This window comes from Moschus berezovskii, chromosome 15 (genome assembly GCF_049115385.1).
Source record: "Moschus berezovskii isolate FMDL1 chromosome 15, NW_MosBer_1.0, whole genome shotgun sequence".
NCBI classification, from domain to species: Eukaryota; Metazoa; Chordata; class Mammalia; order Artiodactyla; family Moschidae; genus Moschus; species Moschus berezovskii.
In genome coordinates, this window is record NC_142474.1 from 49303092 (window position 1) to 49353965 (window position 50874).

General features: G+C 44.1%; 1 protein-coding gene and 1 pseudogene across 2 annotated transcripts; one reads left to right on the forward strand and one right to left on the reverse strand.

Moving 5' to 3' along the window:
• Positions 1-5605: 5605 nt before the first annotated feature.
• On the reverse strand, positions 5606-33763 carry MAP3K8 (mitogen-activated protein kinase kinase kinase 8). Of its 2 annotated transcripts, none has more exons than XM_055430043.2 (8): positions 33446-33763; positions 28743-29104; positions 20427-20594; positions 15729-15990; positions 13937-14043; positions 9179-9331; positions 8208-8454; positions 5606-6758 (listed from the first exon to the last, which is right to left on the reverse strand). In XM_055430043.2, the coding sequence occupies exons 2-8, from the start codon at positions 29079-29081 to the stop codon at positions 6628-6630; spliced, it is 1407 nt and encodes a 468-aa protein (XP_055286018.1). In that variant the 5' UTR covers positions 29082-29104; positions 33446-33763; the 3' UTR covers positions 5606-6627. The 2 variants fall into 2 exon arrangements, with proteins under 2 accessions (XP_055286018.1, XP_055286026.1); XM_055430051.2 differs by lacking the exon at positions 33446-33763 and adding an exon at positions 33049-33194.
• On the forward strand, positions 17218-17643 carry LOC148775440 (phorbol-12-myristate-13-acetate-induced protein 1 pseudogene; annotated as a pseudogene).
• Positions 33764-50874: the final 17111 nt, after the last annotated feature.

Below are 50874 nucleotides of genomic sequence, written 5' to 3' on the forward strand. Positions count from 1 at the left end.
TTTTTCCCGATGAGTCAGCTCTTTGCATCAGGTGGCCAAAATATTGAAGTTTCAGCAATAGTCCCTTCAGTGAATCTAAAAGATATCAAAAGCTGGGAGCAAATGGAGGGTACTCTGGCTCCACCCCTCCATTTCCAAATGAAAGAAAAGCAGCGGGAAGGATGGTGGGGGGTGATGGGGGGGCAGATTGAAGTCTCCCTCCACCGGGCAGAAACAGCTGGAAAAGTTTTGTCTAAGACAAATGCAAGACACTTGTTAAATATGATTGCTCTTATTTAAATGCTTCCTTCTGTCACTGCGGGGAAATAATTCTGTCAAAAACCAAGATGTAAAATTATATACGCATTATGTATTTTGTTGTTGTTGTTTTCCAAGGAAGGGTGCTAGCTAAGTGGCCATGTGTATGTATGCGCGCCCAGAATATCTCTAGGAGCAGCAGCTGCTTCTGGAGAGCTGGCTGGAGCCTGGGGAGGGCCACAGAGGAGAATGAGGAAGGTATTTGCCAAAATCTTTCTGTTCATTCTTGCCCGCTGGCCAGGGGACAGAAGGAACTTGGGGTTTCAGAGACGAAATCTGAATTAATTACCCGGTGTGCGCTCTCTCTTTCCGGTGTAGTTTAATTAAGATAGAAACAATCGGGGCTTTCTTGCTCATGGGCTCTGGAGAGGACTCACAGATAAGTACACACAGGGAAGTTGTGAGAGATCCAGGGCGTCGCCTGGGCCCCTGAGGCCCCACCCAGCCTTCTCATCTTTTGGAAGCAAAGCTTTGGCAAGACTTGAATTTCCAAGCAGAAGAAATACCCAGGCAGAGAGTGGGGAGGCTTTGCAGGGGCCCAAAGTTGACACCAGCCCTAGTCATTCTGTAACCTCTCCTTTATCCTTACTGCCTGTGTGTTCATGGTCCCGGAGTCCACCCACGTACTTTCATGAGAAGCCTGATTTCGTTGACCTAGAAATCAGCCCCACCCCTCGGGTGCACTGCTTTCTTGTTCCTGAGATTGTTCTTCTTCCTTTTCATCCCTTGGATGCCTTGCAAGAATGTCAGGCTCAGAAGAACCAAGTCAGTTGGAGCTTAGTTGGACCACTAAGGAGACATGTTCTGATGAAATGCAAAAGTATTTCTGCTCCTGGAGTTTTACATCCAGTAGGAAAGAGAGACCTGAAATACTCTAAGTTTCATAGAGAGGAAATTTAGCATGAGTTTATTAAAGGAAATAAAAATGATAGTCAACATTTGTAGAGCAATTGCCCAGCTCTTCTGATTTTCAGGGTCATTCCAAGGATAATACGATTACCAAGACAACTCAGGGCACCTCTGCGTGGACAGAGGGCTGTAATGAGGAGAGTATTCCGCCCTCCAGCTGATTCCTTGCTGTTTTTATTTCCAGTTCACTTCACTTGTACGGTCACCAGAATTAACAGAATCTCATGAGATCAGCTTTAGTGCTCTGGACACCCAGATAAGCTCGGCTTTATCACTTCTATCCCTGCAATTTCTGATGAAACAGATGTCTGAAGGTGAAGTGCTTAGAACTTACCCCAGCACTGATCATAAGTGAAGGACATGCTCTGTCCTCATGTGTGATCTCACTTTGTTTTGTCTTTAATTTTTATTTTTTATAGGAGTATAGCTGATTGACAGTGTTGTGGTAGTTTCAGGTGAACAGCAAAGGGACTCAGCCAAACATGTACATGTATCTATTCTCCCCCAAACTCCCCTCCCATCCAGGCTGCCATGTAACATGGAGCAGAGTTCCCTGTGCTATACAGTAGATCTTTGTTGGTTTCCCCTTTTATTTATTTGTTTTTGGCTGCTCTGGGTCTTCATTGCTGTGAGGGCTTTTCTCTAGTCACGGTGAGTGAAGGCTACTCTCCACTTGCAGTGTGTGGGCTTCTCTTTGCGGGGGTTTCTCTTGTTGTGGAGCACAGGCTCTAGGGCATGCGGGCTTCAGTAGCTGCAGCTTCCAGGCTCTAGAACACAAGCACAAGTTGTGGCACATGAACTTAGTTGCCCACAGCATGTGGTATCTTCCCAGATCAGGGATCAAACCCATGTCTCTTGCATAGACAGGTGGATTCTTTAGCACTGGACCTCCAGGGAAGCCCCAGTTATCCATTTAAAATGTAGCAGCGTGCACATGTCTGTCCCAAATTCCCTGACTATCCTTTCCCTGCATCGTCTCTCATTTTGACTTCGGAGTAAGACAAAGCAGATTTCCCATAGCTTCGTCACTGGGACCCATAATTGCGCGAGGTCCCCTCCTCCTGACACTGTCACCTGACTGCCCTCCTGAGGGGGAAGCCAAGCAAAAGTCACAGCAAGGGCATTCGAGATCTGGGACAAAAGCGCTCTGTGTGCAGCCACTTTGCATCCTCACCTCTGGCTCAGAGTGAAGTTTTGAGACCCTGTTACTGCAGTGATCACTTTCTTGTGCACTTGAGATTAAATCAACATTTAAAAATCTAGCTCCCAGGCAAAAGGTTCAATTCAGTTCAGTTCAGTCACTCAGTCGTGTCCGACTCTCCGCAACCCCATGAATCACAGCACACCAGGCCTCCCTGTCCATCACCAACTCCCGGAGTTCACTCAAACTCATGTCCACAGAGTTGGTGATGCCATCCAGCCATCTCATTCTCTGTCATCCCCTTCTCCTCCTGCCCCCAATTTTTCCCAGCGTCAGAGTCTTTTCCAGTGAGTCAACTCGTCACATGAGGTGGCCAAAGTATTGGAGTTTCAGCTTTAGCATCAGTCCTTCCAATGAACACCCAGGATTGATTTCCTTTAGAATGGACTGGTTGAAAATCACTGCAGATGCTGATTGCAGCCATGAAATTAAAAGATGCTTACTCCTTGGAAGGAAAGTTATGACCAACCTTGATAGTATATTAAAAAGCAGAGACATTACTTTGCCAACAAAGTTCTGTCTAGTCAAGGCTATGGTTTTTCCCGTGGTCATGTATGGATGTGAGAGTTGGACTGTGAAGAAAGCTGATCACCGAAGAATTGATGCTTTTGAACTGTGGTATTGGAGAAGACTCTTGAGAGTCCCTTGTACTGCAAGGCAAAAGGTTAGTCTTGGTCAAAAAAGTATTTGGGGAAACAGAAAGTCATACATTAAAACAAAGAAACTCCTAACAATTCCAAAATGGGATATACTTCCTTTCTGCAGGGACTGGATTGGTCCGTGGGGGCTGGAACCTTCTCCTACTTGTGTCCCCTACAGGGGTCAGCCCAGTTCTTTGCCCAGAGAAAGTCCCCATAAGGCTTTGACTCAACTGCCAGCCTGCTGGGCAGCACATTTCTTCCGGCTGCCCCTAGGGCTGGCCCTGGACGCTGGCACCAAACAATCTTTGTTTCCAATCACGCTGCAGATCTAAAAAAAAAAAAAATCCCCCAGGCCCTCTAGAAAACATTGCTTTCACATTGAATTACGCCACGGAAAAGTGCTATCAATGCAAGATCAATTGACTTTGGTATATCAGATAGTGGAGGAACCAGCCCACTGCTTTCAGGTCTTTCTGGTCATGACATGGCATACATCCGGTAGAACTAGCACCACGGGTGTAGATGTGTTGGTCGACCCCCTAGATGGGAGTCATCTTTCTGAGGCTCGGCAAGCCCCCATTAGGTCCAGCACATTCTGGGTGGGCAGTCTTCATGATCTGTTTCAAGTTATTTTCAGACGTCAAGGAAGACACCAGGGCACTGTGATCATCAGAGGACCAGGTTCCAGCATTGCCCATGTGACCTCCCCAAACAGGTCTATGTACCAGTCTAAGAGCAGCTTAGATAAGACCATCTCCAAGACCCAAATGGAAAAGTCCCATCCATTTTTCATAATGCATTCCAATTCCCCCACACAATCAGCCTTGCTGCCTGAAGCAGGAAGTACCCGGGTGGGCAGGTGTTGGTTTCAGGATATGATCATCCTGTCCTCACTACCCTAGGGTCTAATAGCCCCACTGCCCATCTTCCAGGAAGGAGGTGAGCAGTGGATTCCCTCAGAACCTTCTCAGGGCTGCCTGGCTTCTCTGAAGCTGATGTTCTGTCTGGTGGCCCATCCCAGCCACAACTCGTGGCTTTCTGGGTCTGCAGTTGTGCAAGTCCTCAGTGCTCACATCCCAGCCCTGAACTCCCCTGGGTGCTCTTCTGACCACCTTCTCAGCCCCACTACCCTTGACCACCTCTTGACAGACAAACAACCCCAGATTTTTCCATGAGAGCTCCAGTTTACTTAAAAGAAATGTTCTTCTCCAAGTGGAATTTAACTGGACCTCAATTCACATGGGCTGTTTAGGTTTTTCATGAAAATCATCAAAAGTTATGCACCTTTGGGACTTTCCTGGTGGTCCAGTGGCTAAGACTCAGGGCTCCCAATGAAGGGGGACCAGGTTCAATTCTTGGTCAGGGAACTAGATATCACACGTTGCAACTAAGATCCAGTGCAGCCAAATTAAAAAAGACGTTGTGCACCTTGACAGCTGTATGCAAGTCCAGGTGTGTTGGGCCCAGCCTGGGAGGGTACAGAAGTTGGCATAGGGCCATGGAGGGATCCCCACAAGCAAGGAGCCCTGAGGCCGAAGCTACATCAGCTTCGTGGTAAATCCACCTCTGCCCTTATTCGGAGACCAGAATCTTAGGGACACTGAGTATTCTGTCACTTCTGTTGGTCTATCATTATCACAAGAACAATCAGGAGGAGATTAAGCATGTGATCCAGAAAGGCCCACATGCAGATATCTCCCATCTCTTTCCTGGCAGGCTTTGAGATCTTCAGCATTAAGTTAGCTAACCTCACTCTGCTTCAGTTTCTTCTTCTGAAGAAACAAAAACAAAGCAGAGGTAACAGTGCCTCTTTCACAAGTGCAGTGTTGCAAACTACAGGGAGGACATGTTTCTATAACACTGGTACAAGTGTTTACCACCATTCACTCGGTGAGTGATGGATCAGACCCCCATTCAACAGTGTTCATCAGAGTTTGTAGACATGATTGAAATCTACCTTTTACAAAGGCAAGTTGGTTATGAACGTGACGATGACTGACATGGAGAATGCAAGCAGGTATTCAGAGGTGGTTCAGTTCAGTCGCTCAGTCGTGTCCGACTCTCCACGACCCCATGAATCACAGCACGCCAGGCCTCCCTGTCCATCACCAACACCCGGAGTTCACTCAAACTCATGCCCACAGAGTCAGTGATGCTATCCAGCCGTCTCATTCTCGGTCGTCCCCGTCTCCTCCCGCCCCCAACCTTTCCCAGCATCAGAGTCTTTTCCAGTGAGTCAACTCGTCGCATGAGGTGGTCAAAGTATTGCAGTTTCAGCTTTAGCATCAGTCCTTCATAATGTATAAAAATAAGATGCAAAGTCGAACCACACTTAGCCTAAACCAGCAGCTGAGAATTATTTCCCAACCACAATGTACTGAAAGTACACAATCCAGATGACAACAATGGCTTCTCACAGCAGCAAGAGCAGAGGTGCATACACACAGCATGCAAAGCTCACCAAGCTCTCGGGCACTTTAGGCCTCCTCATGGCACACATTCTCCTCCAAGTTCTATTCCAACCCCTAAAACCCATCCCTGGGCCAGTGGAGAATCACACTCTTTACAAGACTCCAGGCAAAATACTGAATTTATTCAGCTGATTTGACGGGTCATGTTGGATAAAAGTATCATTTTCATTTGCATGATGTAAAAACATACTTGAAGGAGGAATACTCACATACATTACAGTGTTAAAAATACATATGTATGAAAGATTCATGAAGGCATTTGATATAAAACATACACAGTATGCTATTTTAATACACAAATGCTTTCAAGAAAATAGAAAAGTAAGAATTATAAAAGTAGCATCATTAAGAATTCATAATTGTTCCATTTTTCTTAAAGGTCACATTCTCATCCTTTGGGATGTACAGACATTATGTGGTTTAACACAGTTTTATCCACATTCAAAACATCATGTTTCAAATGTCTGAAGCATAGCATGTACAGTACAAAATGTTTCCATAGGAACTGAACCAAACCTGTCACTAGTGGCAGCTGTCACATGGCTCCCAATTCATCGGTTAGCCATTTTTAAGACACTAGTTCAGCTTATCGCTATAATATTCAAGTTGTTCTATTTACCCCAAATATAAAGACTTTGATTTCTATCAGCATTTACAGACAAAGGCTTGAAGAGTTATCATACAATATATACCAATACACACCATATATACACTGAGTTAAAAGAAGTTCCCTTAGTTAAATTATTAATAGAACCAAGAACAGTCATTGTAGGCTAATATATTATTCTTGTGATTGGTATTCTTAAAATTTTGAGCAAAGTGCACAGTGAATGGAATCAGTCACTGAGAAATGATCCTTCCATGAACTTTCAGCTTCCTTAGAGTCAGGCATACCACCTGAGAAATGAGAACTTTCCAGCCTAGCAGGCCAAGGGTAGCTTCACACATCAACACACAGGAGCCACATGGAGTCACATTCATGAGTCGGAGGAGCCCAGACAATAAAAATACAATTCCCTCGACAGAGACCCTGTGCAGAGTCAGCAGAATCAGCTTCCCAGAGATCTACGAATGTTGAGTCCTAATTCAGGGCAAACGCCACCAGCCATCAGCCATACTCTAGGGTTGGCGGACCCCGGACAAGGTTGAAATAGCCAGCAAGGGCCCCAAGGTCTATGTAGAGAGAACGTTGCCTCTTCAGCATCTCTGATTCCTCAGTGCTCCCAGTGCATGAAGAGTCTAAAAAAGGAAATATTGAAAAAAAAAAAGTGATCAGAGGACAAGTTCAATAACAGATGCCTGTTCCCTCAACTTAACAAAAACAACAAACTCTGGGCCTAATGGAACAGCATTCAAACTCTGTTGAATTATTATTAAAAAGCCGTAGAATTGGGGGCTTCCCCAGTGGTCCAGTGGTTGAGACTGCCTGCCAGTTCAGGGGCTGTGGGTTCGATCCCTAGTTGGGGAACTAAGATCCCACATGCCTCAGGGTGCAGCCAAAATTTTTTTTAAAAGCCACAGAGTTGAACACAATGGGCTAGTTTATGGGATACAGCACAGACAAAAGAATTCAAAAAAGTCAACAACTGCAAGAAATTAGCTGGAAATCCTGGCCCATTTTCCAACATCCCAGATGATTCTTTTCAAATGCAGGAAAGTCAGACAAGAAGCCGAGAAATGCAAACAAGCATTCCAGGCTTGACATCTGGGTTTGGACCCAGATAGAGTTAGAACATCAAAGATTTCATAATAAAAATAGAAACCCTTCTCCATGCATATCCAGTGGTCCTGGAATGTGTATCGTTTTCCTAAATGGGAAGGTTTCACAGCTGGAAGAGAGATTTTTGAGCAGAGGAAGACAGAAATGCAGGTTGCCTTCAAATTCAATATTTTATCAGTGCTGTGATTTTTCTAACCAACAGCTGGCATAGTTTACCATAACTGCATTATACAGAGTTCCACTCTTTGCCAACAGCAAAACTGTCATGCTTGATCTATTTTTAAAAGCAAATACTCTTCTCTGTTGCAAAAGAAAGCAAGGCAGGGGTAATTCTCAAAGATAGCATTACTTCCATCTGCACTGGAAACCAGTTAGGCTTGCTGGTAAATTAGCCAAATTTTTTTTTAAATTGTGACTTTTTTTTTTGGCCACACCCCATGGCATGCAAGATCCTAGTTCCCCTATCAGGCATCAAATTCATGCCCCCTGCAGTGGAAGCATGGAATCTTGACCACTGGACTGCCAAGGAATTCCCAGCTAATTTTTTCTTTCTTTTTTTTTTGTATATGCTTTTGCTAACATTCTTGCTGAAATCTCTCCAACAACTTATAGCATACAGGAAGTCACTTCAGTTTTTTTTTAAATTTTACTTAAGTCAAGTTGATTGACAATGTTATATTAATTTCTGCTGTACAGAAAAGTAACTCAGTTATATATAAAAGAATATGAAAGATATTATATGTATATATACTTTTTCATATTCTTTTCCATTATGCTTTATCACAGGATATTGAGTATAGGTTCCTGTGCTATGTAGTAGGATCTTGTTGTTACCCATCCTACTTATACTAGCTTGCATCTGCTAATTCTATTTGTTTTTCCAGGCGTGCTCCTGAGTTCTATTAGAAGGTAGATGGAGAAAGAAAAGGAAAGGAAGCCAGGGCACTGCACACCACAGGTGTCCATACCAGCAATGTTCTCAGGAAGCTCCAACTCCTTCCGGCTCAGCAGCCGCTTCCGCTCAAAGAGGGCAGAGTCCAGACTCTGACAGCGGGGTTGATCCTCCCTGGGGGGGTTCAGCGCCTCGTGTTTCAGTAGGTCTGCTGCCCTAGGCCGGTGATTGGGGTTCCTCTCCAGGGCAGCCTCAATCAGCTCTCTCATACCAGGACTGCAGTCTTCAGCGATATCTTCCAAAGGAGGCGCCTGCTTGTGGATCTGTGAACAAATCAGCTCTCTTAGCATCAATGGCATGAAAATATACCCTCGACAGGACAGGTATTCTAGTTAAGACCGGAAAGTCTTGTGTTTTGAAGTGAATACAGCTCACACCCTTCAGTAACATTTCCTAAGGCCACTGAGTGAAACCCATCTTTTGGTTAAATGCAGTCAGAGATAAACTCTCAAGGTCTGAATACACAGCTTTCCATAGGAGCAATGCCCAAAGGTCCCTGTGCAGAAACAGGGAAGCTCCTGCCTCTCAATTTCTCAATAGTCAAAGGAGGAGGATGAGTTGGGGGTGTCGGGGGGCGGCGCTGTGTGTTTCACTATGTGCCAGGCTGCCCTGGGGATCTAGAATCTAATACTGTCTTTCTGGAAACTGTTCAAAGAACATATACAACTTCTTCAGTTCAATAATTTATGCTACTCTGATGCTTTTCAGTGACATCGTGTATAACAGCATAGCGTATAATTTCTGCCTGGGCACAGCTGGATGGGTTTCCATAGGGTGATCCCTCCGTGTGGGAGAGTTAGGGTTATACGAAGCCTAGTATATGGTCAGCATACCATGGTTAGTATACTGAGCACATACTGGTGTTACCATAGAGGATGGTCTACTTCACCATCATCCCATCAGATGTGTGTGCGATCAGAGAGAGAGCAGCTCTCCTGAGCAGGTGAGATGCTCCAACCCCACCCTCCCCCCACCGCCCCCACTTACTATGTACAGGTAGGAGGGGTAGGCGGAGCGCGGGTAACGCTTCACCCAGGGCGGGGTGCCTGTCTGCATGTGGATAAGAGTGGCCCCCAGGCTGTAGATGTCTGCTTTGGTCGAATGGCCCCTGCAGAGGATCACCTCCGGACTCATGTAAATCTGAAAGAGAAGCAGGAAGGTCAGTCTGACCCCCTCATGGGTCTAGGGACCATTTCCCTAACCCAGTTCTGGAAGCTGGCACATGCCCCTCGCTGTATCCACTGCACACTTCATCCCTTGAGAACAGCATGTCACTGTTGTGTTCCCTTCAGCAAAGGAGTGGCACTGACCCGTGGGGACTCAGGCAGCTTCACCCTGCAGCCTCACAGCACCTCTCCCCACAGACTGAACACAAGGCAGACCAGGCAGAAAACCATCCACAGCTGAGAACACATCTGGCACTCCCACTCAAAGTTCTGCAAAGCAAGGGTCGATGTTTCCTGTTCCTACTAAAACACCAATTCCTTTTGTGTTTCAGTGGACACTAAAATACACGTCTTCATTTCATGTTTGGCATTAAAACGCCAAACCGATAATTATCTTCAGTCATCAAAAGCAGCAGAGGTCCCAGAATATCAACACTGACTACACAGAAGAGAAGAATTTAAAGGGTAACACGGGAGGACTTCCCTGGTGGTACAATGGATAAGAATCTGCCAGCCAATGCAAGGGACACGGGTTTGATCCCCAGTCCCGGAAGATTCCACATGCTTCAGAGCAACTGGATCTGTGAGCTGTAACTACAGAGCCACATGCTGCAACTACTGAAAAGCCCATGCACCCTAGAGCCTGTGTCCCATAAGAGAGAAGCCACTGCAATGAGAAGCCCACACGCTGCAACCAGAGAAAGCCCCTGCGCAGCGACAAAGACCCAGAGCAGCCAACAATAAATAAATAAAGTGTGATATTGGAGAAGTGATCCTAATGGGTCATTCCTATGAACCACTTCTCATTTCTACCTACCAGGGAGCCCAGCAACTAAATATTAAAGGCAGGCCATGTTCACATTGTGTAAGTTTGTTTTATGAGCCAATGCTGGAAAAGGAGGGCTCATTGCAGAAATGGTTTCCCTAAGCAGTGTGTGTTTCTAAAGGAGAAAAAGAGCAAACACCAGTGACCTGCCTTTATGGCTGGTACAGGCACAGTGCAGGTCCTACCCTCACCGTCAATATTTAGCTTTAACAACTTTGGATGAACATGGAGAGGGGGGTGAGTATTCCCAGAATACATTTCAGAGTAAAGAAAGAAAGAACTGGCTTACAAAAACTGGGGAAATTGCCCAGTTTCCCCACCTCACTTGCCTCAAGTACTTCCTACAACACACTTCCGGGCTGCCTGGGCTTGGTGCCTTTACTAGTTTTGTTTTGTTTTTTTCTCTCTCTCCTTGGACTTTCTTACTAAATAAAATCGCAAAGTTGAGCAACACACTCAGTGGTCAGGAAAGCTGTTAACAGAGGTGCTTGCCTCCCCTCCCCCTGACCCCGGAGGACTCCCCTAAGCAAGGATTAGGCAAAGTGTTATTTCTGGTGTCACCAGCAGCAGCTGTGTGCTTGCTTGGGGCCCTGGAGGGGTTGTGGGGTGGCATGTGGTGGGGGCAGATCCCTTGCCCAGAGCCCCATGGCTCCCAGTTCCCGACTCCTTAAGCTCTAGGGAGCCACAGTAGCAGGGCATGGGGTCAAGGGCACTTCCTGAAACAGGCCTGGGAGGAACCCAAGCCAGGCTCTCTGGGGGTTGTGCACCCTTAGGCAGGGACCCAGGAGCATACAGCTCAGTGGGGTGGGGGTTGGGGGGGGGTGTCAAAGCCTTTACCTCCCAACACATTTATTACAAAGAGAAGGAGACTCTGTGTGTGTGTGTATGTGTTTGTATGTCCCCACGTACTTGATGACATGTGACCTTATAAAAGAACTTTACAAAAGGAACAGCTATCAAGGGAACTCTAATTACTTTTTCACATTCATTATTTCTTCTTTCTGTATACCAGAGAATTCCAAAACAATAGTTTAAAAATAGGCTGGATGAACCCTATATGTGCATTGCATGGCACAGTTACAAGATCATGCCCTGAATAGGAAGGCCGTGGGTGATCAGCATCTGTATTTGGAAGCGTGGCTGTGGGGTTCAGAATTCATCTCATCCAACCAAATGATCAAGTTCTAATGGAAGGTGAATCTGCACGGCTGACCCTGATTAATGATACCTTCTTATGCTTTAAGGATGAGGGGTCAAAACAAGCTTTCTGAGAAGTGACCTCTACCCCTCAACTCATCAGCACGTTTCCTACCACACTACAATCACAAGTGCCAGACACACAGTAAACAAACGCGGGTGGTGCAGAAGAGTCTTTACAGCTAGGAATGCCAAAGCCAGTTTAGCACTTCATAGAAAGCAATTAACATTTGGTGAAAATACTTCAATCCAAACTCCTATTCAGGAATAGACACTGTGTTGCTGTCTCATACTCAAACACACACTCTTCTGATAGAAAATCCCAGAAAGGAGATGTCTTTCTCCAGTTATTGCAAAATGTCCAATTTGATCATCCTGCCGGGAAGAGAAAGGTATTTTCCATCTTTAATACCATAGTTTGTTTCTCAAACTGGCTCCAGGAAAAAGGGTAGAGTGTCACATATCTGAACGTCTGACAACTGCCAAAACATGCTGAAGTATTTCCAAAGAAATCATGTCAGAAGTGTTAAGTCTTATTAGATTTTGTGCTTTGGGGAAGTATTCCCAAGATCTGGAGACTAAAACATGCTTAAAATAAAAGGTCTAGTTTCCTGAATATTATTTTGCTCGAAGACAACTCTCCAGGATCCTCTCCCAAATATTTTCCAGAATAAATTCACTAATAAAAGCAAAACCAAAGATCTCTTCTACTGCCCAAGAAAGTCTGCTTTAAGAGAGTTAAGAAAAGGCTTACACAACCTGGATGGGAGGAGGGTTTAGGGGAGAACGGATACACGTATATGTATGGCTGAGTCCCTTCACTATCTACCTGAAACTGCCACAGCATTATTAATTGGCTATGCCCCAATACAAATTAAAAAGGTTAAAGTTTGAGGGGGGAAAAAGGGATTATAAAAAAACAAAAAAAGGCTTACAGATTCCCAGCCTAAAATGCAGACAATTCTTTTTGCAACTGCGTGCATACATGTACTCTGTCACTTAGTCATGTCTGACTCTTTGCAACACTTTGGACTATAGCCCACCATGCTCCTGTCCATGGGATTTTTCAGGCAAGAATACTGGAATGGGTTGCCATTTCCTCCTCCAGGGGATCTTCCCAACCTGGGGGTCGAATCCACATCTCCTGCATCTCCTGCATTGCAGGCAGATTCTTTACCGCTGAGCCATTGGGGAAACCCCTGCACTGCAACTGAGTTCAATGCAACACATTTACCAGCTAAAATAAAGGTTATCTTTTGATTAATGCTGGGACTGACCTGGTAATCTTGAGGCAAAGATTCACCAGCTGCCCCCTCTTCACTTTCTGAGGGCACTTTCAACAGAGAAGGGCATGGGGCGAGGGGCTCTGATAGCTAAACCCCTCATCGTCATGGAGATGGGCCAGGAAGGCACATTCTACCCTCATGTGCCTTCCCAGATGCAACCAACCCCACACCCATCATAACTGACTGTGAACTAAACAGCTGGCCATTTATTAATAACCCAGGTAAATTTAAAATAGGTCCTAACTCCAGAATGGAGTCCTTGTTGCTTTGTCTTGGGTTCCAACCCTTGCATACACAGCAGCCTGAACACTCAGATGTCCAACAGACACTCATTACATGAATCAACTATGCAGCCTAATAATGTGAATGCTAAATATATTATTTGAGCTCATGAATGCATTTCTCTGAATCTCATTTAGATTCAGGAAAGTTTTGTTTTTGTTGTTTTTGTTTCACAAATGAGTTGAATATTACAGTAAGCTTATACCTTCAAATAAGATTAATTCATGCTCCAATAAATGAGATTTCTTTTAAGAGTCCAAAGATTAAACAGAGGCCTAAAATATCAGATCTCAATAAATGCTGTTTTTAATGATCATGATGATTATGGCTATAACTGAACCAAAGCAGTAATACCGTTATACTGAAAACGTACATATTAGTTACACAGCAGTTAAACCTTAGACTATAGACTCAGAAAAAAGTAGATTCGATTCCCTGATCTGTCAGTAGCTGAATAACTTTGGGCACTTTATCTTAACCTCTTCACGATTATTTTCTTATTTTAAAATGATAATAATAGTATTTCCCTATGATAATAGTATTGTGAGGATAAAATAATATAATCCAAATAAAGTGTTAAAATGAGCACACGACACAGAGTGAATGCTCACTAAAAACGTTCCCATGATAATAATGATTTACTGTAATGGATTTCTTCCCCTTCTTTGTCCTTTCTGCAGTAATGATAGAACACCTTATTTTTACTGTTGATAAGATATTGCCAGACTGCGCTAGTGGTCCAGTGGTTAATAATCAGCCGTGCAATGCAGGGGATGTGGGTTTGACCCCTGGCTGGGGAACTAAGCCATGTGCCACAACTACTGAGCCCACTGGCTCTGGAGTCCGAGCACCACAACTTGGGAGAAGCCCATGCATCACAACGAAAGACCCCGAATGCCATAATTAAGACCCAAGGACAGCCAAACAAAAATAAATATTAAAAAAAAAAAAAAAAAGCTATTGCCCATTTTCGGATGAACATAATTACCTCTGTTCCACGGAGGTCCTTAGGAAAATAGATCTCTTCTGTCATTTGGACACTTAGACCAAAATCCACCAAAACAGCTTTTGTGGACATGAAAACAATGTTGCTAGCTAGAGAGAGAGGAGAAATTTTAGTAAAAGATTGTGTATCTATCCATAAACAAAATGGAAACATTATTTAAATTGTGCTGCAAATAAAGATACCTTGAAATGCTTCCTTTGAAATCAGTGCATTATATACAAAAGGGAAAGGTGAATGTGGGTGTGAGTTTAGGTAAAAATCACTTCAGATTTGTCAATTCAGTCAAAGTGGATGTAAATGAAGGTAGTCATTAATAATCCTCAAATTACAATAGCCAAGACATGGAAACAAGCTAAGCATCTATCAATGGACCAATGGATAAAGAAGATCTATACATATGCAAATTTTGTGACATATCTATACACATATAAGTTGTCTGATATATATTAATATAATGGGATATTATACAGCCATAAAAAAAAGAATGAAATCCTGCTATTTTTGACAACATGGATGAACCCTGATGGCTAAATAAGTCAGACAGGGAAAGACAAATATCATACAGTCTGACTTCCCTGGTGGCTCAGATGGTAAAACATTTGCCTACAATGTGGGAGACCTGGGTTCAATCCCTGGGTCAGGAAGATCTTCTGGAGAAGGAAATGGCAACCCATTCCAGTATTCTTGCCTGGAAAATCCCATGGGTGGAGGAGCCTGGTAGGCTACAGCCCATGGGGTCTCAAAGAGTCAGAACTTTTATGAGGAGTCCAAAAAAGAAAAAAGCAAGCAAACAGAAACACAGAATAAAGTGGTTGCCAGGGCAGGCAGCAAAGAGAATTTGGGATGGTGGTAAAAAGGCACAAATTTCCAGTAACAAGATAAAAAACTTCCGGGACTATATGTCCAGAAGTAATGTATAGCATGGTGACTATAGTTAATAATTGTTGTTGTTCAGTTGCTAAGTGGTGTCTGACTCTTTGTGACCCCATGGACTGCAGCTCTCCAAGCTCCTCTGTCCTCCACTATCTCCTGGAAGTTGTTCAAATTCATGTCCACTGAGTCAGTGATGCTATCTAACCACTTCATTCTCTGCCACCCCCTTCCCCTTTTGCATTCAATCCTTCCCAGCATCAGGGTATTTTCCAATACTGTATGGTATTTTTGTAAGTTGCAGATTTTAAAAGTTCTCACCACACAAAAAAATTATAAATATATGAGATGGATGATGTGTTAACTAACCTTATCATGATAATCATTTTGCAATATATATATGTATCAAATTACTACATTGTACATCTTAAACATATGTTATATTGTCAATTATTTCTCAATAAAGGTGGAAAATATTTTTTATATTTTATATACTGTGTACTATTATCAAGCCACTTTCTGAAACTAGAAAGTAAAATACCCAACTTTTCTCAGTACAAGTTTTGCTAGCCCAATTTATGCTTAGATATTAAGGATTCATAGTGGATCTCTCTTATGTATTTCCCCACAATCTCTTACTCTTAGAAAGCAGTCGTGCTCATGCTTAGTTGCTCAGTTGTGTATGACTCTTTGCAACCCCATGGACTGCCAGGCTCCTCTGTCCATGGAATTTTCCAGGCAAGAATACTAGAGTGGGTTGCCATTTCCTTCTCCAGGGGATATTCCTGACCCACGGGCAGTCCTCATGCCATCAAGGACCTTCATATTGAACAGAAGAGCCCATCTGCCTAAAATCCAACTAATCTGTTTAAGCCAAAAAGGGACATATCCAAAGATAACTCACGTTTAATGTCATGGTGGATCACTTTCTTTGAGTGCAGAAAATCAAGTCCCTTGAGAACATGTTTTGTCACCCAAATAATCTCAAATTCTCTCATGGGCCCACAGCTCTCCAGTTTCTCCAGGACAGATCCTCCTTCGCCTGCTTCCATAAAGAGATGGACAGTTTCACCCCATAGAACGGCGCCATATAACTCGGCTATGTTCTCATGCCGGAAGCAAGCCTGGATTTCCACGTCAGATGGCTTAAATTGGTCTACTGGGATCTAGAACACAAAAGCACAAGAAATATCCTCAACAACCCCAGGATAATGAAAAATATACATAATATAGATCAACTTACAAACCAGAAGGCAAACAAATGTCCTCAAGGATACTCCGATGTATTATGAAATTGTACTCCTGAGTAAAGATAATGTTTACTTGGGATCTGCCTTTACATTAATGTCTACATAAGGTGAAAAAATTCAAAATAAGAAAATAAAGGACAAAATAATAAAATACTACTTTCATTTAGAGTAGAGGCACCCAATGAAAGAATTGTTCATGATTGACCCACAGAAGGTAATTTCCCATCTGTTATACATGGAATTTCTATGGTACCTAGATTTTGGGTCATTATTTTCAGTCTTCCTTGTCATAAAACAGTCTCTAGTCTCACAGTTCACATTCTAACAATGCATTTAAATAAGCACTAACCATCTATTCTACAAAAAATCAATAGTAATTAATAAAGAAAGAATTAACTCTTTCATGACAGGAATGCCTCCAAAATAAAATGTTAGATTGAAGTAGGCAAGATGCAGAAATGCATATATTATGTTCCCATTTGTAAAAAATATTCCACTATACAGACACATGTCCATAGAAATTCTCTGGAAGGACGTGTAAGAACCCATTAATGGTAACTGCCGCAAGGAAAGGGGTCTTATTCTTTAGCCTGCATCCTTATGAACTGTTTGGGGATGTTAATCATCTTACATGTTTCTCTTTTGAAGAAAACACACAGCTTAAAAATTAAATATAAGGACTGCAAGGAAAACAACCCACAAAGCTATTTGCCATGTCTTTGAGATAAAACTGAAAAACAGCACTTTCTGGCTCTAAGAGCTTTAAAAAATGTCTCCATATTTTTTTTTAACTTGGACACATCTCTTTCTAAATGCAACCTTCAACTAACTACTATATTACTTCCTTTTTATCCTTTAATAATAGATGCTCTGGGTCAGCCTTTATGGAGGCACAAACGAGGCCCTCATGACGAAAAGAGAGACTGAGATGATAGTGTCATTATTTTCTATTTTGTTTTTTGTTAAATCAAAAGTGAGTCTGAGAACGGCGAGGTCCCCGCAGGCGCGCGGTTCGCTTTCTCCGGCTCCGTGCGGACCGTCGGCTCCGGCCCGTTCGCCCCGCTCGCGGCCTGCGTCCTGCAGACCGGCGGTGCTCGAGTCGCATCCCTGAGTTGCCGGGTCTGCCGGCGGCCGTCTGCAGAGATGCCTGGAAGAAGGGCTCGTAGGAGCGCCCAGCCGAGCCCCACGCGGGTCCCGGCAGATCCTGAAGTTGAGTGCGCCATTCAGTGGAGGAGAATTGGAGACAAACTGAATTTCCGGCAGAAACTTGTGAATCTGATATCCAAACTCCTCCGCTCAGGCACTTGACTTAAGAAGCTTTCGAATGAGGAGACTCCTTTCAAAGGAAGGTTCCCCAGTAGGTGCAAATTTCATCAATTAGAGGAGAGACTGCCTTGTAATGGAGAAGAGCGTGAAGGAACTCTCAGTTGCTTTTGAATGCTCTTGGAAACGAAGATGGATACATCACACGTGAATTTCTGTCGGAGGTTTGCCAGAAGTTGTTGTTTGGGATTTGAGAACATTAAAAATCCACTTTGTTTATTTTAAAACAAGAATGGAGGAGCTTTGAACATAGGGAATCAATTCTTTATACATTTTGGTTTTGTTTAGAGACTTGTTCTAGCATTTCTGCTGAAGGTTGCTGCCCAGTGTAAGAGGAGCTGACAAATGATTATAGACTAAGGTCAGCGGCTGAGAAACAGAATATACTCTGTTTCTACTTCTGGGTGACAATGCCAGAACAGTGTGTAATCTTTGGTTTATATATATTATTTTGTTAAGAGTAAAATTTTTTTTTGAGAACACTGAATGTGATAGTGAATGTTAATTTCATAGGTCACTACAAAATATAAACTAATTTGAAAGTTTCCTTTGAGGTAAGATGCATTATTGTTGTTTCTGTTCATAAGGCCTTTCACTAAGTGTGTTCCCATGAGCCTTAACCTGGGAAGTGATATACTTTGAAAAAATTTGAAGTGTTACTTGGTGCCAGTGAAATTCTTGCAGAAAAGAAAAAGAAGCATGGGGATTTTGCATAACTCGGAATCATTTAAAAAGCGATAGATTTTTTTAACTGCTGTAATTAAAACTTGGTAAGACGAATATTCTAATATAACTGTTGATAAGAAAATGAATATTTTTAAAGAAGTTTCTAAAATCTGTAAAATGTCCTTTCTTATACTCAGTGTATATTGTATAAGAGTGATCTTTTAAGAGAGATTAAGCATGTTTTCATAATTGAGATACATACATGTATTTTTCAAAAGGAACAGATTGCTCATCCAGAATGAAAATCCCATTTACATACACAGGCATAACTTCATCTGTTATATATATATTATCTATCTATCTATAGTGTTAGAGTAATAGGTACATTCTGAGACAGGCTTCATGAATTCTGTTTTCAATTATTAAAAGGCCAGGCTATCAACAAAACTCCACAAATATATAAAAAAGAAATAATACTGTCATGATTGAATTTCAGCAGGAATGATCTTATTTATTTTACTTATTTATCATTAAACTATTTTTGTTTCGTTTGATTATAAAGTTGCATTTTGGAATTTTGAGGCAAGGGTTTCATAACTACTTGAACTCTTACGGGAAGAATGTTTTAATATAGGCTGTAGTCACTTTAGATGAAAAATTACCTCAGCATGTTTTTTTCTTCAGTATTACTTAAAGCTGTTAGTTTATTTAGTTGCAAAGACTTTTGCAGGAGAAGGGGGGCAGCATCTGCCTAGAGGAGAATGTTTTGACTTGTATATTTATGGTCTATAACTGTATTTATACATATATACAATTAAAATTTGATACTGCAGCTGTAACCTATTAAAAATTACCTATTAAAAATTTTAAAATTACCTATTAAATAACCTATTAAAAATTTTTAAAAAAGTGAGTCTGTTTCATTGCCCTTAAAAAAACTTTAAAGTGGAAGAGACATACACAAAAATGCAAAAAAGATTATCACACTCAATGAATTTTCAACTGAACATACGCATGTAACCACCATGTAGATCAGGAAACAGAACTTCACCAGCATCCCTGAAACCCCCAGCTGACCCCTACCTGTCACTGCTCCCCAGGGACACCCATGGACAGGATTTCCAACAGGTATGTTTAGCCTTTTGGGCCTTTATATAGGGTTGGCCAAAACATTCCTTCAGGTTTTTCCATACGAAGTAATGGGAAAGCCTGAACAAATGTTTTGGCCAACCCAGCATAAGTGGAATCTCACAGAACAGTTTTGTGTCCAGCTGTTCTAGCTTCACCTAATGTAGATTTATCTACATCATTGCAGTTTTAAGTCATTTCTTCTCTTTGCTGGACACCATTGCATTGTATAAATATACCACATTTCAACATCTGTAAACTTTCCAGTTTGGGGCTATTGCAAACAGTGCTGCTATGGACACTCCAGCGTATGGCTTCTGGGGACCGTGGATGCATGCCTACTGGGCAGGCACCTGCAGGAGCGGAATTGTTGGGTCACAGGGTGTGTGCCTGCTCACTTTGGTAAATCAGGCCAGTCTTCCAAAGTGAGGGCACCTCAGCAGGTGCTTAATGTTTAATAAGAAGAGATGCTGCTGCTAAGTCACTTCAGTCGTGTCCGACTCTGTGTGACCCCATGACGGAAGCCCACCAGGCTCCCCGTCCCTGGGATTCTCCAGGCAAGAACACTGGAGTGGGTTGCCATTGGGGTGTCTTCAATACTGGTCTACTTAAATTCAGCCTTTGGGGACTTCCCTGGTGGTTCAGTAGCTAAGACACCATGCTCCCAATGCAGGAGGCCCAGGTTTGATTCCTGGTTGGGGACTAGATCCAGGATGCTGCAACTAAGAGTCCGCATGCCAAAGCAAAATTCCCACATGCCACAACTAAGACCCAGTGCAGCCAAAATAAATAAATAAATATTTTAAAAATAAATACAGCCCTTTAATCTGTAGTCCTGAGAAGTCTTGTGGCTTTCTGAACAGCATCTGCTTCCCTGCCCAGTTCCCTCTCCTGTGGGTGAGATTAAAAACAGCAGCAAATAAATTTGCTCTTGCAGGAGAGCTTCCCTCCCCCATCCTACCACAAGAAGGATGCAGGCATCCAAGCTGGCACTAAGTAAGCTAGTACCTTATTTTTTATCAGCACAAACTGACCTAACTCAACTATTGTACTTAAGTAGACTTGGGGATTGAATGACCCGAGGTAGGAAGCCTATCTATAAAACACAGATGCTTTGTTGGACTGAGTACCCTCAAACAAGAGGCAGTCAAAGGGTAGCCAGCTTTGAGTAAAGAAACACACAAAAGACCCAACGCCAACACTCAGGGCACCGTGTCTGGTTATGAAGTACCTACCAATTTACATGCCATCCTTTTCTTAGTCTTTATATCTTGTGCTAAGTACACTTTCCCAAATGCCCCCCGAGGAATGAAATCAGAGCCAATGTTCCTGTAGGTCAACTTCCAAGGGATGAGCAGAACATCAGAGTCTATTTGGTAGCGTCCATTCTGAGGAGTGATTACCTACAACAAAGAAAACATGCAGGAGGGTGAGAATTTCAACAAGGTTCTCTTCCAAGACCCACCCTTCAGGAACTGGTTATGTTAGAACACATTCTTACACGCAGTGTTAAAAATGAATGTCACTGTATGTAATCCTAACAGTGTACAGAGGCTATATTTAGAGCTTCAGCAAGACAGAGAAAGCATGTAAGAGAAACACGTCACTGGCCAGACCTGAGCATATTTCTATCTGCATGTGAGTAATTCATTGCGAAAGAGAACTTTAAAAATGGTTTATCTAAGGCACCCTGATTGTTGTGACCAAAAGGCTGAAAAGAAAGATTGCAGAAATGTAAACTGTACACACAAGCTGACCAATTTCCAATCAAAATGTGATAACCTGTTAGGCTGCGTAACTATTACTCAGAGATGATGCAGAGAGAGTGTGGAAAAGAACTGATGATCACAGAGAATTCTGGAAAACGATGTGTTTTGCCAGAGCTGTAAGTTGACATAAATAAAGCAAGGGCAGAATTATCTCTCATCTACTCACTCATGTAATGTTTACTGAGGGCATGATACATGCCAGGCTCTATGTTTGGTGCTGAGGAGGCAAGAACAAGAGACAGACAGTCCCTGAGCTCTGAGGGTTTGGGACTTTGCAGATGTAGCCCCATAACTAAGCAGACACTTTGAACAAGAGGTCTGAAAGACAGCTGACTCAAAAACTGAGAGCAAAACCTAAGATGGATACAGAAGATGTGGCACATATATGCAGTGGAAGACTACTCAGCCAGGAAAAAGAATGAAGCAACGCCATTTGCAGCAACATGGATAGACCTAGAGATGATACAAAGTGAAGTCAAACAGAGAAAGACAAATACCACACGACATCATTTACATGTGGAAAACCTTAAAAAAAAGAGACACAAATGAACTTATATACAAAGCAAAAAACAAACTTATGGTTACCAAAGGGGAAATGGGACAGGATAAATGAGGAGTTTGGGATTAACATACACACACTACTATATATAAAACAGATAACCAACAAGGACCTGCTGTATCACAAAGGAAACTCCACTCAATATTTTGCAATAATCTGTAAGGGAAAAGAATGTAAAAAAGAATATACAGCATAACTGAAACACTTGGCTGCATACCTGAAATGAATGCAACATTGTAAATCAACTCAAATAAATAAATAAAAATAATAACTAAAAAATTAAGAGAGAGATATCTTGATAGCAGTATGGGTTATAAGGGTATGTACCCATGTCAAAACTCATCAAAATGGATATTAAAGATCTTTGTATTCTGTGTGTGTATGTTAGTCACTCAGTCATGTCTGACTCTTTGTGACCCCATGGACCATAGCCTGCCATGCTCCATTGTCCGTGAAATTCTCCGGACAAGAATACTGGAGTGGGTGGCCATTTCCTTCTCCAGAGGATCTTCCTGACCCAGGGATTAAACCTGTGTCTCCTGCATTGCAAGCAGATTCTTCACCGTCTGAGCCACCAGGGAAGCCCTCTGTGTATTCTACTGCATAGAAAGTCTATCTCAATTTTTAAAGAGTGAAAAATTAAAGGGAGAAATAATAATAAATAAAATGAAAACAAGTTAATAAGACAGTTCACAAGAGAGGTGACCTGGAGCACATTCCTTTAAAAAAATAAAATGGTGTACGGTATTTTTCAAGGGCTAGAATCTAAAAAATACAGGTTTTACCTACAAGTCATTAGTAATATTATGACTTCAGATTATGAATTCAGGAATTATGAGACTATCGAAGTGACACAAAGTTATTTCAAGAACGGAAGAGGTTGCAGGGGAATGCAGATCATGTGGGCAGAGAAGATAGCGATTCATCTCCAGACCCGCTGGGCTGCTTCCTCGACCCTGCTCTGGGAACAACCCTGGTGACCGCGTGCTATTAGTCAGGGGATGAAACAGAGAAAGATGCTAAACTCAGAAATGTGAAGTTACTGACACTCAAAACTTAAGCATTTACTGAGCATGGCCACCGTACAAGACCCAAGAGGGACCACAACTAAGCAGAGACCATGGTCTCGCCAAGTTTGAAATATGACCTCGTTTCAAGAAGGGTCACCTCAAGTTCCTGGAGGCCACTTCTACAGGAGGCTAGGGACATGGTGGGTTTAGTCCTCGCGACAGAACCGTGCTCTCAGCACTCAGCTGCACTGGCTTTCCTGCCTCTTTCTTGTTATTAAATATTTACAGATCCAATTGCTCTTGATTCTCCAGGGCTCACTTCAGGGTTTAAGCAGCCTTCAAAAAAAAAAATCTTACTTTTTTTTAGGTTTGGTTTTTTTTTAATCACTGAAGTATAGTTGATTTACAATGCTGTGTTAGTTTCAGGTGTTCAGGATAGCGATTCAGTTGCATAAATACATATATATTATTTTTGAGGTTCTTTTCCATTATAAGTTATTACAAGATACTGAGTAGAATTCCCTGTGCTATATGGCGGGCCTTTGTTGTTTACCTATTTTATATGTAGCAGTTTGTACATGCCAACCCCAAACTCCTAATTTCTCCCTTTCCCCTCACCTTTCTCCTTTGATAACCATATGTTTGTTTTCGACATCTGTGAGTCTGTTTCTATTTTGCAAATAAGTTCCTTTGTATCATGTTTTTACATTCCACATATATGTGACATCATGGGATATTTGTCTGACTTCACTTGAAAGTTTTACTTTTGTTCAACTCAAATCAGCTTTAATCCACTCTGGCCCAGGGTCCTCTTAGCTGAGAGGATGGGAGTAATAATACTAGCCATTTGCTGAGTGCCAGCTCTGGGCCAGGCACTGTGCTGAGTACTTCACACACTAACACATCAGTTTCGCCCAAGTCTGTGATGTAAGGACTCTCTTTATCTCACTTAGAGATGAAGAAACTGACCTGAAGAGGTTAAGGAACTCCGTAGGCAGTGACAGAGGTCTGTCTGACCTCAAGCCACAGCTCCTATTCTTTATATAAGAGCCTTCAGTTTTCCAGAAGTTGTAATTAAAGTTGAACCCAGTGACCAAATGGCTAATTTATACTCCACTGAGATGGCTTGCAGCAGCAGAGATGGCTTGGCCTTCTCCTCTTTAGATCAAATACTGCAGTTCTTCACCCCAGTTTACCATTCCCCACGTTCTCTGAATGCCCTGAGAGTTCTCCACGCCACCTCTGATGACAGACCCTGAACGTGCAGGGTGACACATAAGTTTTGGCCAGTATGTGGTTCTGCAAAGTCCTGGGATCTTCCTAAGCCCTAGACCTTCCCTATCTGGGTTTGAAATATTTTTCCCCTTCTTCTTCTTTCTAGCAACCCAAGTAAATAATCTTCTGGAAATCTCTGTTGTCCATTATCTCTGTCAGCTCTTCCATGTACTAAAGCCATATTCAAGTGCAGACATTGGAGGCCTGCTGTCCGTGTGTGTGTGTGTGTGTGTGTGTGTGCACGCGCACGCTCAGTTGCTCAGTCATGTTCAGCTTTTTGCAACCCCATGGACTGTCACCCACCAGACTCTTCTGTCCGTGAGATTCTCCAGGCAAGAATACTGGAGTGGTTTGCTATTTCCTTCACCAGGAGATCTTCCTGACCCAAGGATCGAACCCACATCTCCTGTGTCTCCTGCATTGACAGGCGAATTCTTTACCACTGCATCACCTGGGAAGCCCCTATGCTGTCCATTTTTTCATCCCAATCACTGCCATTGGCGTGACATGTCCCAGCCCAGAAACAGCATTTGAGTAGGTAAGTCAGTGAGAATGATTCCATAAGGGTGATGTGGTAGCTAGAAAATGGATGTGACCTTGGGCTACATGAAGAGAGATAAGGGATCTAGAACAAAGGCCAAGCTGGCTCGGTGCTCCCCTGCTGGTCCCACAGCAAAGGGACAGCCAGGTTCAAGTTCTGGGCTGTAAGATGGGCACTGGCTGGGGCCTGAGACCCAAGGAGGAGGAAAGGTAACAGCACAGTGCACAAGAAGGGGCAGGCACAGCCGGGGGTGAGGGGGAAAGGAGAGGGAAGAGGAGGGCAGACGTGCAGTTCTGTAAACACTGGGAGGACAGTCGTAAGGAAGGAGAGTGACAACCACAGTGGCCTGTGTCCTTTCAACACTCACAATGTACACACAGATCACTTGCAGCTCCTTGCCCCAAACAAACACATGGAGCGAATGTGGCCATTTACCCATTTTACAAATGAGTAAATGGAGGCACAGAGGTTGTAGTAGCTGGCTTGGTGTCACCTAGTCCATTTCAGAGCTGAGATACACGCCAGGCACTTTAACTCAAGGGCCTGCTCTCTTCACCACTACTCATCACATATGTATGAGATTCATCCCATTTTTATGGCCAAGAAGTGGGGCTAGGACTAAGGGGCTCAGAGATAAATGTTCGTGCCATCTAAAGAAGGACTTCTCTACAATCAGTTGGCCTGATATGATGATATACACCTCAGAATATGATGCATGCTTCGTCATAGGTTTCCAAGCAAAGGCAAAAATGCCCCAGCAATTATTGGAGATGATGAATGGGGTGAGTTAAGCCTCAGAGAGAGAGCTTGATTCAAGTATCTTTAAGGTTTTTTAAGACTGAGAAGCCAGGAATCCGTGACTAAGCCTTGAGGAGGAGCACTTGGCACCACACACCCACACCTCTGAGTGAGCTCCTTGGGAATCTTCAGCTTCCCAATAATCACCCAAGAGCTGCGTGATGAGAACCCGTTTTAGGCTATTCATCCCCAGATGTGGGTGAGAGTTGGTCTAGATTATAGGTAACTTGTAGCACCTCATACAAAGCAATCCCCGGCTTAGTCTCCTCAAGTTTCTTCCTCAGGTCCTGTGGATGTTGGAGGAATCTTTATAAATATTATTTTTAGGAAAACAGCAGCTACCTCCACACACATGCAGACCACCGTTTCACGTGCCTGTGCTTCCAGTTATTTTTGTAATTCCTGGGCCCTGCACCCTGTCTAATTCCATGGTGCTGTGATTGTTAGTTGCCAGCAACACATCATGTATCTATGCTTCCAATCTCACCATCTGGAACATTCTCGGCTCTCCATCCCCTTCATCTGGCTAATTCCAACTCAGTAATTAAAACATCATTTCCTCTTGGGGGGAATTCCCCTGGCAAGGCAGTGGTTAGGACTCAGCAGTTCCACTCTGCCAGGGCCTGGGGTTCAATCCCTGGTTGGGGAACTAAGATCCTGCAAGCTGCATGGTGTGGCCAAAATCAAGGGGAAAAAATTTTATTTTTTAATTCCTCTTGGAGGCCTCTCTGATATTCTCCCTTCCTCCTATCAACCCTCATGGTTATGTGCGGTATCTTGCCTGACTGTTCCCCTGATCAGGGCGTAGCTGTATTGAGAAATATTACACTGCATTATAATTACATGTTTACTTGCCTCCTTCAGCACGCAGAAAGCAACCAGGAAACACAGATTGTATTTCTAGCACCTGAAAAAGCACCTCATGCCCTGTAGATGTTTCAGCCCTGTCTAGCAAACGAATGGACAAATCCTGGAAGGAGAGCATGTGGTCCGTATGAAGGTACACTTGGAACCAACGTGTTTAGTAGATGATTAGCCGTCATCTTGTAAAGCAGAGAAACAAGAATTTCCCCAAATTCCCTTCCGCACATTCCCAATTCTGTGGCCCATCTCTCATCAGATTGGCCAGGGGAAAGAAGGGAAGTCTCTACATATTTACAAGCAAAAACAATGTGTTTATTCTGTATGGTTTCCTTTAAAATAGTCATTTTAACAAGTAAGTATGCAAAAAAGAAACACATAAACCATTATGTTTCTGATCATAGACACATATGTTATTTTGAACCAGAGTTCTCCAGCTATATTTTAGCTAAGACAAACAGATATGACCCCTAGTTCAAATTATGACTTCCCATGTATGAAAAGAAGTACTCTTCTCAAGACAAAGTATCAAATACAGTTTGGCATATCCAGACCAAAGCAAGTCATACAACAATGCAAAATGTAACCTTTACTTTTTTTTGTAAAACATGATTTTGCAATCTTGCTGGCAGTTGAGCTACAGGTGAACACAGCTGGCTTCTAACAAAACAATTCACTACATAGCTGACCTAAATCACCGTGTTGTTTTGAACTGAACAAATGTGGTACACAAAAAATAATAATAATAATTAAGGACTTGGTACAGACTCTACTTGTTCAGCACCACCCTCCATATATTAACCATCTCTATTTATATGCACCAAAGGAAACTGAGGTGCTTTCATCATCAGTAAGCATGCTTTGCAAGTTCCAACCCACTCCTTTGAGAATTGTTCTTTTTCAAAAATCAGATCACCTTTAGCCAGCACCTACATTCACCTTTGACACACTAAGAGACTAATCACACCCCAATACATCACCTGATCTTCTATTGTGGCAACTAAGTGTTGTCACAATATTTTGGATTATTTGCATACTTAGGATAACTAAACAAATATATCCCTTGTCATTCATACCTCACCAATAGAGAGCATCTCTGGATAACTATTTACTGCCCACAAACTACGTTTCTGCAAGAACTGAATTTAGCCAGTATTAATACTATGATGTTTCAAGATGTAACAAAAAGAGGAGCACAAAAATTCAGCCTTCAAAAATGTTAATTAAACAGAACATTCTTTGACATAAATTATAGCAATATTTTTTGGATGTGTCTCCTAAAGCAAAGGAAATAAAAGCAAGAATAAACAAATGGGGCCTAATTAAACCTAAAACTTTTGCACAGCAATGGAAACCAAGAACAAAACACAAAGACAACCTACTGAACAGGAGAAAATATTTGCAAATGATACCAATAAGGAAAGGGTGAACATTCAAAATATACACATAGTTCCTACAGTTCTTCAACGTCAAAAAATAATAACCTGATTAAAAAATGGACAGAAGACCTAAACTGACATTTCCCTCAAGAGGACATGCAAATGGCCAACAAGCACAGGAAAAGATGTTCAACATCTCTAATCATTGGGAAATGCAAATCAAGACTACAATGAGATATCACCTTACCCCTGTAAGAATGGTTATCATCGAAAAGACCACAAATAATGAATGCTGATGAGGATGTGAAGATAAGGGAATCCTCCTACACTGCTGGTGGGAATGCCAGTTGGTGCAGCCACTATGGAAAACAGGATGGAGGTTTCTCAAAAAACTTAAAAGAGAACCACCATATTCCCTAGCAATTCTACTCTTGGGTATGTATCTGAAAAAATGGAAACAATAATTCAATAAGACACATGCATCCCAGTGTTTTCAGCAACATTATTCACAATTGCCAAGAAATGGAAGCAATCTAACCATCTGTCAACACATGAATGGATAAAGAAGATGTGGAACACACACACACACACGATGGAATACTAGTCGGTCATTAAAAAGAATGAAATTTTGCCATTTGCGACAACATGGATGGACTTGGAGGGTATTATGCTAAGTGTAATTAAGGCAGACAAACACAAACACTGTATGATATCCTTATATGTGGAATCTAAAAAAACAAATTAATAAATATTAAAAACAGAAACAGATTCATAAAAAATAAACTAATGGTTAACAGTGGGTAGAGGGAAAGGAAGGGGATAGAGGATTCAGAGGTACAAACTATTATGTGTAAAGAAACCTATAAGGATATACTGTGTAACACAGGAAATACAGCCAATATTTTAAAATAATATACATGGAGTGTAACCTTCAAAAGTTGTGAATCATATTGTACACCTGTAACTTATACAAAATTATACATAAACTATACTATATATTATATACATATAAAGACAAAGTCTTTATTCCCCTCTCACATGAGTCTCAAAGCCTTTCTCTTTGACTTAATTGACAAGTGAGCTCTTTAGTGAATCATGAAATTAAAATTCATTCTTCTTAATTACCTATTTGTAGAACTACTTCTAAAATATGGGGAAGATTCTTTAAACAGAACTTTTAATGAAGGCTGTTTTTTTTTTTTTTCATCTTTCAGAGGGAGGTCATTTTTACAGATATTCCATTTTTAAAAACCGTACCTGGCAGCCAGTCTGAACAACGTTCAAATCCCACTCAGCATTAAATGTAGCAAGAGCAGGAAGCTGAACACACAGCACTCAACTGATCAGGAAAAAACATACCATATTTAACAAAATTCCAGATTCTTGCGGTCGGCGTCTGTATAAACGCTGCGCAGTGTTGGATATGTGGTTTGCAAAGGCAAGCAAGTCCTCCACGGTCCCGTATCTGACTGAGGACAGCCAGGGCCCCTCCTGCCCACTGAGCAGCAGAGACTCAGACCGCTCCTCCTCATTGTGGTTACCGTCCTGACACACGGTCAGCAGGCTGGGTTCATAAACCGCTGGCTCTTCACTTGCGTAAAGGTTTTCCATAATGTCCATCACATCAGACACATTCAAATGTTTCATCAATAAATCGAGTTCTTCTTTGTTGTCACTCCCGGTGCTCATGAACTCCATCACTGTTGGGCTCTCCAGAGAGTCTGCAGAAGGAAGCGCGACTACTTAGTTTACTGTGTTTGTATTTGCGATCAATAGGAAACTGATAAGATTGACTGGGTACAAGCTTCTGTGTGCTTTTGTTCATAAAATAGGGGCTCCAGCCACAGTGTGTGTGAGGTCAAGTGCACAGACAGTGAAGAAAGGGACCTGAGAGAACCTTTAATCTGGCGCTGACTTTACAGAGAGGAAACCTGAGATCCAGGGAACTCACTAGCTACCCACTTTCTCACTGAGTTGCTGGCATCAGCTGTAGCCTCTGAAAATAAACGTTCACTAAACCCAAGTGTGAATCTGAGGAGCAGGAGCTGAGGCGCCTGGCTCTTGACAGTTTCCAACCTGCTGCTCTCCCAAAAGGGGCAACCCTTTCTGCATGATCTCTGTGACTTTTAGGCCTTGGGTGAATTTAAAAAGAAAAGAAACTCTCTGGGAATTCCCTGACAGTCCAGTGGTTAGGACTCAGCCCTTTCACCACAGGATCCCGGGTTCAATCCCAGGTCGGGGAACGAAGATTCTTCAAGCCACATGGTGTAGTCAAAGATAAATAAATACATAAAATAAAAATAGAAATACACTTAAAAAAAAAAAAAGAAATTCCTTTACCAAAGTCAGGAGCTAGCTTTGCAAATAAAATTCGGGTCCTAAAACCAGAAGCATCTCAAATGGATTTTAATCTAAGCAAATTTGGTGATGGTAAGTCAAGTTTCAGGAATAATTCTGATGCAAATAAATTAAACAGCTCACTTAGAAGGAAGACAGCAAACCTCAAATCCTCCTTCTGCTGAGGATAGCTATGAGAAAGGAGAAGATTCTTTTAACCTGTAATCAGCTGTCCCCTCCTATGACCAGAACTCTTTAATGGGACAAAGCCTGCATCTCACAGACTCAAGAGGGTTCATTTAACATCTAGATCAATGACTCTCTAGAAATTATGGTAAGAGGCCAGGGCAGGCAAATCTACCATAAGCAAGACACAAACAAGGTCAACTAAGTCTGCTTAGCCAAAACTGTATTTCAGTTCTTATACACACATCAGGAGCCATACTTGGGGATGTGTAAATGAGAAAATGGAGAGAAATGAAGGGTAAACAGTGAGGCTGTAACCCAGGATTTAGGAACAATCCCATCCCAAAGGGTTAAAGATAAAAGGATTTAAGGGACCTAAGTAAACAGAAAGGTATGTATGTCTACTTAAACTACTGCACTCCTGAAAGCAGCCTCTCACTGAGAAATGTTTCAGGTTTTTAAAAGCATAAGCCTTCAATGCACACAGGGATAAATAAAAGCCACAGGCTCCCATCAACCTGGGGCACACACACCAAACCCAGGGAGACCACCTGCCCACAAGACCCAGACACAGACCTCTTGGTGAATTTCACTGGAGAAATGAACCATGCAATTTTGTGTCATTATTAAGTTACCAGGGGATCAATTTCTGTTCTACAAACAGTGTCCGGGGTAAGAAGGTAAGATCATGCAGTCTGACATCCCACCTAGATTCAGACTGCAGGGGATCCAATCTTTAGCCTCTCCTTTTCTGTCTGCTGATCTTGGGCAAGTACTTTACCCACGGAGCCACCTGCGAAGTCCTCTTTAACCCCACTGTACATCAATGTTCCCCATCTGTAAAATGCAAGTAATAAAAGCATGTCCTTCATAGGGGGTTGTGAGGATCAAAGGAGCTCAAGAGCACAAGGTGCTAGGTGCAGAGTCTGGTACACAGTGAATCAACTGTGTCTTTTGCAGCTGCTATGATGTGCATGAAAGCAAAGGACGGAGTCTGATTCCTGGCTTTGCAGATACCTCAACAGAGCAGCTTTCTTATCTGCAAATGGGATGTGGCTACCTATTCCCCCACTTCTTTGCAGCAAGGTTTTAAAGATCGTTTCTAAAATAAGAGACGAGGGAAAAAAAAAAGTCAGAAGCCTATGAAATGTTTTGATGGCTGTTATCACTATAGTTGCATCTAAAGAGCAAAGGAAGCCCCCCTCTCTGAGACCCAGTGGGTCTTTGAGGAAGACTGCTTTAGGCTCTTGGAGTCTGTTGAGTTCTGAAAGGAACTTCTTAGGTTAATGGAGGAACGTTCAACTTGGGTTTCATGGGGCCGTTTAGTTGCAGTTTCTACTTGCAAAATTTACAGGGAAAAAAAAAAACGGAATTAAAACAAAAACAGCCCAATTTAGGATCCCACAGGCTAAAAACTTCCAAAGCTGATGGGTTTACTTCTCAAAAGGCTGGCCAGAGAGAAGGTAAAATTCCCAGGGGTAACAGAGCTAAAGAAAGAGAGAAAAAGGTCTATACAGTTTACAAGTCAGCTGATCCAGAGAGTGGAAAGGCAGGCTTTGGTTCTTAAATTCTGCAGGAGGTTTGGAGCATTTATATGTAAAACCTAAGAGGCGGAGACACACACACCCGTAAACTGGAAGCTAGAGGAGGGAGGGAAGGCACAGAGGGAGGGCAGGGAGGTGGAAGAGTGTGTCTTCTGTGCCATTAATTCCTTAGCAACGCCACCCTCCTCTCACGCAAATCTGTGTGCTCCCGAGGCAACCCTGATGACCAGTCTGTCCACTAAAGATCTGGGCAAAAGCCTTAGCACTTTCAGGCCTTAACTAGGCAGACAAAATGCTAACAATTTCTTAGTTATTCACCATCAGTAGCCATCTAGAAAAAGTGTGAATGGTGAAGGTGTCTGTATTCCACGTTAGCCACAAGGACCCTTCTCTACACAGTTTACAGTTAAAAAAAAAAATCTGCATTAAATCACTGGTTGTTACTGCAGTTGGGGAGTATACCAATTTTAGACATGGACAAATGGGCAGATATAGTCAAAATTCTGCCCATTTGTCCATGTCTAAAATCCCATGGGCAGAGGAGCCTGCAGGGTATAGTCCATAGGGTCATGAGGATCAGACACGACTGGGTGACTAAACCACCACCACAGTCAAAATTATCTGCTCTGAATTGTTTCTGACACTGGCAATACAATCAAGAGGAAATACTTTTCCTAAACATAAATGGCATACTCCTGGCTTCTTTCATCTACACAAACAAAAGTTGAGGGTTTCCTGGCAAGTGTGAGTGAAAATGGCCAACATGACTGGCCTAAGTTCCTACTTAACAAAAGGATGATTATACCTCGTGGTACTTCCCATTTAAAACATTTTTCTGCCAAAATATTACATTGCCCCTCGGGGCACACATCCAGTAAGACTTTCTCTAATGATGTTTTTGTTCAAAAAAAGCCCCAGAATGAAGCCATTCTTACTGTATTAGAAGTTCAGCCACTTCAAAATCTCTCTGTGCCTCCACTCTCCAATTTTCCTTACAGGAGACCTCAGTCAGAAACACTGCACACAAACCTCCACCCATCAGATCTGGGGGCGTATGCCGATTCAGATTACCTTCTACTTGGCAAGTACCTACAACTCAGGCCACAGATACAGAAGCCAACTGAATTAGCGCTTCTTTTCCTGTTTTTATCAAGAGCAGTCCTTTATTCTGGGCCAAAATATGTCTTTCCCAAAGTGAAACAGACATTGCAGTGTTTCACGTAAAGACAGTTAACTTTTGGGAAAATCTGTATGCCGTTCTTCCTTTTAAACTTCGGAATCCTGAATACTGCATTTCCACGGGGAAACATCTGTGAAATAACATTTTTTCCCTGAACATTCTTTCTTAGGCCAAAAGCCCGGCATTCGTCTTCTGCTATAATCACCCTATTAGTCACAGAAGACGGTCCACGAAACAAGCATGAAACTTAAGTTTCAGCTCTTCCATGGCTCTCGGTCCCGCCAGCCCCCACTCTTGCTCCCTTCCTCCCGTCTCTTTCCTTAAAGCGAAGGGAGCCTTAAAGGGCTTGCAAGTTAGAAGAGCACCCCTCGTTAGGGCGAGGGGCAGCGGGGGGCCCTCGCCTCCGGGGTGCACTCACCGGGTCTAGGCAGGGAGAGAGCAGCCGTGCAGGTGGCGCACGCGGCGGGAGGCGCGGTGACAGCGGGTCCCAGCCTCCGGGGGCATCGCCCGGACCTGCTCTGCTCGCGCGCTCGGGATCCGGGAAGCAGGAGGAAGGGGGAGGAGTCGGGGGCGGCGCCCCGAGAGACCCTTGCGCAAGGTGCTTTCTAGCTGTGCGGGCTGCAGCGATTACTCGCGCGCAGCCCCGGCGCGCCGCAGCTGGAAGCGGGCAGCCCCTACCTCCTGGAGCCCCGGAATACACCCCGCACCCCCACGCCCTGATGCCGGGGCTCCCCGGATCTCAGGGTGGGAACCGCCGGGGCACCCAGCAGGGCTGCGATCTAACGATACCCCCGAGCCCCTAAAGTCTGCGTTACCTGCGGCCTCCGCGGGGTCCCGCGGGCGGAGCGCTCCCGCCGCGGTCCCCCGACGGCTCTCGTCGCAGCTGGTGGGCAGCCCCCGGGAGCTGGGCGCTCCGAGGTCCCCAGGCCCGGCGACAGTGGAAGAGGGAGCCAGGGCGACCGGCCCCGGAGCGTGGCGCGCAGTCCAGGTCCCAGCTACCAAATGAGCCCGGAGCAGCTCGCGCTCCCGGGCGGCCCTCGTCGGCCCCTGAGTCACGGCGTCTGAGCCGGCCGAGGGGCGGCGCAGCGGACTCCAGCCGCCGCCTCCCCGCCTTTTCCATTTCCCCTTTCTCTCCGTAAACAGAAAGAGCCCGCCGGCTTGCGGGGCAGCCCAAGCCCCCGCGCTGGGAAATTCCGTCCTCCCCCACCCCGCCACGACTTGCCCTCGGGGCCCCGGGCGGAGCTGGAGGCGGGACAGGGGCGGGGCGCGCCCTGAGCGGAATAGGCCTCGCCACGCCTCCCGGGGAGCCGGACTACCGCGCGGCACCGGCCCTAGGCCTGGGAAAACACCTTCGAGGTCCCTCTGAGCCGGGGTACCCGGCAGCCCGAGTGCTAGAGGGCACCCGGATGCGGAGTTGGCAAGGCGACCGCGACTCGGCACCCTGTCCCCGCAGGAAGATCGTAGTTCCTAACGTGCTGGCGCCCTCGGCAGTACTCCAGTGTCCCCGGCCCTTTGGGCTCAGATTTCGGTTCAGGTCACAGACACAGCGCGGTGGTCCACGGCCCCCTCCACCCCGCACCCACTCAGGTTCCAGGGCTTGCGAGAGGCGGCCGCAGTGTAAGCCCGAACCCGGGGAGTTTGGTATGGGGTAAGAGCCCCTGGACCCGGGCCGGGATGGCCGCCAGCAAAACCAGGTTTCGCTCTTTCCGGCCTTCATTGGAACTGGTTATTGGTGGTGCTGCCCGATCCCAACGGAGAAGGCAATGGCAAGCCACTCCAGTACTATTGCCTAGAAAATCCCATGGATGGAGGAGCCTGGTAGGCTGTAGTCCATGGGGTCGCTAAGGGTCGGACATGACTGAGCGACTTCACTTTCACTTTTTACTTTCACACATTGGAGAAGGAAATGGCAACCCACTCCAGTGTTCTTGCCTGGAGAATCCCAGGGATGGGGGAGCCTGGTGGGCTTCCGTCTATGGGGTCACACAGAGTCGGACACGACTGAAGTGACTTAGCAGCAGCAGCAGCAGCAGCAGCAGCCCGATCCCAAAGTATGTCTGCCCTGATTTCCTCCTAACCCCAGCGTCGAGTCTGGGAGTCTGTCCTGCTGGGGCAGAAGATCAAAGTTCATCTAGAGTGATCGTCCTTCCGAAGTGGAAGCTTTTACTCCCAGGGAAGCCGGAAGAAGATTCTAGGGAAATAGCGCCCCTCTGCGAAATCCACATTCCCAATACCTACTGAGTATCTGCTCTCACGCTCTCTCCAGGAGTGCCTGAGTCTTGCTGGGTACCTTTTGCAAGACAGGCCGAAGGAGAAGCTGTTAGGCAGGGGTCCCCAACCTCGAGGATGTAATCCCTGATGATCTGAGGTGGAGTTGATGTCATAATGATAGAAATAAAATGCACAAGAAATGTAATGCACTTGAATCACCCCAAACCATCCACCACCACCCGCTTCTCAGTTCAGTTCAGTTCAGTCGCTCAGTCCAGTCCGACTCTTCCCGACCCCATAGACTGCAGCATGCCAGGCTTCCCTGTCCATCACCATCTCCAGGAGCTTGCTCAAACTCATGTCCATTGAGTTGGTGATGCCATCCAACTATCTCATCCTCTGTTGTCCCCTTCTCCTGTCTTCAATCTTTCCCAGCATCAGGGTCTTAAAACTGTTTCCACAAAACTGGTCCCAGGTGCCAAAAAGGTTGCCGACTGCTGCTCTTAGGCACACACCCTCTCTCCCTGTTAGAGACCCAGACCTTGGATGTGCCTTGTGGAATCCAGATTCAAATGTCTTTCAAGACTGCATAGGACCCGCTCTAACACTCTCCATATTTCTCCTATGGAAAGTGAACTGTTGCTGCTGCTGCTGCTGCTAAGTCGCTTTGGTCGTGTCCGACTCTGTGCGACCCCATAGATGGCAGCCCACTAGGCTCCCCCGTCTCTGGGATTCTTCCGGCAAGAACACTGGAGTGGGTTGCCATTTCCTTCTCCAATGCATGAAAGTGAAAAGTGAAAGTGAAGTCGCTCAGTCGTGTCAGACCCTCAGCGACCTCATGGACTGCAGCCTTCCAGGCTCCTCCGTCCATGGGATTTTCCAGGCAAGAGTACTGGAGTGGGGTGCCATTGCCTTCTCTGAACTGTTATTCCCACCCGAAGAAGTCATCTGAGAATTGCCAGTGGAGGGAGGCTAGCTGAGATGAAGAGCAAGGCCCTCGCTGTAGGACCTTAACTCCCATCATTTTTCTGTGCTCCCGTTTCCCACGATGGTAACAAGGTGATTGATAGGGGCCCAAGACTTTAGTAAAATAGTGAGGACTGTTTGGGGACTAAGTCATCCCCCAGATTATTTTAAATACTAGGGTGCTGCGACATGAATGACATGGGCATGTGCCATTTCCAGGTGGTCCCAGTGCTGAACCACTCCCCACCCCCAACCTGGTCCAGGGGAGTAGGCTTTTTCTGCTCTTGGAGGAGGGCGTGCTACCTGGACCGACCCAATTGCTCTGACTCCGCAGAGACTGCCGGCGCCCAGGCTGGGAGAAGCCTGGCTGGCCTGGATGAGGACTCCGTGGAATTTGGCCGGAACTCAAGAGCAGATTATCCCAGTCTCGGCTGAAACTGAAGCATTTACTACTTGGTCTTTTCTCTGGGAACCAGACTGGCCAGGTTGTTGCCTCTAACTGTAACGTGAGAAACGTCTCTCCTCTTATCTGTTGGCTTTCACCAAGGAAGGATGAGTTTTATAAGCATTTTAAAAATAGAAACATGGAACCGCCCCCTCGATGAGCTCATGAAAACCACACCTAATCTTCTGGGAACTAAGTATTAGCCTTGTTTCCTACACAGAAATCTTCCAAATATAGCTGCATTTTAGGGAGCTGCTGAAATGGCTGCTCCAGGGGGGTTCTGTCTGGTTCTTCACTGCTTATGCAATAGCAGATTTCATCTGGTGGGGTGAATTAAGAGGCTTTACTCACTTTTTAATGTCTAGCAGAGATTGGCCCTGGTGACCCGGATTATTGGAGAGAGAGGACAATTGAAGGGAAAGAAAAAGTTTGCAGACTACTTGCGTTTTTCTCGGTCAAGACTTTGTTACACAGCCTTGCAAAAGCAATCCTGCTCCGTGTGCTGGAAAAGTGAGGCTTCAGCTTGCCGAGGAGAAGCCACCCAGTGGGGAGCATGAACAGCCAACGAGAGGTGATTAAAGCAGAACTGGCTGTTTGCAGCCAGCAAAATGCACTTGAAAACTGAGCTGCAACGTTGCAGTTTACTTGAAGAGGCTTCTCCACAGGTGCATTGGGACAGTAATTGGTTTGTTATCTGTAGTGTGGAAATCAGAGCTCATTTACACCCAGGACCAAGGTGATTAACGACAGTAGGTGCATCAGTCTATGTAACCCAAACCAGACCTATACTGATAAACAGAATACAGGACACTGCTTTCCAGTCTCTTTCATATTCATAAAAATTATAGTATTTTTCTAGAATACTGGGATAAGCTGGAATAAATTGGAGGATACCTATATGTGACTTGGGCTTCCCTGGTAGTTCAGTGGTAAAGAATCCGCCTGTCATGCAGGAGACACAGGTTTGATCCCTGGGTTGGAAAGATCCCCTGGAGAAGGAAATGACAACCCACTCCAGTATTCTTGCCCGGGTAATCCCATGGAAAGAGGAGCCTGGTGGGCTACAGTCTATGGAGTCACTGAGTCAGACACGATTGAGCGACTAAACAACAACAATATGTGACTTGAAGAAAAATGTATCAATATTTCATTTTCTTAAGTTATAATAACAATAAAATACAAGTGTTTGAGGAAGATCATTAAATCTTGAATTTTAGTAAAGTTTTAAATAAGATGTTTTTAAAGTTAAGTGGAACTTGAGCCTGATTTCATCAGCATAACTTTTTCCTATTTGGCTTTTGTTGCAGCTGTACATATTTACCCACTATCCTGGGTAGCTCAAATGGTAAAAAATCTGGCCACGATGTGGGAGACCTGGGTTACATCCCTGGGTTGAGAAGATTCCCTGGAGAAAGACATAGCAACCCACTCTAGTATTCCTGCCAGGAGAATTCCCTGGACAGAGGACCTAGTGGGCTATAGTCCACGGGATCATAAAGAGTCAGACACAACTAAGCGACTAACCCTTTCACATACATATTTACCTATTCAGTTCAGTTGCTCAGTTGTGTCCGACTCTTTGTGACCCATGGACTGCAGCATGCCAGGCTTCCCTATCCATCACCAACCCCCGGAACCTGCTCAAACTCATGTCCATCGAGTCAGTGATGCCATCCAACCATCTCATCCTCTGTTGTCCCCTTCTCCTCCCGCCTTCAGTCTTTCCCAGCAGCAGGGTCTTTTCCAAGGAGTCAGTTCTTTGAAGCATCAAATGGCAAAAGTATTGGAGCTTCAGCTTCAGCATCAGTCCTTCCAATGAATATTCAGGGCTGATTTCCTTTAGGATGGACTGGTTGGATCTCCTTGCAGTCCAAGGGACTCTCAAGAGTGTTCTCCAACACCACAGTTCAAAAACATCAATTCTTCGGAGCTCAGCTTTCTTTATGGTCCAGCTCTCACATCCATACATGACTACTGGAAAAACTTTGACTAGACAGATCTTCAGCAAAGTAATGTCTCTGCTTTTTAATGGGTTGGCCATAGCTTTTCTTCCAAGGAGCAAGCATCTTTTAATTTCATGGCTGCAGTCACCATCTGCAGTGATTTTGGAGCCCCCCAAAATAAAATCTATCACTGTTTCCATTGTTTCCCCATCTATTTGCCATGAAGTGATGGGACCAGATGCCATGATCTTAGTTTTTTGAATGTTGAGTTTTAAGCCAGCTTTTTCACACTCCTCTTTCACTTTCATCAAGAAGCTCCTCAGTTCCTCTTCACTTTCTGCCATAAGGGTGGTGTCATCTGCATATCCGAGGTTATTGATATTTCTCCCAGCAATTGTGATTCCAGCTTGTGCTTCATCGAGCCCAGCATTTCACATGATGTACTCTGCATATAAGTTAAATAAACAGGGTGACAGTATACAGCCTTGAGGTACCCCTTTCCCAATTTGGAACCAGTCTGTTGTTCCATGTCTGGTTCTAACTGTTGCTTTTTGACTTGCATACAGATTTCTCAAGAGGCAGGTCAGGTGGTCTGGTATTCCCATCTCTTGAAGAATTTTCCACAGTTTATTGTGATCCACACAGCCAAAGGCTTTGGTATAGTCAGTAAATCAGAAGTATTGGGTAAAGCCTCTTACCCATTAAGAGGTTTGAATAATGACCTCTTTAAACTTCTGCTAATAGCCTTCAGATGAGAAAGTGTGCAGGCACATAAGTATTAAATGTAAAACCATTATAATAATCTTTAAATTTTCTGAACAGTTGAAATTCCATTTTAAAAATCCAATAGGTCTTGATTTTTTCATTTCAACAGGTAAGTTTTTTATGGTAAGTGAATGTCAATGAAAATTGAATGTTCATATTAAGTCTTTCTAAGTAGCGAGGCTGTAATGTGAAAACTTGCCTGCACTGTCAGAGCATTTAGCTTGGATGCCGCTAAAAAGGCACAACAGATGGAAGGATGAAGCATGGTGGGGCGGGAGGGAAGATTCTGGACCGCCTGCCCCACTCCTTGCCCCATCTCCACTGCTGATGCTCCATGGGCTTTGGCCTTGCTCCTCTGGTACACAAAAGGCTTCCTCCAGCCCGGGCTGGGCCCCCTGCAGCTGTTGGCAGATGGACCTGTTGGCCTCATTCAGCATTTTGGAGTGGATTAGGGATTCCATCAGACCTGCAGGGACCATGTGAGCAACAGTGCCTTCCGCTCTGACCCCACAGTCACCCTATAGCATCCCAGAAAGGACCGCAGAGGCCCCCAAATGCCTTAAAGCTGCAGTCCCCAACATTTTTGGCACCAGGAGCTGGTTTTGTGGGAGGCAACTTTTCCATGGACTGGCTGGTGGGGGTGGTGGGCGGTGGAGGTGGAATGGCTTCAGGATAAGTCAAATCTATTCCATTTATTGTTCACTTTCTTTCTATTATTATGACCTCAGCTCCACCTCAGATCACCAGGCGTTAGATCCTGGAGGTTTGGGGACCCTTGCCTTAAGTAATATGCGCATGCCCAGTCTCTCAGTCACATTCAACACTTTGCAACCCCATGGACTGTAGCCCATCAAGCTCCTCTGCCCATGGAACTTTCCAAGCACGAATACTGGAGAGGGTCACCGTTTCCTACTCCAGAGGATCATCCTGTCTCAGGGATTGAACACACATCTCATGAGTCTCCGGCATGGGCAGGGGGATTCTTGACCATTGCCCCTTTAAAGAATACCAGGATATCTATGTTTCTCCACATCACTGTGCAGGGCTTTCCCCAACAGATCCCTCCTAGGACTCAGGGCAGAGGACAGACCAGGAAGAAGGGGACACTTTTCTCTGTCTACCTCTTTCCTTTGTCTTCTCCTCAACTTTGGGGACTAGAGAAGGAAATGGCAACCCACTCCAGTATTCTTGCCTGGGAAATCCCATGGACAGAGAAGCTTGGAGGGCTACAGTCCACGGGGTCACAAAAAGCTGGACACAGCTGAGTGCATACACACACACACGCACACACCCCTTTGAGAACCTCACTGTACTCACCAACTTTTGCTCTCATGGTGCAAAATGGGACCAACAATGATAGGAAGGCCACGGGCCTGGGACAGAGATGGAGTCCTCCGGTAGGGGTTGGGGTGAGAAACCCACTGCTTCCTGGTCTCTCTGAGCTGTGGTTGGTGTTTACCTCTGAATAAACTTGTGTATACCGGGCCTGGGTGTGAACCAGAGACCTTCTGCTCTTAATGTGCAGAAAGCTCAAACTCCAGACTCTCAAAGTCCCTAAATTGCACCCGTTTTATATGAAATGTATTCTTTTTTCGCTCATTGCTTTGGGCTGTGACTTCCTCAAATGTGCCACATTCTGAAAACAGAAACTTCTGCTCTGTGCCTGTCTCTTCCACCTCCTGAATGGAAACTCCCAGTGCAGCATTTCTTAATCTCCGGCTTCTGAGATTACCACACGGCTCAAAATGCGCCCCCCACCGAGGAACCATTTGGGGCTCTCTCCTCTGGCAGATGCAATTGCTTTCATTTTTCACATTTGTAGAGCGGGGAGGAGGACTCAGCAACGAGACTCCCCCTAACTGTGTGGGGCCACGCATTGGAGCAGTCCCTGGTGGGTTTGTGGACATTCTTTGCTAGGCACCTCCCATGACTCCTTGTTAACCAGAGTCTCCTTATCCCAGGACCAGGTGTCACCTGCAAACACAATATGAGTGACTATTGGCAACTTACTGCCCCAGCAAGGCAAGGAATTGTTTTAAAAAATTACATACAGCCTGATCTGCAAGTGTAAATGCAGAGGTAGAAAAAAAAGTCACTATAATAGCATCCACTCCAAAAACAATCATTGCTAACTTCCTTTGGAATGATATTCTTTGCACACTACACATTAGGAAATTGGATGGATTACTATTTCAACAGCCCTTTAAAAAGGGTGTTGGGTGCTTATTCTCATGTGATTGCTTTAAACCAAGTGAGTTAAATACTTTTAGGGTTCTCCTTTGCAGTTACAGCACTAAAAACAATTGCAAGGACTTCCCTGGTGGTCCAGGGGTCAAGAATCTGCCTGTTAATGCAGGAGACACAGGTTCTATCCTTGGTCCAGGAAGATTCCACTCGCCATGGAGCAACTAACCTCCATGCACCTCTTCCAGGTCTTTAGATTGATAATCTTTTGTCTCTAATCATGGGAAGAGAGGTTGTGAAGGCATTTCATCTGTGTCCTAGTGGGTAGAGATATGGAAGAAGGCTGAGCCTAGGAAACCTCAGAAATGGAACACTAGTTTTGCTTATGCTTAAAGGGAAACTGGGCTTCCCAGGTTGACACAGTAAAGACTCCACCTGCCAATGCAGGAGATGCAGGAGACTCGAGTTCAGTCCCTGGGTCAGGAAGATCCCTTGGAGCAGGGCATGCAACCCACTCCAGTATTCTCGCCTGGAAACTTTCATGATAGAGAAGCCTGGTGGGCTACAGTCCATGGGGTCACAAAAAAGTCAGACACGACTGAGCACAGCCTCAGAAGCACAAAGGAAAACCAGCTTTAATTCTTCTTGGGGTCTGTGGGAGCCCAGAGAGACTTCCTGCCCCTCTCACCCTGGTTCTGGGTGGGGTGATGGGTGCCTGGATGCATTGCTGAACTTAAGAGTATGCTGAGACCTTCTCCTGGTTGCTGAGGGCAGATGGATGGGCAGTGTCTCCCTCTTGCCCCTAGGCCAAGATTCTCCCCAAAGCAGGAGTCCTTGCCCAGATGCCTACAGACATGCTGGAATGGAGCCTATTTCTATCAGCTCACAGAGCTGGCGATTAACTCCTCATGATTCATGAGACCTGGTTGTTAAGTACAGTCAAGACTAAAGATAAAATTATAAGTAAACGAAATCTATATAAAAGACAAAGTGATAAATAATAAAAACTTACCACATCCTGATTATTCTATTGCACGGAATTGTTTCTCAGCTCTTGAGGTCATTCATGTCTACTACATGCCCATGGTGGAAATACGACACCGTGATGGGTGCCCATATGTCTTTTTCCAACTCTGCATTCAGTGGCCTCGAGTTAGCAGCTTAAAATAGGCCATTGTGGGAGTTTTTACACCACAGAAACCAGCAAACACTACAAACCAGGGCAGGGCTTTCACAAGGCTGGTTGTTAAATATTTATCAGCCCAGCAAAAGCTGTGTCCATGTACTTTTAACATCCTTTTTAGGTACTTTTGACACATTTTAGATTATTTGTTTTTGTGCTCTACCCACCTTTTCTAATATTAATAATCCATCAGAATATCTCTTATTTCTACCAAAGTAGATAATTTCTGACAGTGAAGGGTGTTCACGGGCCACCATCTCTCTGTCACCCCTGGAGCTTCATCCTTGTTCTAACAGCAAAGCCATGGGTAGTGGGGAAGGGCATCAGGGGTACGTCCTGAGAGCCAGGCTACAGCCCAGGGTGGCCCCTTGGGGGCACAGGCAGCAGACACTTTCCTTCATAATCTGACTCCCAAGCTGATGCTAGCTGGGTTTACAATCAGTATTGCCCACTGCCTCTTAGGAATCTCCTGAGGAATTCTCATTTAATATAAGGGGGCTTTGGCTTCCTAGGTGGCTCATTGCTAAATAATCCACTTGCCAATGCAGGAAATGCAGGAGACATGGGTTTGATCCCTGGGTCGGGAAGACCCCATGAAGTAGGAAATGGCAACCTGCTCTAGTTGTCTTGCCTGGAAAATTCCATGGACAGAGAAGCCTGGTGGGCTACAGACTATGGTGTCGCAAAGAGTCAGACACGATGGAGCACACACACACTTCAGGGGGCTTGGTCCTCTGAGACTTGAATTCAGAAAGCTCAGGAGAATGGAAATATGGGGCAAGTAAAAAGTTGTTTGCACTCAGACCTCGCTTTACTTTCTGTCCATGTGACCATAGGCAAATTAATACATTTGTGGAGCTTCAGTTTCTTTATTTATAGAAGAGGGGGAAAAACTACTTGATTTTCATTTTACTTTTTACACTTTCCTTTTTTTTTTTTTTTTAATAACATCAAGTGTTATCAACAACCCACAGCTTTGCCACTAGGAGAAAAGTGAAATCAATTATTACATGTCTTTACATTATACTAAAATACCTTTACAAAACACAATACTTTCATATATTTGTCCATTATTATCATTCATACAATAACCTTGAAAGTGACTGTCATTAGGCTTGTTCAACATTGGAGGAAATTTAGAGATAAGCAACTTATCTGAGATTTGTCAGATAATACCCAGAACCAAAATTCTAACTCACATTTGCTACATTCAAAGTTATGCATTATATGTACTCTGGTAAAAAAAAAAAAAAAATTAAAATAATCTAAAAATTAAATATCTAAACAAACTGGAAAAAAAAACCCATGCAGACATTAGATTTCTATATTCTTGGACTTAACTGGTGCTAAGTCACTCATTCAAGAGACTTATGGGGAACAGTAGACTCCATGGACAACCCGCATCGTCCTTCTGCTGCTGTTTATTGTCCAGGAAGACACTAGCCAGTCCTCCCTACTTCTGCCTACAGCCATACTCTCAGAGGCCACACCAGCTTGGGTCCCCCCACCCCTTACCTCCTTGGTTGCTTGAAACCTGCCACTATGGATGGTTCTGGCTAATTGAATCAAAATCAGGTCCTCTGGCTTCACCCACCAGATTAAAGATTCATGAGCATATTCTGGGCACAGACCTCAAGCAGGGCTGAAAGAGAAAGAGTAAGATACTTCTTATTACTATTCTATTTTTTCTAAATATTATTTACTTATGGCAGTGCTGGGTCTTCGTTGCTATGCGAAGGCTTTCTCCAGGTATGGAACACGGGCTTCTCAATGCCGTGGCTTCTCTGGTTGCAGGGCACAGACTAAATGGGCTTCAGTAACTGTGGCGCATGGGCTCAGTAGCACTGAGGCATGTGGGATCTTCCCAGATCAAGGATCAAACTGGTGTCCTTAACCACTGGACCACCGGGGAAGCCCCAAGATGCCTCTTCTTAGCTAATTAAAGATGGAGAAGTTCCAACACACCACGTGGATCCTGTAAGCACCCCTGTCCTGGTGCCCAGGTTGTAGCTTTAACTACTCCTAGAAAAACTCAAAATTAAAGATCGCACCAAGACTCTGCACTTTGTGAAAACTTAAATCTGATGGCAAAGCAAGTTATGTTCACTAAAGACATTCTGGAAAATAGAGATAATGAAATTTATCTCCAGTCCTAACACTCAGATCTCCAATAACTACTGTCAACATTGTAATCAACAGCATTCTGATTTTCTTTGTAATGCACAGCAATTAAGATTTCCTTGCCTTTTGCCCCTGGAGACTGCTTCTAAAGTCAGCTTTGCAAGTGAGAAGCAGAGAATAACCACCACAGGATTTAAAAGGCAGTTTGCTCACTCACTTGTTTATTCACCAAACACCTGAGTGGCTGTTCTATGGCAGGGACAGTTTGAGGTGCTAGGAAACAGCAATGGACAAACCCACTGGCCTTCTGGGAGCCTATCACCTGGGGACAATGAAACAATGGACAGATACACACATCCATATCATAGTTCAACTTCTGACAAGCGCTCTGACGGAAATGAACAAGGTGGAGGTAGTAAAGGGAAGTGAAAGATACTTATGAACTAGATCTTACAAAACTCAGAGAAGACCTTTCTGAGAATGTGCCCCTCACATAAAGATAGTGATGGAGATGATAGCAACATGATGTAGGTCAAATGTCCCTGTGTAGGTGTAGCTGTTTATCACTTAACTCCACCCTTCAATTTTGTTCTGAGTTGATGTGGGTCAATTCCAAAGTAAGCAACGGTCTTAGAGGTGGTTTAACTCAACACCTTCACTTTTTACATGAGGAGGATGATGTCAGGGGGTGGCTTATTCAGAACCATGTTACTAGCAAAGAGCAGAGCCTCGTCTACAGACTAACTTTCAGTTCAGTTCAGTTCAGTCACTCAGTCGTATCCGACTCTTCGCGACCCCATGAATCACAGCACGCCAGGCCTCCCTGTCCATCACCAACTCCCGGAGTTTTCTCAAACTCACGCCATTGAGTCGGTGATGCCATCCAACCATCTCACCCTCTGTTGCCCCCTTCTCCTCCTGCCTTCAATCTTTCCCAGCATCAGGATCTTCTCAATGAGTCAGTTCTTCACATCAGGTGGCCAAAGTATTGGCGTTTCAGCTTCAGCATCAGTCTTTCCAATGAACACCCAGGACTGATTTCCTTTAGGATGGACTGGTTGGATCTCCTTACAGTCCAAGGGACTCTCAAGAGTCTTCTCCAACACCACAGTTCAAAACCATCAGTTCTACAGCAGTCAGCTTTTTATTGTCCAACTCTCACATCCATACATGACTACTAGATAAACCATAGCCTTGACTAGATGGACCTTTGTTGGCAAAGTAAGGTCTCTGCTTTTTAATTACTTTTAGAGAAGCTTAATATAAAGAAATGTTGCTCGATATTGTTCTCACAAATACACAGTAATCAAATATAACCAATCATACAGTAACTCGTATCTTTTCTTTTTTTCCCTCTGATGCAAAGTTTGGGGCAAAAGAAAGAACACGGGCTTTGGTGTTAGTTACATTACATCCAGATTTTTTTTCTTTTTTCATTCGTTCATTTATCCTTTTTTTTGCCTTTCCCTAGCTGTGTGATTGGGAAAATGTACTTAATCTTCTGAACTTTAGTGTCCTTGTTTATGAAACCAGCATGCATCATAAGTGGTGGTTTTTATTCCCATGTTTAAATGGAGAAAACTGGGCAAGATTATAAGGGGAAAAATAGCATACATGGAGTGATACAAGTTAATGTCTTCAACACAGGGGAAACAGAGTCAAGCTTGCTGGTGGTTAGGTTTTTCTTGCAACTCACTAGGGCTCTGATTAGTAACAGAAACCCTGGGTCAGTGAGTGGAGAAACCTCGTAACCAATCCAGCAGGTTGAAGCTGTATCACTGTGGTTTTTCTCTTTAAGATACCAAACCTTCCGGTTTTCTTTGGTGTCTCTTTTTTAAACTTGCTTTATTGACTGCATCACCGGCTGTGTGGTAGTGGTTTCATTTTTACCAGTGAACTGGATTATCCCTCTGCAAATCTCCCTGGGGTTCTTGAAAAAATATTTGAAATTGATAAGAGCCAGGACATACCCAGGGTATTTGAAGGAAATACCCAGGTAAGAAATCACTGACTGCTCTACAGTTTGCAGAGGTGTTAGGGAGATCTTAGCTGTCTCCTTAGAAAGGTCCAGTTAAAGATGTATTTTTAGGTCTCAGAGATCTCCTTGGAATGCTCTTTTTCTGGGAGTTGGGGGAAACACCGAGATAGGAAGAAGCCTAATATTAATGTGTTTGAGTCTTTAGTTCTGAGGTTTCTCAAGCAGGCTGCTCTTTTCCCAACTCAGCTGGGTTCCCACAGCCCAAGCAGAAATGGTCTAACCCATCCAGCCCAAGGATGGGCTCTCACTGATCCCAGATACTGATCCCCTCCACCTCGGGGCTCCTTTCCTCTGCTTTGAAGTCCCTGGCAGACAGTTCTGCCCAGAAAAAGGCATCCTCATAGTGGCTTGCTGGCTGCAACATTTCCAGAGAGGAGCACAAGGCAGCCAGTGACACATGGCTCCAAGAGGGCACACCAGCCTGCAGAGGAAAGAAACGTGTTACTGCAATCTTGCTTCTCTCTTTGAAGACTCTTTTTTTCTCCTTTCTTATATATATATATAAAATAAGATATGAGCTAGCATTCAATGTGGTAAGAATAAAAATGAATATTTCTGCACTGGTGACTATGTGTCTGGGTTCATGGACTTTTTGGCATCTAAGGGGCTTCTTCGGTGGTGCAGATGGTAAAAAAAAAAAAAATCTACCTGCAATGCAGGAGACCTGAGTTCAATCCCCAGCTCAGAAAGATCCCCTGGAGAAGGAAATGGCAACCCACTCCAATATTCTTGCCTGCAGAATCCCATGGACAGAGGAACCTGGCAGGCTACAGTCCATGGAGTCACAAAGAGTTGGACATGTCTGATCGACTAACACAAGGTCATGGACCTCATAATTAAAGACAGAATGACAATTCAAATTCACTTATAAGTGAACCAGTAAAGGCTCTTTGTAATCTAAGTGAAAAAAAATGTAAGCAAATATAGCCATTATTATTATTATTAAGAGGGGGCAAGGACTTCCCTGGTGAGCCAGTGGTTAAGAATCCTCTGGCCAATGCAGGGAACACGGGTTCGATTCCTGGTCTGTGAAGATTCCACATAAAGCAGGACAACTAAGTCCTGTAACTTAAAACTACTGAGCCCACATGCCTAGAGCCCGTGCTCCACAGCAAGAGATGCCACCTCAATGAGAAGTCCATGTATGGTGACAAAGAGTAGCCCTCACTTACTGCAACTAGAGAAAGCACCCAAGCAGCAATGAAGACTCTGCATAGCCAAAAATAAAATAAATAAATGAATTTTTTAAAAAAAGGAACAAAATATGCCACCTCAAAATATACCATGTTACTATATAGATTATTCTGAATTAAAGCCCAAGGTGGTTTAACAAAAGGCAGAGGAACCAGAGATCAAATTGCCAACATCCACTGGATCATCGAAAAAGCAAGAGAGTTCCAGGAAAACATCTATTTCTGCTTTATTGACTATGCCAAAGCCTTTGACTGTGTGGATCACAATAAACTGTGGAAAATTCTGAAAGAGATGGGAATACCAGACCACCTGAGCTGCCTCTTGAGAAACTTATATGCAGGTCAGGAAGCAACAGTCAGAACTGGACATGGAACAACAGACTGGTTCCAAATAGGAAAAGGAATATATCAAGGTTGTATATTGTCACCCTGCTTATTTAACTTATATGCAGAGTACATCATGAGGAACCCTGGGCTGGAAGAAGCACAAGCTGGAATCAAGATTGCCGGGAGAAATATCAATCACCTCAGATATGCCGATGACACCACCCTTATGGCAGAAAGTGAAGAGGAACTCAAAAGCCTCTTGATGAAAGTGAAAGAAGAGAGTGAAAATGTTGGTTTGAAGCTCAACATTCAGAAAACTAAGATCATGGCATCTGGTCCCATCACTTCATGGCAAATAGATGGGGAAACAGTGGAAACAGTGTCAGACTTTATTTTTGGGGGCTCCAAAATCACTGCAGATGCTGATTGCAGCCAGGAAATTAAAAGACGCTTACTCCTTGGAAGGAAAGTTATGACCAACCTAGATAACATATTGGAAAGTAGAGACATTACTTTGCCAACCAAGGTCCGTCTAGTCAAGGCTATGGTTTTTCCCGTGGTCATGTATGGATGTGAGAGTTGGACTGTGAAGAAAGCTGAGCGCTGAAAAATTGATGCTTTTGAACTGTGGTGCTGGAGAAGACTCTTGAGAGTCCCTTGGACTGCCAGGAGATCCAACCAGTCCATTCTAAAGGAGATCAATCCTGGGTGTTCATTGGAAGGACTGATGCTGAAGCTGAAACTCCAATATTTTGGCCACCTTATGAGAAGGGTTGACTCATTGGAAAAGACCCTGATGCTGGGAGGGATTGGGGGCAGCAGGAGAAGGGGACGACAGAGGATGAGACAGCTGGATGGCATCACTGACTCGATGGACATGAGTTTAGGTAAACTCTGGGAGTTGGTGATGGACAGGGAGGCCTGGTGTGCTGCAATTCATGGGGTCGCAAAGAGTCAGACCCGACTGAATGACTGAACTGAACTGAACTGAGCAGCAGCTGGTGCAAGACACACTGACCCTGCTTTATCCCCTGAAAGCAGGAAATAAGTCTCCCAAGTGAAATAATCCTCCATGTACCAAGAAGGTAGAAAGACATCCTTATCATCAGAGATAGGGAATTCAAGGCTGAGAAGGCTGTATAAACAAAGCTTGTTGCTGCCTTACTAATTTACTGCCCCAAGCCTACACTTCTTCATGCTATTGATTCTTCACAAATTTACTGTTTCTTTTTCTAAGAGGTATAAAGGCTGCCTGCTTATTCACTTCTTTGAATCTTCTAATTTTATGAACTCCCTTCCATTCAAAAATTCAGTTTGTTTTTCTCTGTTCAGTATGTCTCAGGTCAACTTAATGATTAGATCAGCAGTGATTCTCAGGCTTGAGCATACCTAGCACTAACAGTAACCAGTCAATCCTAAAGGAAATCAACTCTAAAGACTCATTGGAAGGGCTGATGTTGAAGCTGAAGCTCCATTACTTTGGCCACCTAATGTGAAGACCTGACTCGCTGGAAAAGACCGTGATGTTGGGAAAAATTGAGGGCAGGAGAAGAAGGGGATGACAGAGGATGAAATGGTTGGATAGCATCACCAACTTGATAGATACGACTTTTTGCAAGCTCCAGGAGATGGTGAAGGACAGGGAACCCTAGTGTGCTGCAATCCATGGGGTTGCAAAGAGTTTCACACAACTGAGTGACTGAACAACCACAACAAAACACTAACAGCCTGTTAAAAAAAAAGTGCAGACTCCTGAATCCTACCCCTAGATAAATAAGTCTGGGGATATAGCCTGGAACTCTCTGCTTTAGTAAGCTCACCAAATGTTAAGTCGTGTCCAACTCTTCGCAGCCCCATGGACTGTAGCTCGCCAGGCTCCTCCATCCATGGAATTTTTTAGGCAAGAATACTGGAGTTGGTTGCCATTTCCTTGCTCCAGGGAATCATGCCAACCCAGGTATGAGACTTGCGACTCCTATGTCTCCTGCACTGGCAGGCAGATTCTTTACCACTGCTTCACGTGGGAAGCCCCAAAACCAACTTTAGAAATCCCAGCATCCCTAAAAGAGAAAGCATACTTAGTATGAAATATACAAAGTAAAAACTGCAGGAACATTGCTGACACGTTCCCAAAGCCAGTGCTCACAATTACAAGTGTTTGTACAGGACTTTCAATCTAGTGTTCCAACTTCATGTTCCCCAAATAGGAGCAACCTCTTAGAAAAAAAAATTACAGGAGAAAGAGAAATCTGTCATTGCTGCTAGTGTCTCTCTGGGAAAATGAAGACGATAGGAAAAGCTTTCAATTAAAGGTAACTTTGTATCTCAGAGCTCTGCTTAGCTCACCAAATAGAAGAGATTTTTGTGGTCCTAATAGAAATATTTCCTGTGATTGGAGGTCTCTACAAAAGCCCTCTGGGTTCAGAGGCACCTGAATTACTTTCTTTAAGAGGCCTTTGTTGTTTTTAAAAAATATTCTTTAAATGCCACATTTTTTTCTTGAGAAAGAAAGATATCAACTGAGCTGGGAATGTTGGCTATCTTAGTTACTATTCTACCTTTACTCATAGCCTGGTTTTTTGTTTTGTTTTGTTTTTAGCTTTGAGACCATGATGCTTGGAAAGATTGAAGGCAAAAGGAGAAAGGGGTGGCAGAGGATGAGATAGTTATGTAGCATCACTAACTCAGTGGGCATGAATTAGAGCAAATTCTGAGAGATAGTGAAGGACAGGAAAGCCTGGTGTGCTGCAGTCAATGGGGTTGCAAAGAGTTGGACATGACTTAGGGACTGAATCAGTTCAGTTCAGTTCAGTTCAGTCGCTCAGTCATGTCCGACTCTTTGTGACCCCATGAATCACAGCACGCCAG

Excerpts from the sequence above, each read along its gene's own strand:
- MAP3K8 (XM_055430043.2), bottom strand. The coding sequence starts at position 29,081 with ATGGAGTTCATGAGCACCGGGAGTGACAACAAAGAAGAACTCGATTTA. Across the intron at positions 9,332-13,936 it reads AGGACCTCCGTGGAACAGAG|ATTTACATGAGTCCGGAGGT; the intron begins GTAATTATGTTC and ends CTTCTCTTTCAG. Across the intron at positions 8,455-9,178 it reads ACCCCTCCTACCTGTACATA|ATCCACAAGCAGGCGCCTCC; the intron begins GTAAGTGGGGGC and ends ATTTGTTCACAG.